General features: G+C 42.2%; 1 protein-coding gene and 1 long non-coding RNA gene across 2 annotated transcripts in view; one reads left to right on the top strand and one right to left on the bottom strand.

Moving 5' to 3' along the window:
- Positions 1–15,332: 15,332 nt before the first annotated feature.
- On the bottom strand, positions 15,333–22,445 carry CITED2 (Cbp/p300 interacting transactivator with Glu/Asp rich carboxy-terminal domain 2). The gene is made up of 3 exons (XM_050787431.1): positions 22,442–22,445; positions 17,496–17,736; positions 15,333–17,035 (listed from the first exon to the last, which is right to left on the bottom strand). The coding sequence occupies exon 3, from the start codon at positions 17,025–17,027 to the stop codon at positions 16,206–16,208; it is 822 nt and encodes a 273-aa protein (XP_050643388.1). The 5' UTR covers positions 17,028–17,035; positions 17,496–17,736; positions 22,442–22,445; the 3' UTR covers positions 15,333–16,205.
- Positions 22,446–71,947: 49,502 nt separating this feature from the next.
- LOC126952644 (uncharacterized) overlaps positions 71,948–72,089 on the top strand; it is a 2,677-nt gene continuing 2,535 nt past the window's right edge. The window contains exon 1 of the long non-coding RNA XR_007724978.1: positions 71,948–72,067. This is a non-coding gene — a long non-coding RNA (uncharacterized LOC126952644). The remainder of the gene's footprint in view (positions 72,068–72,089) is intronic.

Here is a 72,089-nt window from a genome sequence, read left to right as displayed (position 1 = left end):
CAGATATTGATACGGATATGGGGAAAAAGGAACTTTTATACAGTGCTGGTAGGAATGTAAATTAGTACAACCTCTATGGAAAACAGTATGGAGATTCCTTAAAGAACTAAAAGTAGATCTACCATTTGATCCAGCAACCCCACTACTGAGTATCTACCCAGAGGAAAAGAAGTCATTAAATGAAAAGAATCTTTGCACATGTATGTTTATAACAGCTCAATTCACAATTGCAAAGATGTGGAACTAACCTAAGTGCCCATTGACTAATGAGTGGATAAAGAAAATGTGGCACATGTACACCATGGAATACTACTCAGCCATTAAAAGGAATGAAATAATGTCTTTGCATCAACTTGGATGAAGCTGGAGGCCATTATTCTAAGTGAAGTAACCCAGGAGTAGAAAACCAAAAACCGTATGTTCTCACTTAGAAGTGGGAACTGCTCTATGAATATGCAAAGGCATGTAGAGTGATATATTGGACCATAGATACTCAGAACAGGAAGGGTGGAAGGGGGGTTAGGGATAAAAATCTACACATTAGGTACAACGTACACTACTTGGGTGATGGGAGCACTAAAATCTCAATTCACTGCTACATAATGCATCTGCACAACAAAAAACTATTTGTGCCCCAAAAATTATTGAAATGAAGAAAATAAAAAAGCTAACCCCTGTGGGAAGGTTTCTGTTGGGTCAGTGTTATCCACAGACCAATTAGCTGCAGCCAGAGGGTAAGATGAAGGTATGATGAACCAATCAACTGGGCCCAACTGGGCACCCCTAGCCATTCACTGTGCGCAGGGCACATAGGATTATGGGAATTATCACATGGACGTATGTAACTAAAGTATAAAAGTGGCATTTTGTGGAAGGATAGGACAAGCAATGAGTAGACAGAACAGAAGATGTTCACTGCCATATATTAGAGTTTTCTCATCTTTCGTGTTTGAATCTTGCCAGGCTAATTTTGTATTCTTTTTGGCTTTGTCATATGGACCAGTGCATTTATTATGGAAATAGATTATATAGCTATTGGTAATTTGTTCATAAATATTAGATTCTGTTCATTTTGCACAGAGATTAATCGCCTGCCAAAATGTACATGATTTTCTTGGTGCAGAGAAATCACTTATTAGTCATATTAACAAGTGAGTATCAAATATATTTTGAAGGGCTAGAAATGAAGACATAATGACCATATACTTCTTTTTAAAAGGATATTTATTTATATTAACAAATGTCACTTTATAGAAGACATTTCAACCTTATTCAAGTAAACCCTCTTTGAATGATTTATGGTGTAATTTTGTTAGCTATATATATCTTTATTATATGAAGAAGATTTGGGAAAAAAAAAACTTTAAAAAGAGTCCCTGTCAATTTCATCTTAAAATCTATGCTTTGAAACAGACATTTTAGAAAAGGTCTGCTTAGCGGTTAACTCTTCTGGTGATGGAATTGCCAATTTAATATCCATTTCACCCCAGGGTGATTAAGTCAATTGTGATAATTGCACCCCATGGTAAAACCAATCTCAGTGGTTGGTTGGTTCAGAAATTGATCCCTGACATGACCATGAAGAAAAGGATGGTTCTGCAGAAAGTTTTCTTTTTCCTACATGTCACATGAGCTCTGCTCATGCCACCTGTCACCGGTCCAAGGTGCAGCCAACACTGACAACAGCCCAGGAGAGAGAAGAGAGAAGCCTGAGTCTCTATGGACATTATTGATCAGTGAATTAATCAACCCTGAAGCCTGCCCTTGCCTTCTTGACTTTTGACAGATAATAAAAGTATTTCTCATGGTTTAAGCCAGAATCAGGATTTCTACTACTTGCAGCTAAAAATTTCTTAATAGATATAATTGCAAAGTATAACAGAGAAGCTTATTACCAAATAATTGTAATACTTGTACATAATCCATACAAACAGAGGTATTTATAAGGCATAGGGATGCTGCAAAGTAGGGAAGTATATGAGGAAGTTTCTGAGAGAAGAAGATGCTTAAGATGGATATTGAAGGACATTTCAGCAAAGGAATGAAGTTGAGGAAGTGCCTTTTGGGCAGAGGGGACAGCACGTGCAAGAGCACAGAATAATAAAATAGATATTCTCAAAATCCCTCAAGTTAGACAAATTACAAAAGGCATAGAGACATCTTACAGGAACTATGGGTATGGTGGCTACTAATCAGGAAACCAGGAAGTTGCCCGGGACAGATGTGTCTTCCCTCTCCGTCTATCTTGATTTAGCGCCAGATGGTCTCTTAGTATTGCTTTGTTCAGACAATGTGTTCCACTCTCCCGCTGACTTCTGCAAACCAGTGTCTCTGCTCTTCAGTATGAGTGCATGGCTCCCAAAGGACATCACAAGGATCAGTATTAGATAATTTCACTAAAAACACCTCCATGCTTTCTTTGACTAGTTTCTCTGTCTCTTTGTTGGAGTTTTCCAGGCCAGCCAATGTGCTAGCATTTCCTGACAGCTACTTGCCTACAGTCCAATCTGCTGTATCACTGGGAGACAGGGTCATTATGGTATAAACATGGCTGCCCAGATTCACCATTTCAGTTGGCCTGAGCAATAGTATCAGATGAATGCTTCAGAACAACTCTTTCTGAAGTTTGAAGCATGCATGGTAGGGGGTAAATTGGGAGAAAGTGAGGCCAGATAGGAAGTTATTACAGTCTAGATAAGAAATAAAGAATCTCTGAGCTAAGACGACAGGAGAGGGATGAAGAGAAGAATGATACAAGAAAGGTGAAATTCATTCATTCACTCATTCAACAATATTTATTGAGAATATATTGTGTATCGGTACTCTAGGTACAGTGAACAAAGTAGACAAAAATTCATGTCCTAGTGGAGTATATATATTTGAGAGGGAGTCTCGCTCTGTTGCCAGGCTGGAGTGCAGTGGTGCGATCTCAGCTCATTGCAAACTTCCACTCCCTGGTTCAAGCGATTTTCCTGCCTCAGCCTCCCAAGCAGCTGGGATTACAGGCACGTGTGACCACACCCGGCTAATTTTTGTATTATTGGTAGAGACGGGGTTTCACCATGTTAGCCAGGATGGTCTCGATCTCCTGACCTTGTGATCTGCCCGCCTTGGTCTCCCAAAGTGCTGGGATTACAGGCATGAGCCACCGCGCCCGGCCATGGAGCTTATATTTTAAAGAAGGGATGCGAATCAAGAAATAATTTGAGTAAGTAAAACATGTATTACAGGAAATGGTGATAAGTGCTGTTCAAGTGCTCTTGCTATTTATCCAAATATCCCCCAAATTTGCCATTTTATTATGCTCATGGATTCCGTGGATCAGGATTTCAGAGCTGGTGCAAGGGCTCTGCTCCATAGCGTCTGATACCTGGGGGTTCCACAGGGAAGATGCTACAGATGCTGGCACTCGACAGCCGGAACCTGGAAGCACCTGGAGGCAGTCGACAGTGGCTGTCACCTGGGAGCTTTGGCTGCTGCTGCTGGTGGACGCACCTACACAAGGCCTTTCCCTGTGGTCTGGCTTCCTTACAGCATGGTCGTGTCGGGGTAGCTGGACTTCTTACATTGTAGCCCAGGGCTCTAGAGGCATGTGTCCCAAGAGAACCAAGGGAAAGCTGTGCGGTGTTTTCTGACTCAGTCTTGAAAGTTACACAGCAAGAGTCCATGAGTGAACCTCAGATTCAGGGAAGAGGCCTAATGCTGTTTTGGTGAGATGAATGTCAAAAAAATTTACGGGCAGTTTTTGTTTGTTTGTTTGTTTGAGATGGAGTCTCACTCTGTCACCCAGGCTGGAGTGCAGTGGCACCATCTTGGCTCACTGCAAGCTCTGCCTCCTGGGTTCACGCCATTCTCCTGCCTCAGCCTCCCGAGTAGCTGGGAATACAGGTGCTTATCACCATGCCCGGCTAATTTTTTTTTTTTTTTTTTTTAGTAGAGACCCCGGGGTTTCACCATGTTAGCCAGGATGGTCTCGATCTCCTGACCCTGTGATCTGCCTGCCTAGGCCTCCCAAAGTGCTGGGATTACAAGGGTAAGCCACTGCACCAGGCCTTTACAGACAGTTTTAAACACCCTTATAGCAGTGCTCTGGCGAAAAGTTGATCAGGATTAAAGGGATAGGGTATGCCATGGGGAAAAGCTGGAGATGGCTTTCCATTTTAATTAGTGCGGCCATCTGAAAAGAAAATTCTCACAAAGACCTAAGGGAGGTTTAGGAAGGAAGGCACATTGTAGGCAGGTGGACAGCAAACACAGCAAGCTTGTTGAATGTAGTAACTAAGTAGCTTGGCTGGTGGTGAAGAAGAGGGAAGGAATGGAAGAAAGTTCTAGATTTCTGGTTTCAGTGTCTGGATGAATAGCAGTTCCACTGACCAGGAATCAGAACACAGGAAGTGAATGAGAGAGGACTGAATGCAGTCTTGGACATATTCTACTCCAATGTGTATCAGACGTCTGCGTGTGTGTGTGTGTGTGTGCGCGCGCGTGCGCGCACGTGCCTGTGTTCATTCAGTAGTAAGCAGAGATTGGGGAAGTCTGGGCTGGATATCTGGGTTTTAAAATGCTCAATATCTAGATGGTATCAGAGCCCTTTAGAAATAGATGAAATTGACTAGTGAGGTGAGGTAAGAAGTCTGGCAAACACCAATATTTAAGGTAGGAGCAAAAGGCCTAGTATAAGATTTTGAACTGGCTTGAGAAGTAGGAGAGACAGGAAAGATGAATGATTTTAGGGTCAGAAAAAGGTAGAGAAAGGCTTAGGGACCTTCAAATGTCTTTCTGACTGATGCACAAAATCCTACCATTCAAAATTTCTTCCTTTAAATGTTCTCTCTCTAAAATTTCTCTATTAAGATATAAACGTCCCAGCAGGGCAGAAAATTGAGCCACTGATACCTGAGCAAATGGAAGGCAGGAGAGCACTTCAAAAAGGGAAGGGGTTAAAAAGGGGAAGAAAGTGGAGCTGCTCCCTACAGAATGGGAGAAAATTTTTGCAATCTACTCATCTGACAAAGGGCTAATATCCAGAATCTACAAAGAACTTAAACAAATTTACAAGGAAAAAAAACCCCATCAATAAGTGGGCACAGGATATGAACAGACACTCCTCAAAAGAAGACATTTATGTAACAGCCAACAGACACATGAAAAAATGCTCATCATCACCGGTCATCAGAGAAATACAAATCAAAACCACAATGAGATACCATCTCACACCAGTTAGAATGGCAATCATTAAAAAGTCAGGAAACAACAGATGCTGGAGAGGATGTGGAGAAACAGAAATGCTTTTACTCTGTTGGTGGGAGTGTAAACTAGTTCAACCATTGTGGAAGACAGATTCGTCAAGGATCTAGAACTAGAAATACCATTTGACCCAGCGATCCCATTACTGGGTATATACCCAAAGGATTATAAATCATGCTACTATAAAGACACATGAACATGTATGTTTATTGCGGATCTATTCACAATAGCAAAGACTTGGAACCAACCCAAATGTCCATCAATGATAAACTGGATTAAGAAAATGTGGCACATAGACACCATGGAATGCTATGCAGCCATAAAAAATGATGAGTTCATGTCCTTTGCAAGGACATGGACGCAGCTGGAAACCATCATTCTGAGCAAACTATCACAAGGACAGAAAACCAAATACCGAATGTTCTCACTCATAGGTGGGAATTGAACAATGAGATCACTTGGACACAGGGCGGGGAACAGCACACACTGGGGGTTTGCCGTGGGGTGGGGGGCAGGGGGAGGGATAGCATTAGGAGAAATACCTAAAGTAAATGACGAGTTAATGGGTGCAGCAAACCAACGTGGCACATGTATACCTATGTAACAAACCTGCACGTTGTGCACATGTATCCTAGAACTTAAAGTATAATAGAAGAAAAAGAAAAGGAAAAGAAAAAGAGTGGAGTTGCTCAAAGACATCTTTTGTCAATTTCCTATTTTTATTAGACTGTAGCAAGCAATGGTGCCTGGGCAGAGTGTATTTGGGTGACCTTGACATATCTTTAATTTTGAGGGTTAAAATAGGTCACATAGGATATTTTATGTTTCAGTAATACAAATAGGAAATGGTAAGTGGGGCTGGGGGCAAGTTCTCTTTTTAAAATTTTTTTATTTTTATTTTTTGTTTTTTATTATTATACTTTAAGTTCTAGGGTACATGTGCATAACGTGCAGGTTTGTTACATATGTACACTTGTGCCATGTTGGTGTGCTGCACCCATCAACTCATCAGCACCCATCAACTCGCCATTTACATCAGGTATAACTCCCAATGCAATCCCTCCCCCCTCTCCCCCCCCCCCCCCTCCCCATGATAGGCCCAGGTGTGTGATGTTCCCCTCCCGAGTCCAAGTGATCTCATTGTTCAGTTCCCACCTATGAGTGAGAACATGCGGTGTTTGGTTTTCTGTTCTTGCCATAGTTTGCTGAGAATGATGGTTTCCAGCTGCATCCATGTCCCTACAAAGGACACAAACTCATCCTTTTTAATGGCTGCATAGTATTCCATGGTGTATATGTACCACATTTTCTTAATCCAGTCTGTCACTGATGGACATTTGGGTTGATTCCAAGTCTTTGCTATTGTGAATAGTGCCACAATGAACATACGTGTGCATGTGTCTTTATAGCAGCATGATTTATAATCCTTTGGGTATATACCCAGTAATGGGATGGCAGGGTCATATGGTACTTCTAGTTCTAGATCCTTGAGGAATCACCATACTGTTTTCCATAATGGTTGAACTAGTTTACAGTCCCACCAATAGTGTAAAAGTGTTCCTATTTTTCCACATCCTCTCCAGCACCTGTTGTTTCCTGACTTTTTAATGATTACCATTCTAACTGGTGTGAGATGGTATCTAATTGTGGTTTTGATTTGCATTTCTCTGATGGCCAGTGATGTCGAGCATTTTTTCATGTGTCTGTAGGCTGTATGCATGTCTTCTTTTGAGAAATGTCTGTTCATATCCATTGCCCACTTTTTGATGGGGTTGTTTGTTTTTTTTCTTGTAAATTTGTTTGAGTTCTTTGTAGGTTCTGGATATTAACCCTTTGTGAGATGAGTAGATTGCAAAAATTTTCTCCCATTCTGTAGGTTGCCTGTTCACTCTGATGGTAGTTTCTTTTGCTGTGCAGAAGCTCTTTAGTTTAATTAGATCCCATTTGTCAATTTTGGCTTTTGTTGCCATTGCTTTTGGTGTTGTAGACATGAAGTCCTTGCCCATGCCTATGTCCTGAATGGTATTACCTAGGTTTTCTTCTAGGGTTTTTATGGTATTAGGTCTAACATTTAAGTCTCTAATCCATCTTGAATTAATTTTTATATAAGGAGTAAGGAAAGGATCCAGTTTCAGCTTTCTACTTATGGCTAGCCCATTTTCCCAGCATCATTTATTAAATAGGGAATCCTTTCCCCATTTCTTGTTTTTGTCAGGTTTGTCAAAGATCAGATGGCTGTAGATGTGTGGTATTATTTCTGAGGACTCTGTTCTGTTCCACTGGTCTGTATCTGTTTTGGGGGCAAGTTCTTTAAGGAAATGACAGTCTTAACATCTCAGGAGAAAGTGCAAATATGAATTTACAGACCTTTAGCTCCATCTAGTGGCTAGATCATGAAAGGAACAAATATTTTATAACATCATGGTTCTTTAGCTACATTACTTTTACATGTCAGTCTATAATTACTTCCTGGATAGTTATGTATTATGATATACAGTCCCTTTTGTTTAACAATTTTCAACTAATCTATTGATTTGTCATCTAGCTAAATAATTTATTTGCCAAACTGTTGGAATGTGCTGTTGGAAAGTTGGGGAAGGAGAAATAGATAAATGGATATAGACAAATGCCTCTTAACTACTTGAAAACTCTTATGTCTCTGCTTATTATAGTGTTCAACACATGCTAGCTTCCTCTGATTTAGCATTGTATATAGAATTACCTCTCTCAGAAAGTTAATAATACTAACAGTCATGCTAATAATGATGATAATGATTGTGACCCAGAAAGAGATGTTTGAAGGGAAGAGAGTTCAAATAGTTAATAGTTTGTTATTTATGAGGTTGGAAAAGTGAAATTAATCTGTAGGAAAATAAAACAGAACCTGAAATAAAGAATTGATCGAATTATTTCCAGTAAATTACACCACACACACACACACACACACACACACACACACAATTTAAACAACTGCATCAGCAAATTTGCAATGTCATGTTCTAGAAATATTTCCTAGTTTGGCAAGTTTTTTCGGTATTTGCTTGCAGGCTGATAAATCTCAGTAGCCAAAATTTGTGCTCATTATGGCAATGAAAGTGAATATTTACAGAGACTATTCCAACCTTTGGAAAGTTGACACAACTGGGTCAGGTCTATGGCACATCCACAGACTCATGGTGAGCTTGGAAAAATAATGAGAATGACGGAACAGGTTTTGAGGTGGTCTTATAATATTGTACTCCATCTTTTCAGAGAAGGAGAAATGATAGGAACGGGCTTATGTTTTCTTCATGAGAATTTGAATACAAGATGTATTAATTAAACATCTTCATTTTACTGATGGAGAAACTTGAGTCAACAGTGATTAAATTACACAGCTATTTGGTTGCAGAGTTAAGACTAGACCTATGTTTTTTATTCCTGATCTACTATTCTTTTCAGTACAACTATTAATAGAAGAGTTCTCCATTTCCGTAGAAGACCAAAGTAAGAGAACATGAGCTTACATTTGCATCAAGGAAGTTTGGATAAATTGAGGAAGATTAGTTAAGTGTAAAGTAACTAAATCCCGAATTTCCTTTATTCTAACATGTACTTAAAAAAATATTAACATTATGAAATCAACCTGAATCTTATAATCAATATTAAAACATAATTGCTGGCAGGCAGTGGGGGAAGTTGTAAAGCGGTCATATTTATGTGCCAGAATTTGCTAACTAACATTCTCATTTAATAGACTATGGAATTGGCAGAGTAAGGCATTGGCTTAATTTCTGAAAGAAACTGTTTATTTCCAGCAAGATGGAATTCAATTATGGAAAAAAAACTAAAATTGCAATTTAAATCACTGATATTCATTCATTTGACTCGAAGTCCTAACGAGGTCAAAACGTTAAGAAGAGGTAAGCAGCTCACCAGGATGCTACTCATGCACTTTCAGGGGTCACACTGAATTTGGAGGAATTTTTATACCAAATTTGAAAAAGCGTAGACCTGAATCTTGTGAATCCCAAAAGGAAACGGTGTGTGATTGTACGGATAAATACATGTTATAGTTGTGTTCATATATTTTAGAACTTGTGTTCATGTAATGTAATGGGTTTTTTTCTTAATCGCTTATTAAATTGATCATTTTACAATCAGTGGCATTTAAGAATAGGTGTCATTTGGTTTATCACAGCAGCATTGCATCCTAGAAAGAGCACTGACTCAGAAGCTAGGTCTGGAAACTACTCTGCTCCTCTGTCTGCTACTGTGTTGTCCTTGAGCAGCTGACTTCGTCTCTAAATGTCAATTTCCTTATGTAAATTTGGGAGAATATCATGAATCTTGCAAGCATATTGTGAGCATTAAATGAGATTATGTATGTAAAGTGCCTACCACAATATCTGTCACATAGTTAGTGCTCAACCAAGGCAGCCACAGGAAACTTACGGTCAACAAAGAGAGATGTTAAGAGATGTTGACGGAAGGGTAAATTTCTTTGATTTGATCCCATGCAGTCTAAACAGTGTTTCTTACTATTTAAAAATCTATGCCCTATCAGTCAAGAAGATTTTGAGGCGGGCGCGGTGGCTCACGCTGTAATCCCATCACTTTGGGAGGCCGAAGTGGGTGGATCACGCGGTCAAGAGATTCCGATCATCCCAGCCAATATGGTGAAACCCCGTCTCTAAGAAAAATACAGAAAAAATAGCTGGGCGTGGTGGTGCGGGCCTGTAGTCCCAGTTACTCAGGAGGCTGAGGCAGGAGAATCACTTGAACCCAGCAGGTGAGGTTGCAGTGAGCTGAGATCGTGCCACTGCAGTCCAGCCTGGCAACAGAGCAAGACTGTCTCAAAACAAAACAAAACAAAACAAAACAAAAAACCAAAAAAAGAAGAGATTTTGAAATGTCTTTCTACATTTTGTTTTACTAAAAGAATGTGTATTAAAACATCTGTCCAAATATAGTATGGAATATGTTTTTATAAATTACTGTTTTCTCTCCCTTCTCCCTATCCTGAGAGGTACCTCTACCCAGCTGAGAACCATTGATTCAAAACGTGGTGTCAGAAGGGGATCTTAGAAACATTTAGATATTTAAGTTCATATTAGGAACATAACAGTCAGTTCAATCATTTTTCACCTACTGGCCTCATCATCCTTATGTTTGGTAAACACACTGGGTAAAGAGAGATATATGAAACTGGTCATCATCTTGCTTATCCTCAAGAGTTATCCAAAATACATGCAACGGAGCCATATTTAGAAGGTGATCTAAGAATGTGTATGCACAATTGAAGTATACTATGTGTTTGTCATGAAGGAGATACCAACTGTCATGAAGCAAAAAACCCAACGGAACCCAAAGCAAACCCCAAAACCAGTGGGTTACGAGAATAAACCACCACCATTAACAACAACAAAATTCTGTGGCCTAGTGACTAAGGAAATCACAAGGCCAAATTTCATTCCAGTCCATAGGGAAACCCAGAGAGAAAAGACTTCAATAGCCTCCAAGCCCATTTCCTTCACTGTAGCGAGTATTCATAAAAACAGTATTGACAATCTGGAGTTGGCTGACTTTTCCTGATTTTATGCTAGTTTGACTTGCACTCAAGCTTTAATTTTGCTCCCCACTCAGCTTTCAGGAATGGACAGGCAGAATTCTTTGGGCACTATTAACTTTTCAAAAGCCACTCTACTATTTGCGTATCTCCTGCAATGCGCACCACGCTAACCTTGCCTTGCTCCAGGCTCCTCAGGAGACAGATTCCCCTGTCGGCTTTGTTCAGCAACCCAAAATGTAATCAAGTAACCACTCTACTGTAGAGGGAAGAAAGGGAAGGATTTCAGGGCTGAGCACAATGGTGATACCATGGGAAAATTCCAAGAATTCCGTGAACCGCGGTCCTCACCCCTGGTTGTGCCCCTGCCTCACTAATCTTTCAGATTAGTTCAGCCTAATGAAAACTAATAACATATAAAGCAAGTAATAATATTCATCGTCCATCTTTCTTTCATGTGCTTTTTGCTCACTCTGCAAGTTCTGATTTAGCCAAGCTGAATTCTCAGAAAGCACCACTAACTGCCTCCTAGGGCTGCTTCGTTTAGTGCTCATCTAGGGAAGGAAGTAACTGATAAGAATCCAGCTGCTAAAAAGTCATTATTTGTTCGTAGACAGTGTGGAAGAGGTCGGTCTGATAGTTTCTGTTTCCCAAGGATTCAGTTTCTCAACACAACAGACTCTTATTAATCATAGCTTTTCTTTCATTGTGTATAAATGTCAAAATATGATAGAAATTCTCGCCAGCCGCTCTCAGAATATTTTCTCACTATTTAGCATTACTTATGAGTTTAATTTCTTCCTGGGAAGGGAAGAAGTTCTTTATTTCAGATGTTTTAATATTTTTCAAAAATATAGGTGGGGCTTACTACAAGGCGAACTAAAATTATCAGCAGTATGTTATTTGATAGAAAATATTCTTGTATTTCCTTTTCCAGTTTAAATTAGAAGTATGGCTACCAGGAAAAAAAAAAAGGAATCATTTTTCTTCTTGCTGCATAAAAATAGGTCAAGTAATTTAAGCCAGTCCATTGCAATTAAAATTCTGACATTGCCATTGTTCCTTCTATTCTAGGGGGAGAAGACAAACAGAGCCCCTGATAATAGGGGTTCACTGGCTAAGTCATTTGATGTGCTACCTATTGTTCTCTTCTGGAGGCTCAGCCTCAACCTGCCTGGGAGCGCTGATTTTGATGATAGTGGTACAGTCCCAAAATGATAAATACCACCTCTGAAGCATGCGTTTCTGAAGAGGTGTAATGCTGCTTTCATGCTAGCAAAACAATTCCATTGCAGAGGAAAAAAAATTGCCAATGGCATGGGTCCTAAATTCTTTGAATTCTAAATTTATTTATTTTTTGGAGACAATGTTATCTCCCCGGTTTATTTTAAAGTAAATTTTACTGACTCAATTAGACAAGAACACTCATCCTCATTAAAGATCCTGCAGTCCTTTCACAAGATTAGGGCTGGTGGCTTGGTCACATTCCAATGTGGATAATTGCATTCTGCATTCCTGGATATTTCCCTCCACCTTTCCAACCTCATACCATCAAATGCATTGTTATTTTCCCTTACTGCAAATCAACAGTGCTGTTGTGGAGGCGCCGAGGGTTTGCCATCCCCTCAGTTTACAGGCTAAAGCATCGGCCCAAACCACTGCTCCTTACGCTTTTAAGAGAAAACTCCTTAGGTAATGCATATTTTCAAATATGAGGCAAATCTCAATTATGCACACTTAATCATAGGTTAAGGTCTTTGGTAAGTAAAATATTCTTATTTTATAAAGGATGTTCATTTTGGAATCTTCTTTGATTTAAAAAATGTGTTGCTCGAATATGTGCTGTTTGCTCAAAGAAGAAAACAAAGTCTTCAGAAATGGTAACAAAACAAACAATAAAGAGAAAAACCTCTTGAGGAAACAGCTTTCCATTGACCTTCTAAATAAATTCCACAAGGGGGCGAAAACACCTAATGGTCCGGGGCTGCAAAGTTTTTATTGCAAAACTGGCCACCCATAATAGATTAGTGGATTAATATTTTTCTCTAAAGGATCTGGCCTTTAATGTTGACATCAATTTATAGCCATCCCAGGCGTTTACAGTAGTAAAAGTCATGGAGACCATAAACTTCACAATAGATGTCAGCCTTCTGCTACCAGTGCTCTAGCCCAGCACCCCATAAACAGTGGTGATTAGGTAACTGTTCTTCAAAGACCCATCCATAGCGCTAACGTCTTTATCAGTTCCGGCAAAGATACTGTCACAAGGATTTTATCAGGCACAAGACAGAAGTACACGTTTTTATTAATGTGGACTTATTTTTCTGACATGTAGCTATGAGGTTGCACTGCGGCTTATCATTGATCTCTTCTTGAAAATCAAGCATGGAAGGTCTATTTTTGGGCAAAGCTTAAAGAACAGAAGCTCTCTTGTATCATATTAGAACTTTTTGACAAACAGCCAAGGTACAGAGGTCAAATTTCCCCATATGCTATAAGCAACTTAGTAGGAAGCAAGACCACAAAAGGTTTTGCAAATGTCTGCCAGTAGCCGGGTGATCTAGGTCACTGTACAGGTTTCATTAATCAGGTTGTTGAAACAAGGAGTTATTTTTCTCTGCTTAAGAGACCTGCAGATATCACGCAGAATCTGCTCAATTGTCGATCAAGAAAGAGTTTTTAATGAAACAGATCATTCAAGTGAACCGGGGTGGGGGAGCATTGTATTTGTACTGAAGACAAATTGTGCTTTTTAGCCCAGCTCCTCTGTTTGAGTCCTCTGTTCTGGTAGGGATGGGCTCAAGAGCTAATAATAGTTCCTTGGGCTCTGCATCTCCACATACGTGTTCCGGCGTTTGAGCAGCAGGAGGAATTTAGTGACAGAGCAGGTGTTGTGGCTTATTCCCTGGCAGAATAAATGGTGAAGGGTGGTGGCAAGACAATTTTTTTGCTTCTTTATGCAAAAAAACAATGCCTTTAATCGCTTTCCTTTTTTCCTGGCACTAGTGAAAAAGGATAGGAGTTGCTGTATTAATATGTATGCAAACATATTTTTTCACTTGAGCCTCTGGAAAAAAAAAAAGAGAAAGAAAAACTTACTGTGAAAAAGCTTAGCCAGAAAGATTTATAGCTGATTGCAGATTTAGTATTGACATGTCTTAGCTGAAGAAAACTTCAGCTTTAACTATTACTGTGGAAATCTGGATCAGTTTTTCAAGTGGGGTAAAAAGAGTTTTGGATGATTCAGTATATTTTCAGAAATTATTTGAACATAATTTTAAATAAGAAAGTGTCAATTATAGAGGTATATAAAAAACCCAGTGGAGTGTGTGCATTTTAATTTTACATGGCCTGCCTTGGAAATAGAATTATAAAATGTAGATGATCTAAATTATACTTAAAGCAGCCTTTATGCTGCTTACTCTCTCGTAACACTTCTAAATATCCGCTCTTCCTGATTTCTTATAAACTATGGAATTTAAGATGAGAATCGAAGTCTAAATGAAATCGTTTTTTAAAGCATTATTTGTAAGATTTTCTTCAACCTACATTTTTTACTTCCCCTAGTAAGTTACGTATAAAAGTCTGTATTTGTTCTTGAAGGTAGGTGTGTTGCTCTTATAAACATAAGATAAGCCATGGAAACATGAAGGAGAAAAACAAAATTCCTTCTCCTTCCACCTGGGATAATTTGAGATTTTCACACTATTTTTCCTTTGCTTGATTATATAAGGCAAAACTTGACACCCACTTAGTTGTAGCTATGGTCTTCTTGGTAAGTCATCTATCTAGGTAAAATTAAAATATTATTTTTAGGTGCTTTGCATCCCATGCATGCAACAGGAAAAGCTCAGAATTCAGGAGAACAGGGCATGCTTAAGAGGGAACATCTTGTAAAGACTGTAATTTGACCTTTGAGTCAACCTGAGTACATTTTAAATATTATAGGACAAAATGGAAAGCCTCAAGGCGGAATTCTGCCCCCTCTTCCTCCCAGAACTATAAACCAGTCAGACACTGTTTCAGAGATTACCCTAGAAAATATGTACCTATCCTTGGCACTTTCGCTGAAAAATAAAACTATCATCACTGGAGATAAAGGTAGATTTGTATTTAATGCCACCCCCATCAATCAATCAGTATATTATTCCAATCTACCTCCATTTAAGTAGTTGAATCAGATAGAAACAAACACTTTTTTTTGCCTCCTGTCCATTGAAAATGTTGAATATTGCAAACCTTTCTAACTCTGGAGTACACTTGATATGATGGCAATTAAGAAAAAAAGAAAAGCACTGTGACAACTTTGCAGCTTTTGATTAAAGCACACCAAGAGGCATGTTACAATGATAACAATGAAGCATTATGCCAATTATGTTAAATCCTGCTCTCCGCTTAAGCTCATCATGACCTGTTTTAGTGTCCTGTAATTTATCCTTTGGAATGCTTACTCTCATCAATAAGGTGTTCAACTCAAAGACGGGGAAAAAAGCCACCAAAGGTAACAATCACTCCCAAATGACTTCTAGAAAACAAGTTATTTCTTAACTTTTTATTGACATTGGCAAATTAAAATAGAATAAATTAACAAGTATTTTTTCAAAAAAATGTTTTGTACAAAAATACTGTCAAAATTTCCTAAAAAGCTTTCAACACAGTAGTATCTTTTCATGTACTGAATATAACTATTAGCACAGTGTCAAAATGTTGAAGACAGAAACAAAATAAAAATCTGTGAAATGTTTGCCACTGACGACATTCCACACCCTATTATCATCTGTACATATGGGGGTGGGGGGTGGGCAGGGGGGACAGCCAACTTGAAAGTGAACAGTATGACTTTTCCTGATCCAGAACAGTTTGGCCCACATCTGTTTAATCTTCCAGTTTAGCATATTTTAAAAATTAGTCTGTACTCAAATGCATAGTTAAAAAAATGAAGCGAGATGGCAGAGTTTGTGCAGTAATATCTGCCCTTCAAAGTTCATGCAACCAACTAATGCAATTTTTCCTTTCACTCGTAAATCTGAATGCAGTTCAGTCATTTGAAACCATCTACAAAATCCACAAGATTAAGCAGTTTGCCAAGATTAATATCTAACAGTTGAGCACTGGAGAAAGTGAGGGAAAGGAGTAAAAACAAACAACGAAAAAGACCAAGTTAGCTAGATATTTCAACTACATAAGGGAGGTGAATGTCAAGGCTACAAAAACGAAACAAAAACAGGAAAAAAAAAGTGGCAGCAATTTTTTTTAAACCAATTTGTACAAGTTTATAGTTTACTTTGTTTCCAAGTTCTCAAACCTTTCAAGATCTGAAAAGTGAGATACTGTGTCTAAGGGAATGTTTCTTTTAATTCACACCGAAGAAGTTGGGGGTTTGATTTCTTTCGCCGGGGTTTCGATCGAGTCAACAGCTCACTCTGCTAGGCTGCTGTTTGCACACGAAGTCCGTCATAAAATCAAACTCGTTTTGCCCCAGCCAGAGTTCGGGCAGCTCTTTGATGCGGTCCAAACCCATTTCTATCACCAAGGACATAAGAACTTCCTCGTCGATGAAATCAGTGTCTATGACATTGGGCGGCAGCATTGCAGCAGGGACGTGGGCCACGGAGGCGGGCATGTTGCTGCTGCCGCTGCCGCCGCTGCCGCCGCCGCTGTTGCTGCTGCCCGCGCCGCCGCCCGAGCTGCCGCCAGAGCCGCCGGGGGTGCTGCTGCCGCCCGAGCCGCCGGGGGTGCTGCTGCCGCCGCTGTGCTTGGGGTTGCAATCTCGGAAGTGCTGGTTTGTCCCGTTCATCTGGTGGCCTGCAGCAGGGTGCAAATCCGGCATGTAGTGGTTGTGGGGGTAGGGGTGATGGTTGAAATACTGGTTGTTGAGCTTCTGCAGCTGCATGCTGGCCGGCAGGGAGCCTCCCTGACTGGCCACCGGGGGGCCCATGAACTGGGAGTTGTTAAACCTGGCCGCGGGGGCCAGTGCGCTAGGGGGGTGCCCTCCGTTCACAGTCCCCGGCCCCATCGCATGCCTGATGCCGCTCGTGGCATTCATGTTGCCCGCGCCGTAGTGTATGTGCTCGCCCATCAGGGCGTTGAAAGCGTGCTGGGGCTGCTGCTGCTGGTGGTGATGGGGGCTCGGGAACTGCCCCATGCCCATGCGGTGGGCAGGGTGGTGGTGCAGCCCATTGGTGCCGTCGGGGAAGCGCCCGTGGTTCATGGCCATCATATGGTCTGCCATTTCCAGTCCTGGAAGTGAAAAGGGCAGACGATGAGACCCGCGCCACACGTGTCGCCCACCACAGCGCACCCCACTTTTGCCCGCCTCTGTCCCCCAGGATTCCCGGGCGCACGTCGGCTGCAAACCACCACCCCCAAGATCCCACTAGCAGCCGGTGCACCCGGGCTCGTCACCACGGAGGAGCTGCCACTCATAACACAGCCGAGCGCTGCATAAACAGCCCCTTCCCCTGCGATCGGGCGGGGGGACCCGAGCCCACACCCCCTCTGCTCCCCGAAGTGGCCTAATAAAGGAAGTGCCCCGTAGCCCTGCCGCGAACTTCAGGCATTAAATCAGCCCTCCTCATCCTGTTGTTGCACATCCTGTTGTTATTCCCCAGCTTCACCTCACGCTCTTCCTCCGGGCAAACCCTGCCCTCGGAGGACTGGGCTGGCAGGAGCCCCAGCCAGCTTCGCCCGTCGCGCTTACCTTCCGTTTTTGCAATTTCTGCTCCGAAGACCGAGGGCGGGCTCGTCGGGTCCAGGACCGGCTCAGCAGCACATAGAGGGGGCCTTCTTGGCGTGCACAACGCTTCGCTGTCGCGATGTCGGCGCCGAGGTCTCGCAGCGGCCGCTGGGGCAGATTCGGAGCCGTTCCCTTTTATTTCCCCTCCGCTGCCCTCACAGCTCGGCAGGACCGCCCGGCAGCTGCCAACAATGAGCTGTGTTTCTTAGGGCTTTGGCCACAGTTAATATAGGCATTTCAGTAAGGGCGGAGCGAGAGCCTCCAGGGCGGGCGGCGCCAAGACGCGGATTCCGGAATGCCGCGGACACCCTGGACCGGGTCTGGGAGCCGCGTCCCCGCCACCCGCGGCACGTGCGCAGAGGCTGCGGGACCCAGGGGCCGCCCCGTCGCCCCGTCGCCTCCCGACTCTGGTTTCTTCCCGGCCCAGAAACGCGAGGTTAGCTCAGCCACCCCCGAGGCATGGGGGAAATCCTCCCCGGCCGCCCCGCCCGAAGGTAGCGCCTGCCCGGATAGGAACGAGGAGAGCTCACCGCCCCACTCTGGTTGGAGCTCCCCACCCCCAGCTCTCTCACTCGGCTCACAGCGATCCGGCCGGCCCTCTACGGGAAAAGGGGACTCGCTCAGCGCCCCCGCCCGCCAGAGTGCCCTTCTGCCTCCCCGGTTTTGCAAAAGCTTCCCCAGACTGCGAAGAATGGCTGTGCTTCCTCGAGTTGGGTTTTAAAGACCTGGACAAATAATGCGCCCTTTCCTGAGTCCCCTTTCCTAGGCTGTGCCTTTGTGTTTTCATACGGGCAGTGGGTAGACCTACTCTAGATCACCGCGTGTAGATGCATTTTTTTCCTCCACTCCTTTCAAGGACAGGAGCTGGGGGCGGGGAGCGGCAGCGGCTGCAGGTGGACGGAGCGCGCTTGCGGGCCCGGCCAACCCCGCTCCCGCGCCCTGGAATTCCAGTCCGCGCTTTCGGGCCCACCCGCCGCTCCCGGGGTACGTGTGCTTCTGCTAAGTTTGCGTTTGCAGCTCTTGGTAGCTTTGGCATCCGAGCTGAGGCGTCTCTGCTCTGTAAACAAACTCAGCGATCCTCGTCCCCAGATCCACCTTTTTGCACATACACAGTTACTTGCTTCTGCTGTTGCCCTGGATCCGGGAGGTGGGGGTGTGTGCAAACTTGCACAGCCTCCCTCCGGGCTCTGCCTGACGGTTTGGGGTTGATTTAGAAGCAAACGGGTTTGTAATTAAGAAATTCGAGGGCTGAGTAAGGCTGCTGCTGCTGGAAAAGGAAAACAAATAGATAACATGGTAATCGCTTTGTAAATAAAGTCGTTCTGGAGGTGGGCACGTAGCTGCACGTCCCGGATGGCACCACGCGCACACACACGACTGGGACTCTTCCTTTTCAGTGAAATTGTTCAGTGGGGCAATAGGCGATAATAATAACCTTGCTTTCAGAACGCGGTACAACGAGCCTGGTCGCCCGTTTGGTTCATTGACTTGCAAATAAAACCCTTAACACAGGTCTGGGCTACTACCCAGTCGGAGCTCTCTGGTTTTCTCACATGGGGAAGCCGAGTTGTTTCCCCAACACCATGATGGGGCTGCTCTGAGCTTTCATATTGCTCTTTATGTGGTAAAATCGAGTTTAGCGCTCTGAATAAGGACTTCTGGGCAGTTGTTCTTCATAACTCGATAGCCATTGAAGACTTCCTGCTGCGAAGAGCGAGTCCGCCTCCCCGCCCCCCTCGTCTTTTTCCCCCTTCTTGCACACGAGACTTTTAAAGGCCCTATTTCTTGAGGTCTGGAAATTCTGATACATCTCCCCGTTCAGGAATTTGCAAAAGAGACCCAATCCTGATTACTTTCGTCTATGACCCCTCTGTCTTTTCCTAGTCAGGCATATTTTTTTAAATGTTATTCCTTTTTGTCTTTTCTTCTTTCCTCTTCCAGGGTCTCCGGCAAACCATGCATGCAAATAATTTTTAAACCTCAAAAATATTTACTTTTTAGAGATACAGGCACAGGACACATTGCATTGTTAGTTGCAACAATTCCCTATTCTCCTAACCTCCCACCACCTTTGCCTGTAGGTCAGGACATGCAGTTTACCGAATCAGAGGCTTAGGTACCTGAAGGGACCACTTCCTATAAAAAAACAGATTCTAAAATATTGGTCAACCCCAGCCTCAAAAATCACGGGATTGTTTACTTTCCCTTCTTTATACCGCAAGTGTTTTTAGACACAAGGAACAGCTTTTGAATGTCTAATCTAAATTCCTCTTGCAATCACTAAGGAAAGGTGGAGCTCCATCCAGCTCCCGTGGTTCTACCTACTATTGGGAAATCCCTGGAAAGGTCACCTGCCCATCCCCCATCCCTTAAAGGAGAACAAAATAGTTCTGGGACCAGCTGGTTGGAACATGGCATGCTTTGTTCATTTATTCTCATCCATCCGTTGAACGTGCTCCAAGTGCCAAGCGCTTTCTTGGTGCCTGGAGATACAAACAAGATAGGAACTCATGGTCACGGGGAGAAAACTGACAAACAGGCCTTGAACACACTATGATAAATGCCACAACGGCATTGAAAGAAAGGGCTTTGGAGAGCACATAGGAGGGACACCTACCCTGTCCTGGGGGCTTTGGGAAGGCTTTCCGGTGGAGATGGTGACTAAGGGAAGGCCTCAGGATGAAAGGAAGTTTCGTCCCATTAGGAGTGGAGTGGAAAACTTATGGTTAAGGAGTTAATGCAAAGATGAGAGAAACAAGGTTGGACAAATATGCTGGGGCCGGATGCCAAGGGCATTGTGTCCTCAAGCTGAGAAATTTTGCTGTATCCCAAAGACAATGGGAGGCAGGTAAAAGCTTGCGAAGCCATGAGATAGGAAAGATTTGGGTTTTAGAAAGATCAGGGCAGTACTGTGGAGAATGGTTAGAGAAAGTAAGACAGGAAACAGGAAGTCCAGTTAGGGGGCATTTACAGTAACCCAGGGCTCCCAGAAGTTCTGTGTAACTAGTGTTTATCCTGTGAACCTGGGTGAGCGAGTGAGTGGTCTGTCTGTGGCCCTCACAGATGGCTGTATTTGTTTCCCAGAGCTGCCATAACAGAGTACTATTTAGGTTGGTGCAAAAGTAATTGTGATTTTTTTTTTTTGCCATTGAAAGTAATGGCGAAAACCGTAATTACTTATGCACCAATCTAATACAAACTTAAGGCTGATCAAGCTTTAAACAACAAAACATTGTTGTCTCACAGTTCTGGAGGCTAGAGGTGCAAGGCCAAGTTGTTGGCGGGGTTGGTTCTGAAGGCCTTGAGGGAGAATCTATTCCATGTCTCTTTCCTGGCTTTTGGGGGTTTTCCACCATCTTTGGTGTCCCTTGACTTGTACATGTATCACACTGATCCCCACCTTCATCTTCATGTGACTTTTTCCACCCCCTGCCCCCTTGTATGTGTATCTCTGTGTCCAAAGTTCCCCTTTTTACAAGGACTCTGGTCCTTTTGGATTAGGGCTTCTCCTACTGGCCTCATTTTAACTTGATCACCTCTACAAGCTCCTGACTCCAAAGAAGGTCATATTCTGGAGGTTAGAACTCCAACATATCTCCAAGATATTTTTGTGGAGATGCAATTCGACCCATAACAGTGGTAAATAAACTGAGTAACAGAAGACCCCTGCTGCTAACAGAGAAAGTTGCCACCTAGAACTCTCTTCCCAGATGTCCTACTGGCCCATATTCTCATTTTTTCATGTCTCTGCTCAAATATCACCTCAACAAGCTCTTCCTGACTATCCTACCCAAATAGCAATATCTCTCTTGTTTCCTTGCCCAGCTTTATGTTTCATCTTAGTGTGTCTTCCTGCCTAACATGCTGCATGGTAAATTGACAGTTTACTGCCTTCCCCACTAGAATGGCACCTCCATGAGAGCAGAGACCTAGCCTGGTTGTTCACTCAGTGTCTGAAACAAGCCCTGGCAGGTATTACTCTTTTACTAACTGATGGGTGAATGCATGAATAAAATATGGCATTGGCACTATGGGAACCCCAATGAGGGGCCAAGGAAGACTTTCTGGAGAAGGTTACTCTCAAGGCTGGAGGTGGACCAGGTGCAGTGGCTCACACCTGTAATCCCAGAATTTTGGGAGGTTGAAGTGGGAGGATCACTTGAGCCCAGGAGTTTGAGACCAACCTGGGCAACATCTTGAGATCTTGTCTCAACAAAATAAAATTAGAAAATGAGCCAGGTGTGGTGGTGCATGCCTGTTGTCCTAGATGCTGAGGAGGCTGAGGTGGGAGGATCGCTTGAGCCCAGGAGTTCGAGGTTGCAGTGAGCTATAATCACACCACTCCACTCCAGCCTTGGCAATAGAGTGAGACCTCCATCCCTTCTACCTCCCAAAAAAAGGCTGGAGGTAGAAAAATCAAGTGGAAAAGGAGAACAGCAGCTTACCTTTGTCTGCATAGTGGCAGCCACTTGGGCAAAACTGTTATCTGTTTGGGAAGATGACTTACCTGGGCATCACTGGCTGCTGAGTAGTGGACAAAGGTCCCCATTGGTGGGAACTTTTGTCTGAAACAAGTTTTTAGAGGTGAATCTCTGGCTTTAGCTAAAACCTGAATTGAGAAAAGGCTGACTGAAGGGCCCAGCTTCAAAAAATATATTGAAAGAGCTCATACTTGTGTGGTGGAGCTGGGGAAGGGGGTGGGGTGAGATTTAACACTGTATTTTGTACTTTATTTAAATTATCTCAACTGGGTGCAGTGGCTCATGCCTGCAATCACTAGCACTTTGGGAGGCTGACGTGGGAGAACTGCTTAAGCCCAGAAGTTTGAGACCAGCCTAGGCAATATGGCAAAACCCCAGACTCTACAAAAAATATAAAAATTAGCTGAGCATGGTGGCTCGTGACTGTAGCCCCAGCAACTCAGGAAGCCAGGAAGCTGAGGTGGGAGCATTACTTGAGCCCAGGAGGTCAAGGCTGCAGGTCGAGGTCGAGGTCGTGCCACTGCACTCCAGTCTGGGTGACAGAGCAAGACCCTGTCTCAAAAAGAAATAAAACCCAAAAAACAAAACAACAAAATGAAACAAAACCCTAAAGCTCACTTAATCCTCAATGTAAGGAGTAGGGATTAATTTCATCACTTTAGTAAGGAGGACTTTGAGTCTCAGAGAATCTTTTAAAAATAAAAATAAAAACAATGAAAAACATGGCCACCTTCTCAGAGGGAGAGGAATAGAGAAAAGAGGAGAGAAGTAGCCAGAGAGTCTGTTAATACATGCATATAGGACAGAGGCCCTATATGCAACCTGGTGTTATCTGCAAATTGAATAATGTCTTACATGTGGTATATATGTCAAACTGAGATGTGAATATCACTTTTAAACATGTAAACTTGGTTCTAATTCATAAAATACAAATTCACTTGAACTTATTACCAAACTCATAATAGTTTTTCTGTCTTTAGGTATTTTTTCATTCAAGAAAAATATAGCCATTATCATGTAGAAGTCAATGAAATGTTTGTATTAAAGGGTCTTTGAATTGATGAAGTTGGTACTATCCCGCTTGAGAATTTGATTAAAATAAATATTTTAGGATGTCATTCCTGGAGTTCTTGATTCAGCAGGCTGGCAGTGGGGCCTGAGAAGCTATATATATTTTTTAAAAGCTCCCAGTTGGTTTTGATATTTAGTTAGGTTTGCAAACAGCCAACCTTGTTTATAGGTTGATGACAACTGGATTCATTCTCACAGGGTTCATGGGTGTATTATGAACCTGGTTCACCCTCATAATGTCCAGTTTCCCTGAAGTGCCACCCGTTTCCTCCCCGCCTCCCGCCCACGACTGGAATTTTGCCCATCTTTGAAGGCCCAGTTCAGATGACATTTCCTCTTTTTTAGTCTCCCCTGATCCCCTAGATGGAAAGAATTCTGGCTCCTTGGTGCTTCCAGGGCAGTTTACTCAGATCTTCCTTTATGACCTATTTTGACTTGATTTCTGGGTATTTGTGTTCTCCTGTAACCTTCCCTGTGATGGCAGAGGTTCCCAGGTGAGCTCCAAGGGGCTGCAAAATGTCGTGCACAGAATAAGGTCAATCTTCAACAGATGTCTCTCGACTTACCATGGAGTCACGCTCTGACAAACCCCAGTTCTATAAATTGAAAACATCATCAGTCAAACCATCATAAGCCAGGAGCATGTGTATAAGTTTGCTAGGGCTGCTAGGGCTGCCATAACAAAATATCGGCCTGGGAGGCCTAAATAACAGAAATGTATTTCCTCACAGTTCTGGAGGCTGGAAGTCCACGATCACAGTGTGAGGACCCCTCTCCTTAGCTTGCAGATGGCTGCTGCTTGTGTGTTTTCACATGGCCTTTCCTTTGTGCACAGGAAGCCCTGGTGCCTCTTTCATGTGTCCAAATTTCCTCTTCTTATGAGGACATCAGTCAGATTGGATTAGGACCCTCCCTAATGTCCTCATTTTCACTGAGTCACCTCTTTAAAGACCTTATCTCTAGTTATGGTTACATTCTTAGGTACTGGGAGTTAGCTGTCAACAGAGGAATTTGGGTGGGGGTACAATTCAGCCTATAAAACACACGTCACATATAGATTCTTTTTTAGATAATTGGCATTTTCCTAGTCTGCACCTTTAACAATAAACTAGAGAACATTCACATTGGTTTTGAAGTTGGATGAGGTATGTTGGAAAGCAGAAGAAAAATTCAGTGACCTTAAATAATTAGAAAAACACTCTATCAAAAACAAGATTATGTTCAATAAGAAAAACTGCAGAGGCTTCACGAGGACAATAACAAATTACATGGGTATTGGATGGGAAATTATTGACTAGATATAACAAGTTCAGCCAAAAACCAAACCAAAACAAAACTGCGGGTCCTCCTAAGCTATTGGTTGAATCAGAGGCAGCCACGGAATGCTGTTATTGAAAGGACACACCTCGGAGTGTATCAGGAGTGAGAATCACATGACAGAGCTGGAAGTAATCCTTTTGCTACACTGGGCTCTTCTGAGAGATCATGGTTGCTTTGCAACTTTACTTTTTCATAAAGAGTTACCGAAAGCAAAGAAAGTTCATTTAAAAAAAAAAAAAAAGGAAATCTATTTTTAAAGGGATGGGAAATGGGACTTATAATGGCTATTTAATCTGGAGAAGAAAAAGCTGACAGGTGACTTAATACATATGTTCTGGTCTACATAGGGGAAAACTAATATGGTGGATCCTTTCCAGATGTTTTCCTTTTCCACTGAGACAAAGAAAAAAGGAAGGCGTTCTTAAAAAGAGAGCTTCAGATCAGTGGTTTCCAAATTTGTGTTCTGTAGACATTGTGTATTCTCAGCTTCACTTTTAAGTGTTTTATGTATTAAGGGCTTCTGTTTGATTTTGTTTTAAAAACATATTGTTCTGATGTTAAACAGTTATGAAAACTAATGCTTTGGATAATACATAAAAATCATAGAATTCTAGTGTGGGTAGGACTTTTAAAAATAATCTTATCCAAAATCCTTCCTTTTCTAGATGAGAAATCTGAGGTCCTGAGAGGTTAAGTGACTTGCTCATAAAGGACTTCCTAACCACCAGGATTTAAAAACACCAGTACGGATTATCAGAGCAGACCAAGTCTTTATGAAGACTTCACTGAAGTGAAATAGAGATGTGTTGAGTGGTGTTTTAGATCAGCGTTTCCCAGCTGATGTTCTATATTATAGGTGGACAGGATTGCAGAAGACAGTAATAGAATCTATATCAATTTCTACTTTTAAAACAGTGGGAATTAAAATCATTTAAAAGTAGTTTTCCAGTTCAAAATGGAAGTTTGGGGCTGGGTGTAGTGGCTCACGTCTGTAATCCCAGCACTTTGGGAGGCCGAGGCAAGAGGATGGCTCGAGCCCAGGAGTTTGAGACCATCCTGGGCAACATGGAGAGACTTTGTTTCCACAAAAAAAAAATTTGAGGCTGGGCACGGTTTCTCACACCTGTAATCCCAGCACTTTGGGAGGCCGAGGTGGGTGGATCACAAGGTCAAGAGATCGAGACCATCCTGGCTAACACGGTGAAATCTGGTCTCTACTAAAAATACAAAAATTAGCTGGGCGTGGTGGCACACACCTGTGGTCCCAGCTACTCGGGAGGCTGAGGCAGGAGAATCACTTGAACCCAGGAGGCGGAGGTTGCAGTGAGCCGAGATTGCACCACTGCACTCCAGCCTGGTGACAGAGCGAGACTCCATCTCAAAAAAAAAAAAAAAAAAAAAAAAAAAGAAATTTTAAAATTAGCCAGACATGGTGGCACACACTTGTAGTCCCAGCTACTTGAGAGGCTGAGGTGTGAGGATCACTTGAGCCCAGGAGCTCGAGGCTGCAATGAGCTGTGATTGCGCCACTGCACTCCAGCCTGGAAGACAGAACAAGACCCTGTCTCAAAACAATAACAAAACAAAATAAAAAAAAACAACAAGATGGAAGTTTGAGAGTCTCTGAATTGTGCTGAGTGAGCCCACAGAGCTGGTTGTAGACATCTGATGACAAGCATTAAGTAACATAGTTACTCTCTCAGCTAAATACTCATGTCAGAGTGGTGGTTGCACTATTTAACAACTTTAAGTTGCTTTTAATTCTTTTATATATATGGATTTTTTTTAAAGATAGAAGACTAATGGTCCGGAATAAAATAAACCTGTAAGAGATATAATCGTGATCATTTTTTTTGAGACAGAGACAGTGTCTCACCGTGACGTCCAGGCTGGAGTGCAGTGGTGTGGCCATAGCTCATGTAACCTTAAACTCCTGGACTCAAGTGGTCCTCTCACCTTGGCTTCCCAAAGCACTGAGATTACAGGCATGACCATGGTGTCCAGCCTAATTGTGATGATTATTTCACAGCTAACTTATGATGGTGCTCATCTCTCCCAGAAGTTGCATTCATATCATGAAAATTTTTATATAGTACTAATACATAACTCTAGGACTAAAAAATGAATCCAAAAAAGAGAAAACATAGTGATGACTACACTCAAATTGTCAATTTATTAGAAATAAAGATTCAGCTGCTGTATATAATTATTATGGAAGTATGTTTGCAAATTATAGGCTGGAACTATTCCTCTGATCTCATTACTTATAAACAAAGCACAAACATTAGTTTTTAAAATCCCAGTTGATTTTTATGTACAAAAGTCAAAAACTAAAAACATCAGGAAAAGAAAGTATTTTGTGTCAATTTGTAATGTCATAATATGTAGTTGTATTTCAATATGTTTAAATATGTATTTAGTCTCAGATCCACAGAGAATATATTGTCAATTTTGAATTTGTTAACAAGCTATGCTTTACTTCTTATAGTTGAAAAAAAATCTTACAAGTGTATTTTATAACAAAAAATAATTTGTTTTTATAGTCTTTGTAATAAATATTTTAAAAAATAAACTCCACAAAACAAACTTCTATTATACATTTATCTAAAACATAATGTTTTCTGTGAACTCTCTTCTTACATGTCATACAAAAATTTTTTAAATGACATGAAATCCCTAAGTGGTTCATGAGATAATCATGAAGGAGACTCACAGGACAAAAATGTTGAAAAATGCTGGTTTAAGTCAGTGTTTCTCAAGAATAATAAAGCTCTCTTTCAGAATAAAGAATAATAAAGCTCTCTTGGTTTTTTATTTGTTTGTTTGTTTGTTTGTTGAGGCAGAGTCTCGCTCTGTCGCCCAGGCTGGAATGCAGTGGTTCTGCAAACCTCCGCCTCCCGGGTTCACACCATTCTCCTGCCTCACTCTCCCGAGTAGCTGGGACTACAGGCACGCCCCACTACGCCCCGCTAATTGTTTATCTTTAGTAGAAACGGGGTATCTCCATGTTGGCCAAGCTGGTCTCGAATTCCTGACCTCGTGATCTGCCCACCTCGGCCCCAAAGTGCTGGGATTACAGGCGCAAGCCACCGCGCCTGGACAAGAATAATAAAGCTCTCTTTCAAAAGAAAGAAGTATCTTGGCCAGGCGCGGTAGCTCACGCCTGTAATCCCAGCACTTTGGGAGGCCAAGGTAGGCAGATCACGAGGTCAGGAGATTGAGACTACCCTGGCTAACACGGTGAAACCCCGTCTCTACTAAAAATACAAAAAATTAGCCGGGCGTGGTGGCGGGTGCCTGTAGTCCCAGCTACTTGGGAGGATGAGGCAGGAGGATGGGGTGAACCAGGGAGGCAGAGCTTGCAGTGAGCCAAGATAGTGCCACTGCACTCCAGCCTGGGCAACAGAGCGAGACTCCGTCTTGGGGGAAAAAAAAAAATTAGGTTTTAAATGTTTACTTACATTATTTATATTATATTTCTTAACTATGTAAAAATAGGGAACAATGAATGATATCCTTATGTTTATAGCTCCTATACAACTGTAATACTAGAACACATGTACATGTTAAATAAAAATTCAGAACCAATAAAAATAGAAATTAACAACATTTATCTGGCAGATTTTGTCGAAATTAAGCCACCCCTTGCAATGTGAATCCAGCAACAAGAACTACAGTATCTGTTTTTTGCTACTGAGTTTGGCCTGCTGATGCTATAGCATACCATGCCGTGAAACTTGTATCGGAACCACTGTGCAAACTTGTATACTGTGCACCACGATTTCATTTGGTCTTCACATGGTGCAACCATACTAAAGCCATCTCTGTTCTTTCCTGATTCGTGTTCAACATTTGAAAGTCGTGCTACTTGGCACCATCACAGTTATAATCACAAATCTAAATAATGAAAGATGATAATTTGGATGATTCATAATATGCTTCTAATAATTTGTTAGAAAAGACCAACAAAATGAAAACATAAAATTAAAGAATTCTTGAGGAGAAAAAGAGAACACCAAAGACTACTTTAAGATTTGTGAGGGATCTGTGAACTCCAGTTAAAGAAACCCTGGTTTTGGTGGTATCCAGTCTTTATTATTATCAATACTTTGGGTCATATAACTATGTATTATAATAAATAATTTGGATCCATGGTTGAGGCAGAGAAGAGAATAGAAAGGTTAAACTATCGAAAAGTCTGTGTGTTAGCTACTTCCTTAAAAAAAATACAGGTTTCTCTCCTGTATCAAATAAATATATGACCCCAACGTTGTCTGTGAGTTCAATTGTGTTTAGTCATTTGTTCATCAGTTCCCGCTTCTATTCATCCAAATGCCAGCTTTACAGAAATGCTTAGGTGAGCTGGGTAATAACTAGAAAATAATGATTTATATTCATGCCCATTTTTTTATTATTTTTATTTTTATTTTTTATTTTTTTATTATTATTATACTTTAAGTTCTAGGGTACATATACATAATGTGCAGGTTTGTTACATATGTATACTTGTGCCATGTTGGTGTGCTGCACCCATCAACTCGTCAGCACCTATCAACTCGTCATTTACATCAGGTATAACTCCCAATGCCATCCCTCCCCCACCCTCCCCATGATAGGCCCCGGTGTGTGATGTTCCCCTTCCCGAGTCCAAGTGATCTCATTGTTCAATTCCCACCTATGAGTGAGAACATGCGGTGTTTGGTTTTCTGTTCTTGCCATAGTTTGCTGAGAATGATGGTTTCCAGCTGCATCCATGTCCCTACAAAGGACACAAACTCATCCTTTTTTATGGCTGCATAGTATTCCATGGTGTGTATGTGCCACATTTTCTTAATCCAGTCTGTCACTGATGGACATTTGGGTTGATTCCAAGTCTTTGCTATTGTGAATAGTGCCGCAATAAACATACGTATGCATGTGTCTTTATAGCAGCATGATTTATAATCCTTTGGGTATATACCCAGTAATGGGATGGCTGGGTCATATGGTACTTCTAGTTCTAGATCCTTGAGGAATCGCCATACTGTTTTCCATATGGTTGAACTAGTTTACAATCCCACCAACAGTGTAAAAGTGTTCCTATTTCTCCACATCCTCTCCAGCACCTGTTGTTTCCTGACTTTTTAATGATCGCCATTCTCACTGGTGAGAGATGGTATCTCATTGTGGTTTTGATTTGCATTTCTCTGATAACCAGTGATGTCGAGCATTTTTTCATGTGTCTGTAGGCTGTATGCATGTCTTCTTTTGAGAAATGTCTGTTCATATCCTTTGCCCACTTTTCGATGGGGTTGTTTTTTTTCTTGTAAATTTGTTTGAGTTCTTCGTAAGTTCTGGATATTAGCCCTTTGTCAGATGAGTAGATTGCAAAACTTTTCTCCCATTCTGTAGCTTGCCTGTTCACTCTGATGGTAGTTTATTTTGCTGTGCAGAAGCTCTTTAGTTTAATTAGATCCCATTTGTCAATTTTGGCTTTTGTTGCTGTTGTTTTGGTGTTGTAGACATGAAGTCCTTGCCCATGCCTATGTCCTGAATGGTATTACCTAGGTTTTCTTCTAGGGTTTTTATGGTATTTGGTCTAATATTTAAGTCTCTAATCCATCTTGAATTAATTTTTATATAAGGAGTAAGGAAAGGATCCAGTTTCAGCTTTCTACTTATGGCTAGCCAATTTTCCCAGCACCATTTATTAAATAGGGAATCCTTTCCCCATTTCTTGTTTTTGTCAGGTTTGTCAAAGATCAGATGGCTGTAGATGTGTGGTATTATTTCTGAGGGCTCTGTTCTGTTCCATTGGTCTATATCTCTGTTTTGGTACCAGTACCATGCTGTTTTGGTTACTGTAGCCTTGTAGTATAGTTTGAAGTCAGGTAGCATAATGCCTCCAGTTTTGTTCTTTTGACTTAGGATTGTCTTGGCAATGAGGGCTCTTTTTTGGTTCCATATGAACTTTAAAGCAGTTTTTTCCAATTCTGTGAAGAAAGTCATTGGTAGCTTGATGGGGATGGCATTGAATCTATAAATTACCTTGGGCAGTATGGCCATTTTCACAATATTGATTCTTCCTATCCATGAGCATGGTATGTTCTTCCATTTGTTTGTGTCCTCTTTGATTTCACTGAGCAGTGGTTTGTAGTTCTCCTTGAAGAGGTCCTTGACATCCCTTGTAAGTTGGATTCCTAGGTATTTTATTCTCTTTGAAGCAATTGTGAATGGAAGTTCATTCATGATTTGGCTCTCTGTTTGTCTGTTACTGGTGTATAAGAATGCTCGTGATTTTTGCACATTGATTTTGTATCCTGAGACTTTGCTGAAGTTGCTTATCAGCTTAAGGAGATTTTGGGCTGAGACAATGGGGTTTTCTAAATATACAATCATGTCATCTGCAAATAGGGACAGTTTGACTTCTTCTTTTCCTAACTGAATACCCTTGATTTCTTTCTCTTGCCTGATTGCCCTAGCCAGAACTTCCAACACTATGTTGAATAGGAGTGGTGAGAGAGGGCATCCCTGTCTTGTGCCAGTTTTCAAAGGGAATGTTTCCAGTTTTTGCCCATTCAGTATGATATTGGCTGTGGGTTTGTCATAAATAGCTCTTATTATTTTGAGATACATTCCATCAATACCGAATTTATTGAGCGTTTTTAGCATGAAGGGCTGTTGAATTTTGTCAAAGGCCTTTTCTGCATCTATTGAGATAATCATGTGGTTTTTGTCTTTGGTTCCGTTTACATGCTGGATTACATTTATTGATCTGCATATGTTGAACCAGCCTTGCATCCCAGGGATGAAGCCCACTTGATCATGGTGGATAAGCTTTTTGATGTGCTGCTGGATCCGGTTTGCCAGTATTTTATAGAGGATTTTTGCATCAATGTTCATCAGGGATATTGGTCTAAAATTCTCTTTTTTTGTTGTGTCTCTGCCAGGCTTTGGTATCAGGATGATGTTGGCCTCATAAAATGAGTTAGGGAGGATTCCCTCTTTTTCTATTGATTGGAATAGTTTCAGAAGGAATGGTACCAGCTCCTCCTTGTACCTCTGGTAGAATTCAGCTGTGAATCCATCTGGTCCTGGACTTTTTTTGGTTGGTAGGCTATTAATTATTGCCTCAATTTCAGAGCCTACTATTGGTCTATTCAGGGATTCAGCTTCTTCCTGATTTAGTCTTGGGAGAGTGTAAGTGTCCAGGAAATTATCCATTTCTTCTAGATTTTCTAGTTTATTTGTGTAGAGGTGTTTATAGTATTCTATGATGGTAGTTTGTATTTCTGTGGGGTCGGTGGTATTATCCCCTTTATCATGTTTTATTGCATCTATTTGATTCTTCTCTCTTTTCTTCTTTATTAGTCTTGCTAGTGGTCTATCAATTTTGTTGATCTTTTCAAAAAACCAACTCCTGGATTCATTGATTTTTTGGAGGGTTTTTGTGTCTCTATCTCCTTCAGTTCTGCTCTGATCTTAGTTATTTCTTGCCTTCTGCTAGCTTTCAAATGTGTTTGCTCTTGCTTCTCTAGTTCTTTTAATTGTGATGTTACAGTGTCAATTTTAGATCTTTCCTGCTTTCTCTTGTGGGCATTTAGTGCTATAAATTTCCCTCTACACACTGCTTTAAATGTGTCCCAGAGATTCTGGTATGTTGTATCTTTGTTCTCATTGGTTTTAAAGAACATCTTTATTTCTGCCTTCATTTCGTTATGTACCCAGTAGTCATTCAGGAGCAGGTTATTCAGTTTACATGTAGTTGAGCGGTTTTGATTGAGTTTCTTAGTCCTGAGTTCTAGTTTGATTGCACTGTGGTCTGAGAGACAGTTTGTTATAATTTCTGTTCTTGTACATTTGCTGAGGAGTGCTTTACTTCCAATTATGTGGTCAATTTTGGAATAAGTGTGATGTGGTGCTGAGAAGAATGTATATTCTGTTGATTTGGGGTGGAGAGTTCGCTAGATGTCTATTAGGTTTGCTTGCTGCAGAGATGAGTTCAATTCCTGGATATCCTTTTTAACTTTCTGTCTCGTTGATCTGTCTAATGTTGACAGTGGGGTGTTGAAGTCTCCCATTATTATTGTATGGGAGTCTAAGTCTCTTTGTAAGTCTCGAAGGACTTGCTTTATGAATCTGGGTGCTCCTGTATTGGGTGCATATATATTTAAGATAGTTAGCTTTTCCTGTTGAATTGATCCTTTTCCATTATGTAATGGCCTTCTTTGTCTCTTTTGATCTTTGATGGTTTAAAGTCTGTTTTATCAGAGACTAGTATTGCAACCCCTGCTTTTTTTTTGTTTTCTATTTGCTTGGTAGATCTTCCTCCATCCCTTTATTTTGAGCCTATGTGTGTCTCTGCATGTGAGATGGGTCTCCTGAATACAGCAAACTGATGGGCTTGACTCTTTATCCAGTTTGCCAGTCTGTGTCTTTTAATTGGAGCATTTAGTCTATTTACATTTAAGGTTAATATTGTTATGTGTGTATTTGATCCTGCCATTATGATATTAACTGGTTATTTTGCTCGTTAGTTGATGCAGTTTCTTCCTAGCCTCGATGGTCTTTACATTTTGGCGTGTTTTTGCAATGGCTGGTACTTTTGCAATTTGCAGTTGTTCCTTTCCGTTTAGTGCTTCCTTCAGGGTCTCTTGTAAGGCAGGCCTGGTGGTGACAAAATCTCTAAGCATTTGCTTATCTGTAAAGGATTTTATTTCTCCTTCACTTATGAAACTTAGTTTGGCTGGATATGAAATTCTGGGTTGAAAATTCTTTTCTTTAAGAATGTTGAATATTGGTCCCCACTCTCTTCTGGCTTGTAGAGTTTCTGCCGAGAGATCTGCTGTTAGTCTGATGGGCTTCCCTTTGTGGGTAACCTGACCTTTCTCTCTGGCTGCCCTTAAGATTTTTTCCTTCATTTCAACTTTGGTGAATCTGGCAATTATGTGTCTTGGAGTTGCTCTTCTCGAGGAGTATCTTTGTGGTATTCTCTGTATTTCCTGAATTTGAATGTTGGCCTGCCCTACTAGGTTGGGGAAGTTCTCCTGGATGATATCCTGAAGAGTGTTTTCCAACTTGGTTTCATTTTCCCCCTCACTTTCAGGCACCCCAATCAGATGTAGATTTGGTCTTTTTACATAATCCCATACTTCTTGCAGGATTGATACTCTTTCTTCCAGTTGATCGAGTCGGTTACTGAAGCTTGTGTATTTGTCACGTATTTCTGGTGTCATGGTTTTCATCTCTGTCAGTTCGTTTATGGCCTTCTCCACATTAATTATTCTAGTTATCAATTCTTCCACTCTTTTTTCAAGATTTTTAGTTTCTTTGCACTGGGTACGTAATTCCTCCTTTAGCTCTGAGAAATTTGATGGACTGAAGCCTTCTTCTCTCATCTCGTCAAAGTCATTCTCCATCCAGCTTTGATCCGTTGCTGGTGATGAGCTGCGTTCCTTTGCAGGGGGAGATGTGCTCTTATTTTTTGAATTTCCAGCTTTTCTGCCCGTCTTTTTCCCCATCTTTGTGGTTTTATCTGCCTCTGATCTTTGATGATGGTGACGTACTGATGGGGTTTTGGTGTGGGTGTCCTTCCTGTTTGTTAGTTTTCTTTCTAACAGTCAGGACCCTCAGCTGTAGGTCTGTTGGAGATTGCTTGAGGTCCACTCCAGACCCTGTTTGCCTGGGTATCAGCAGCAGAGGCTGCAGAAGATAGAATATTGCTGAACAGTGAGTGTACCTGTCTGATTCTTGCTTTGGAAGCTTCCTCTGAGGAAGCTTCCTCACTGTGTGAGGTGTGGGGTGTCCGTCTGCCCCTAGTGGGGGATGTCTCCCAGTTAGGCTACTCAGGGGTCAGGGACCCACTTGAGCAGACAGTCTGTCTGTTCTCAGATCTCAACCTCCATGTTGGGAGATCCACTGCTCTCTTCAAAGCTGTCAGACAGAGTCGTTTGCGTCTGCAGAGGTTTCTGCTGCCTTTGTTGTTGTTGTTGTTGTTTAGCTGTGCCCTGTCCCCAGAGGTGGAGTCTACAGAGACAGGCAGGCCTACTTGAGCTGCTATGAGCTCCACCCAGTTCAAGCTTCCCAGTGGCTTTGTTTACCTACTTAAGCCTCAGCAATGGCGGGCGCCCCTCCCCCAGCCTCACTGCTGCCTTGCGGTTAGATCGCAGACTGCTGTGTTAGCAATGAGGGAGACTCAGTGGGCGTGGGACCCTCCCAGCCAGGTGTGGGATATAATCTCCTGGTGTGCTCGTTTGCTAAGACCCTTGGTAAAGTGCAGTATTGGGGTGGGAGTTACCCGATTTTCCAGGTGTTGTGTGTCTCAGTTCCCCTGGCTAGGCAAAGGGATTCCCTTCCCCCTTGCACTTCCCAGGTGAGGCGATGCCTCGCCCTGCTTCAGCTCTGGCCCTGCTTCAGCTCTCGCCCTGCTTCAGCTCTGGCCCTGCTTCAGCTCTCGCTGGTTGGGCTGCACCAGCTGACCAGCACCGATTGTCTGGCACTCCCTAGTGAGATGAACCCAGTACCTCAGTTGAAAATGCAGAAATCACCTGTCTTCTGTGTTGCTGGCGCTGGGAGCTGGAGACTGGAGCTGTTGCTATTTGGCCATCTTGCTCTGCCCTCCTTTTATTTTTATTTTTATTGAGACAGAGTCTCACTCTGTTGCCCAGGCTGGAGTGCAATGGTGCAATCTCAGTTCACTTCTCAGGTTCAAGTGATTCTCCTGCCTCAGTTTCCCAAGTAGCTAGGATCACAAGCACGTACCACCACACTCAGCTAATTTTTTTGTATTTTCAGTAGAGATGGAGTTTCATCATGTTAGCCAGGATGGTCTCGATCTCCTGACCTCAAGATCCGCCCGCCTCGGCCTCCCAAAGTGCTGGGATTACAGGCTTGAGCCATTGCACCCGGCAATTATTTATATTTTAAATGGTATTTGCTGGAGTGCTTGTAGGTACTTCAGGTCTTTTAAGTGTTTTAGACAATCTTGTTCACACCATTAATTTGTATGAGCAAAGGATTTCTAGACTAATTTCAAGTGCAGCCCAGCTTCTGGAATCAGTGTTGGGGGCACCAGAGAAATACCCTCAGAAGTTTGAGATAAGATTATCTTCCATGAGTGCATTAAAGGAGCATAAACATGTACAAGATAAGATCAGCATCTTTAGCAGGAACATCTCAGCTTCCTGGGCTCTTGGGTACCCTGGGAGTTGGTAGGCACCTGCAATTGTAAATGAATCACCTACTCTTCATCAATCTCTTGTGAATCTGATGAGCATGGGAGTCAGTTGAATTCAAGATGAATGGAACGGCTGAGCTGAAGAGCAGCCCTTCACCTGTGGTGGTGTTGCCAAGGGAAGGGCACGGTGACAGCATGAGGATCCTTTGGCCTCGGTCCATTCTTGTTACCTCTGTCCTGTAACTGCAGTGGGTTCTGTTGAAATAATTTGAAATTCTGAAGTGGGTGGGAGACTCCTACTTACTGATATCTCATAATGCTTTTACATTCTTCCATGAGGGAAACTGTGATTTTGCTCCAGACTGGTCAGGTCTCCCATTATATACAGCTCTCCTTTATATACAGTTGCCTTGACAGTTTCTTTCACAGTCCCTCTCAAAATGTACAGTTAGATAAATTGTTGTGGCTCCTTGAATACTGTCCCCATGAAGGGAAGGTCTAGGCTTCTATCTTGTGCCCAGTGTCACATCATTGCATCTCCAGTGCAGAAATAGTACCTGACTCAGAGTAGGTGATCCTGAGGCTAAGAGATGCAAATTCCTTTAACACTTACAGTTAAGCAATTGAGATCTAATTTTAAATCTCCTTTTTTTTTTTTTTGCAGGGGGATGCGGATGGAGTTTCACTCTGTCGCCCAGGCTGGAGTGTAGTGGTGCAATCTCGGCTCACTGCAACCTCTGCCTCCCAGGTTCAAGCAATTCTCCTGCCTCAACCTCCTGAGTAGCTGGGATTACAGGCACCCGTCACTATGTCCAGCTAATTTTTTTTTTTTTTTTTAGTAGAGACAGGTTTCACCATGCTCAGGTGATCCACCCACCTTGGCCTCCCAAAGTGCTGGGATTACAGGTGTGAGCCACCATGCCTGGCCCTTAAATATCCTTTTTTAAAAAAAAAAAAAATTGAAAACATTTTCTAATCTTCTTGTTTGCTACTCTGTCAACCCTCAAAGTGTTCTCCATACATGCTAAACTATACGAAATAATTTAGAAAGATCATTTATAAAATTAGTTAGTGTTTAGAATTAAATTTTTTTCAGTCTTTCTTTCCTTCACCACCTTTTCTTCTTTTTTTTTTTTTTTTGGAGACAGAGTTTCGCTCTGTCGCCCAGGCTGGAGTGCAGTGGCGCGATCTTGGCTCACTGCAAGCTCTGCCTCCTGGGTTCACGTTATTCTCCTGCCTCAGCCTCCAGAGTAGCTGGGACTACAGGCGCCCACCACCACACCCAGCTAATTGTTTGTATTTTTAGTAGAGACGGGGTTTCACCGTGTTAGCCAGGATGATCTCGATTTCCTGACCTCCGGTGATCCACCCACCTCGGCCTCCCAAAGTGCTGGGATTACAGACGTGAGCCACCGCGCCCGGCCCACCTTTTCAATGTTTTAATTTCTCTCCAGTAATTTAAGCTCTTCTGGAGGGCAACATTTCCTGTATTTTCAATTGGCATTGTGGATCCTTCATAACGCATCATCAGGAGAAAGAGAATTCAGAGAAAGAATCAGTCCTCCACCTGGAGGTAGGGACTACTCACACACTAAAGAGGATATTATAGAAGCAGATGCAGCAAAAGATGAATCCATACGTAGTTCCCTCTGATCCCACCAGGGTCATGTATTTTCAAATTACCTGGTGCCATAGTGGAGCTTAAGGATGCTTCTTTTGAAATATTAATTTAGCCAGGTGAGGTGGCTCTCGCCTGTAATCCCAGCACTTTGGGAGGCCGAGGCGGGCGGATCATGAGGTTAGGAGATCCAGATCATCGTGGCTAACACGGTGAAACCCCGTCTCTACTAAAAATACAAAAAATTATCTGAGTGTGCTGACACATGCCTGTAGTCCCAGCTACTCGGGAGGCTGAGGCAGGAGAATCACCTGAACCTGGGAGGCAGAGGTTACAGTGAGCCAAGATTGTGCCACTGCACTCCAGCCTGGGCAACAGAGTGAGACTCCATCTCAAAAGAAAAAAAGAAATATTAATTCAGATATAAGTTCCAGAGCATCATGACACCAACAAGCCATCCTTTTCATGGTCTTTGCTGCTTACCAGAGAGAATTCCATGAAAAGAAGGCAGGATAAACTAATGCAGACAGAGAGAAAGGTTCAGAGTTCATGAGGCTAGATGAACTCTGCTACCAGAGATCTCAGGAGATTAGATAAAAGGTGCAAGATCAGAACCCAGGGAGGATAATAACTCTTCCAACTTGCTCTGACAAGGAACAGTTTTCCTACATGTCACCCTTCCCCGACTCCACCCCAGCTGCCACCCCACACAAGCTCCTCCAGGCTGGAGTGTAACTTATTTTTCCTTGTGCCCTAACACCTAACATCTGTGTGACCCCCAGACCCATTCTCTTGTCACTACACTTGGATGATAGAGGGACATTAATTCAGGAATAACACATTTTCATAAGTAAAATTATTCTCAGTAAATAAATATAGGTCCAGGGCCGGGCGCGGTGGCTCAAGCCTGTAATCCCAGCACTTTGGGAGGCCGAGATGGGCGGATCACGAGGTCAGGAGATCGAGACCATCCTGGTTAAAACGGTGAAACCCCGTCTCTACTAAAAAATACAAAAAAAAAACTAGCCGGCCGAGCCGAGGTGGCGGACGCCTGTAGTCCCAGCTACTCGGGAGGCGGAGGCAGGAGAATGGCGTGAACCCGGGAGGCGGAGCTTGCAGTGAGCTGAGATCAGGCCACTGCACTCCAGCCTGGGTGACAGCGCGAGACTCCGTCTCAAAAAAAAAAAAAATAAATAAATAAATATAGGTCCAATAATGGATTGGAAACCATTTTTTTCTCTTTAAATATAGGCTTAAATTAAATGGAAGGCAGAAATTACGTTATGGTATATATTTGTTCGGTAAACAACAAACTGGATTCAACAGCTTTACAAAACTTTTAAAAAGTATGTGTTTCTGGCTGGGCGTGGTGGCTCACGCCTGTAATCCCAGCACTTTGGGAGGCTGAGGCGGGCAGATCACAAGGTCAGGAGATGGAGACCATCCTGGCTAACACGGTGAAACCCCATCTCTACTAAAAATTACAAAATATTAACCCGGTGTGGTGGCAGGCGCCTGTAGTCCCAGCTACTCGGGAGGCTGAGGCAGGAGAATGGCGTGAACCTGGGAGGCGGAGCTTGCAGTGAGCCAAGATCATGCCACTGCTCTCCAGCCTGGGCAACAGTGCAAGACTCCGTCTCAAAAAACAAAACAAAAAAAAAGTATGTGTTTTTTGGTTTTGGTTCTGTGGACAGGGACTCTTGCAGTCACTACGTATGTGACTTAGATAGTATAGAAGTTCACTGAGGTTCAAGTCTGTGCCATGATCTGTAATTCTCTGATTATCACCATTGGTCATTTTCTTTTGAATCTCTTCTTTTTTTTTTTTTTTTTTGAGATAGAGTCTCACTCTGTCACTCAGGCTGAAATGCAGTGGCATGATCATTTCTCACTGCACCCTCGACCTCTCAGGCTCAATCAATCCTTCCACCTCAGCCCCCTGAGTAGCTGAGACTATAGGCGCATGCCACCATGCTCAGTTAATTTTTTAAATTTTTTCACAGAAACAGGGCCTCACTGTGTTGCTCAGGCTGGTATCAAACTCCTGGGCTCAAGTGATCCTCCCGCCTCAGCCTTCCAAAGTGTTGGGATTACAGGTGTGAGCCACTGAGCTCACCCTGGATTCCTTCTTTTTTTTCTTTTTTCCTTTTTTTTTTTTTTTTTTTGAGACGGAGTCTCACTCTGTTGCCCAGGCTGGAGTACAGTGGTGCAATCTCGGCTTACTACAGCCTCCGCCTCCCGAGTTCCAGCAATTCTCCTATATCAGCCTCCCAGGTAGCTGGGATTACAAGTGCATGCCATCACACCCAGCTAATTTTTTGTTTTTTTGTATTTTTCAGTGGAGATGGGATGGGGTTTCACCATGTTGGCCAGGCTGGTCTCGAACTCCTGACCTCAGGTGATCCGCCCACCTCAGCCTCCCAAAGTGCTGGGATTACAGACGTGAACCATCGTGCCCGGCCTGGATTCCTTCTTTACCATCAAGAATGTACAACTGAATCTGAATGGTAGTGATTCAACCTATCTGATGTCGGTATCCTCCTTCGAGTGAAAAGGCCTACACAGCCACAGCTAGAAAGTTTTCTGTAAACATCAAGTTACAAACACCATCAAAACTCTTAGAAGAGTTTATCTGGTAACTGGGGCACAAAGTTGACTATAAAGTTGTAGAAAAGATTTCACAAGCACATGCAAAAATGTGCCTGATTCTAGCCATACCTTGAATGCGGATGATGGAGTTTTTGTAGTAGATTTATAAGAATCATGGAATTGTAGTCAGTTGCAGATGGCAAGGCCCATACAAACCATTGTATCCAATCCACTTTATTTAGAGGTGATAGAAATTCAGGCTAAAGGAGGTAAAGTGACTTGCCCAAGGACACAGCGACAATGAAGAGAAAACTTGAAAGAGTTGCAGAAGATTTTATCAACTGTCATATGAAGTTCAGGCCCTGTTGTTTATGTCCTGCTGACAATCCCGAAGGGATCAACTGTGCACCAGTTGCCACCACAGAAAACCTGTGTGTAGCCAAAGACTTCGCTCAAAGTACAGACCAAAGACAGCAGGCATGAGAGATGGACTGGTGGTTAGAAAAATGATTGTTCTTAGCTGTCTGGAATCTCTGGAAAGCCAACTTCATATCAGAACTCGAACTGGGCCATATGTGCAGGTCAAGCTGGTGGCTAGCAGGGTGCTCTGAGGACACATGAAAGGTCAGCGCCCCTTGCTCAGTCAAATGCACAGACTCTGTTCATTGCTAAAATCTTGATGTTTTGCTTTCAGATTATTTCATGAGAACTGTTTATCATAGGCAGAAGCATTGGTTTGAAGAATACTGGGAGCAAAAGTGGTGCTATCGAAGGTGCGAATCCGGGTCCACAACTAGGAGTTTGGAACATCTGGAAGCACCATTACAATTCTGATTTAGGCAAATCAGTGAGCAAATAGAGGCTGAGAAAGGAAAGTGCCTAATATGGATTATACTGACCAATTAACCAGGCATTTTTCTTAACCGAACTGTGTCCCTTTATCAGTGCCAGAGAGACTGATCACCCTTCTTTCCAGTATCCTCTGTTTCTTACAAGGCTCTTTTAATTTCTGGAAGGTACATGTGAGGTCAACATCACTGGGATTTTGAAGTGTGCATAGACCTATGGTCCACCCTCTGAAAGTGAATAAAACTAGAATGGACCATGCCCCTGAGATTAGCTATCTAGAAAAATAGCTCAAGAGTCTGTCAATACAGGTATGGCTAGGATAACAGGAGGCACCTATTTCTAATCAATGGCTGGGCTATGAGCTTGGGGAGGCACTCTGGTGACAACAGAGGAATGAAACTGCTTTCGAAAAGGTGCAAAGCAGCAATCAGTGATCAGAATCTTAGCTACCAAAGCTGAAGCCCAGTGAGGTGTCTGAAGAAAGAGGTGTTAACCAAAGGCAGATGGTCGGCATGGAATCCATGTTAAACGGAATCGAAAGAGCAAGACTTGGCTTGAGCCCAGGAGTTCAAGGCTGCAGTGAGGTATGATGGTGACACTGCACTCCAGTCTGGGCAACAGAGTGAGACCCTGTCTCTAAAAACAAGTAAACAAACAAACCATGCACACACACACACACACAACCCATAAAAGAACAAGATTTTGGGGCCGGGCGCGGTGGCTCAAGCCTGTAATCCCAGCACTTTGGGAGGCCGAGACGGGCGGATCACGAGGTCAGGAGATCGAGACCATCCTGGTTAATACGGTGAAACCTCGTCTCTACTAAAAAGTACAAAAAACTAGCCGAGCGAGGTGGCGGGCGCCTGTAGTCCCAGCTACTTGGGAGGCTGAGGCAGGAGAATGGCGTGAACCCGGGAGGCGGAGCTTGCAGTGAGCTGAGATCCGGCCACTGCACTCCAGCCTGGGCGGCAGAGCGAGACTCCGTCTCAAAAAAAAAAAAAATAAATTTAAAAAAAAAAAAAAAAAAAAAAGATTTTGGGCTGGGTGTGCTGCCTCATGCCTGTAATCCTAGCACTCTGGGGGCAGAGGCAGGCAAATCACTTGAGGTCAGGAGTTTGAAACCAGCCTGGTCAACATGGTAAAATCCCATCTTTACTGAAAACACAAAAAAATTAGCCAGGCATGGTGGTGGGCTCCTGTAATCCCAGCTACTCAGGAGACTGAGGCAGGAGAATCACTTGAACCCGGGAGGTGGAGGTTGCAGTGAGTTGAGATGGAGCCACTGCACTCCAGCCTGGACAACACAGTGAGACTCTGTCTCAAGAAAAAAAAAAAAAAATAAAAAAGAACAAGACTTTGGCTGTGTTTATCTGCCCAGCCAAAAAAGACAAGAGTTTGATCCTGTGAGACGCGTCCTTTGCCCTGTGTGAGAGCGAGTTCCCAGTGGCTTCAGCATGGCCTCTGTCAGTTACCTCCCATGATCATTCTTTTCCCTGCTCTGGTTCTGTGTCCACCAAGAAAATTTCTGATAAGTAATTCAACTTCTAGGAATCAGGATAGGGTGATAAACGCAAGGAGACATTCTACTTGGTAGCTGTGAGTATTTCAGTCACGGAAAAAGCATGTTCTTTTCTTGTTAAAAATTAATACATCTAGAGATGAATATATATTTTATCTTAATTTTAGTTAGGACATGTCAGACTACAAAGTTTGCTGAGCACTTTAAAATATCGAATTTCTATACCTGAAAGCTAAGAATTGTATTCTGCAACATGGTGACCCCACAGAAGTGTTGCCACCTGATGACCAGTGGGATGCTCTCCAAGGCAGACAAACAGCTCATTCTCTGAGAAGGCTACACCTTTTGCTTCTGATGCCATTAATATTAGTTTACCTCAAGCCAGGTAGATTTCATCAGAAGTAGCTACCACATTAGCCGCCGTGCTAGATGTTCCCCACCGAAAGCTCCAACTCCTACAAGTGAGCCAAGGTGGTAAGATAAGCTTTCTAGTTTCTTTCAGTACTTGGGAAGCCTAAGGCTGTTCATGCTGTTTAAAAGTTGTTTTGCTTTTGACTAAAATTATTTCAACTGATGTTAATAAGAATGGGAACCTCAAGTTGATCAGGACCTCAAATTGCCAATTATATATTATTTAATAAGAATATGACCCCATCTCTGCAAAAAATACAGAAAAAGGCCCGTCACGGTGACTCACGCCTGTAATCCCAGCACTTTGGGAGGCCGAGGCGGGCGGATCACAAGGTCAGGAGATTGAGACCATCCTGGCTAACACGGTGACACCCTGTCTCTACTAAAAATACAAAAAATTAGCCGGGCGTGGTGGCGGGCGCCTGTAGTCCCAGCTACTCGGGGGTCTGAGGCAGGAGAATGGCGTAAACCCGGGAGGCGGAGCTTGCAGTGAGCCGAGATAGCGCCACCGCACTCCAGCCTGGGCGACAGAGCGAGACTCCGTCTCATAAAACACAACAAGACAAAACAGAAAAATTAGCCAGGTGAGGTAGTGTGTGCATGTAGTCCCAGCTACTAGGGAGGCTGAGGCAGGAAAATCTCCTGAGCCCAGGAGGTAGAGGCTGCAGTGAGCCGTCATTGCACCACTGCACTCCATGCCCTCCAGCGTAGTCAACAGAGTGAGACCCTGTCTCAAAAAAAAAAAAAAAAAAAAAAGGAAAGTTAATTATTAATTAATTCAATTGGCTAAGAATACCTCCCTTCCCTTCCCTTCCCTCCCTAAAACATAAAATGTAAGTGGTAAAAAAAAAAAAAAGAGGTCTTTAGTGATGGCTTTTGGCTGGCATCAACTACACTGCATTCTTTACTTACACAGCACTGTGTCTAATGACTCAGAAACAGAAAAACAGTATACTATTAGGGGAAGTAAAAGAAGGAAGAAAGGAGAGGCTACACTTGCTGAATGACTGTGGGAGCCTTAGAGTGTGCCATTGGCTTTCATATACATTGTCTTATTGAATCTCAACGTCGACTCTGCTCAAATGCTGTTACTATCTGAGGCCCAGAGAGGGTAAGTGATTTGACTGAAGTCACTCATTTCCCAAGTGTCACAGCTGGGGTTTCAGGTGAAATCGACCTGACTCCAACACTGAAAGGCTTTCTATTCTTGTTTATTGCTTTTAAAAGACGATAGAGTAGAGTAGGACTTTGGACAGAAGTTTTTCAAAACAAGGGTTGTGTTTTATTTCTCCAAATCCAGAGAAACTGCTCCCAAATTCTTTAGCCTTTCATCCCTCTTTTCTCCACTTTAAGGACAAGACATAATAATCAGCATTATCCTAGATGGAAAGGTGAAAAATACTCTTCTTCTCCCTCTCCCTTTCCAACTTTGAATGAAATCACAGCTTTTCAAAACATATAATTAAGGAATCTTAACACAAAAATAAAACAACAAAAGACAAACTACAAAAGAAGAGGAACAATGGATAATGGCTTCAGTGAATCCTGGGGGATGCAAATTTTCTTAGCACTTCCTGGTAGCCAAGGCAAAGGGAGAAATATGTTGTATTATATAGCTGTCAGTGTCTAAGAAGGAAAAGACTACTAGTTTATTAGGAAAGATAAACTATATTTTTTACTCTTGGCTGAGAGAAATTCATCTTATGAGTTATCCTAAAAGAGCATTGAGTGACATAATTGAAAAAGTACTAGAGAACAGTTTTAATGTTTTAAAAAAAAAGCTAAGACGCTAAGTTTTTTTTTTTTTTTTTTTTTTTTTTGGCTTGCTACAATGTCCCTTTGATGGACAACTCTAGTGGAGGGATAAATTTTTATGTTCTAGTTGCTTATTCAATTTGAAACAATAACTTTCCATATGTTGATCAAAGAAAATCTTCCCTTGAAGGTCTTCAATTGCTTCCTCCCATATTTCACTCAGGCTATTTCTCCCGTAAGTTTTTTTTTTTTAAGTGTAGGTCTCTTTATTCTTGTCCTGCCACATTTTAGATAGAAAATTACTGTGAAGATGCTCTGTGCTGGCTTCTTATGCTTTGCATAAAACACACACACATACCCCACACCATACACACACACACCCCCAACACCCCCCCGCCACACACACAGACACACACACACACACATACCCCACACCATACACACACACACACCCCCAACACCCCCCCCCCCGCCACACACACAGACACACACACATACCCCACACCATACACACACACACACCCCCCAACACCCCCCCGCCACACACACAGACACACACACCCACACATACCCCACACCATACACACACACACACACCCCAACACCCCCCCGCCACACACACACAGACACACACACACACACCCCCCACACCATACACACACACACACCCCCCAACACCCCCCCCCCCCCACACACACAGACACACACACACACACACACATACCCCACACTATACACACATACACACCCCCAACACCCCCCCGCCACACACACACACACACACCCCCACACCATACACACACACACACCCCCAACACCCCCCCCCGCCACACACACACACACACACCCACACCATACACATACACACACCCCCAACATCCCCCCGCCACACACATACACATACCCCACACCATACACACACACACACCCCCAACACCCCCCCCCCCGCCACACACACACACACACACACCCCCCACACCATACACATACACACACCCCCAACGGCCCCCCGCCACACACACACACACACACACACACACACCCCCACACCATACACATACACACACCCCCAACGCCCCCCCGCCACACACACACACACACACACACACCCCCCCCACACCATACACATATACACACCCCCAATGCCCCCCCGCCACACACACACACACACACACACACACACATACCCCACACCATACACATACACACACCCCCAACGCCCCCTGCCACACACACACACACACATACACACACCCCCAACACCCCCCCCCCACACACACACACCCCCCACACCCATACACATACACACACCCCCAACACCCCCCCGCCACACACACACACACACACACACATACCCCACACCATACACACACACACACCCCCAACACCCCCCCGCCACACACACACACACACACACACACACCCCCACACCATACACATACACACACCCCCAACGCCCCCCCCGCCACACACACACACACACACACACACCCCACACCATACACATACACACACCCCCAATGCCCCCCCGCCACACACACACACACACACACACACCCCACACCATACACATACACACACCCCCAACGCCCCCCCACCACACACACACACACACACACACACACCCACCCACCCAACACCCCCCGCCACACACACAGACACACACACACACACCCCCAACACCCCCCCGCCACACACACAGACACACACATACCCCACACCATACACATACACACCCCCCCAACACCCCCCGCCACACACACAGACACACACATACCCCACACCATACACATACACACACCCCCAACGCCCCCCACTACACACACACACACACACACACACATACCCCACACCATACACATACACACACCCCCAACGCCCCCCCACCACACACACACACACACACACACACACACACACACACACACAGACACACACACACAGACACACACACACACACACACACACACAGAGCACGTATAGTTTCTTTCCATGGAGATGAGGTTTTCATAATGTTGCACACTTTAAAAAAATCTCCTCTCAATACCTATTTACAAAACAGCCACAGTGCAAGTCATCTCAGTGTTAGCCATTAAACCTTGCCTCTTATATCTGACCTATGATCCATGTATGTCTTTTTTCTCTCCTATTTATACTTCCAGATTGAACCATTCACAAGTGTTCCTCTGTCTCTGTGTTTCTTTTCTTTCTTTTTTCTTTTCTTTTTTTTTTTTTTTTTGAGACAGTCTTGCTGTGCCGCCCAGACTGGAGTGCAGTGGCGTAATCTCAGCTCACTGGAATCTCTGCCTCCCGGGTTCAAGTGATTCTCCTGCCTCAGCCTCCCGAGTAGATAGGATTAGAGGTGTGCACCACCACGCCCAGCCAACTTTCTGTATTTTCAATAGAGATGGGGTTTCGCCATATTGGCCAAGCTGGTCTTGAACTCGTAGCCTCAAGTGATCAGCCTGCCTCGGCCTCCCAGAGTGCTGGGATTACAGGCCTGAGCCACTCCGCCCGGCCCTCTCTCTGTTTTGTCTCTGGTTACAGTGTCAGAAATCAGAACTTTCTGTAGTGTACTTACTTTTGAACTTAAATAATCTATTTCTTCCTTACTGCATTTATAGAATGGCAAAGTATTTATAGTTATTTTTTCAAATTTCTTCTATTAATAACTCTTCAGCTGCATTTCTACACATACTACCTTTGAGGACAGCTTCTGCGCCCATAGGTTTGTGTATCTCTAGCATTATACAGGTGTATAACTTTTTTTTCTGGCTTGTAGAGTAAACTTTACTAAAGTTTCCCAAACCAAGAGGAGATTACACTGTAATCGTATAAATAAGTTTACAGCTGATTTGCGACAAAGTTTTTATGATTGTGGTGAAAGTGGTTGATACAAATACAAACTATAAAGGAGAGAAATTTTGTTCCTTTGTAGGAAAATAACTTTCATAGAAAATACAAGAAAATATTTTTTTAAAGGGGACAAAAATTGCCCAGATTCCCTGAGTTGGACAGTTTAGCATTTTTTTTCTTTCAGTATTTTTCAGAAGGACTTTCCAAGGACTCCAGAGGGAGTTGGGGGTTGGAGGAGAAATACATATATCTCTCTCCCGCCGCATTGCTTGCAAGGTCATGGACCTTGAACTTGCGTTTGACTGAAATTGCTCTGTGGGTTGCTTCTAACTCCCTGGGCTATAGGCAGCTGCCATTATAAATGCCAATAAGATGAGTCCACCACCAAGTTGTCACATCTGGGTGGTCTTTAGTGCATGGGAAAGAGCCTCAGCTGTTAACAAGCTGTGAAGAAACCATTTTTGCAAAACATACCACCTTAAAATATGGCACTTTGCTCTCGGCTTTAAGGGACCTCTCCTTCCCTCTCTCAATATTTTCTCGTTTCCCCATCCCCTGGCTAAGAACTTTTATTTAAAGCTGTTGAGCTTTCCCTTTCTAATTATCTATGCAGTACAATTATTTTTTTCATAGTACTCTTTTTTAGAGGAAACGAAGGACCGTCCGATGGTGGAGTTATATTCCTGGAAGAGCAGAATTCCATTTGCATCGCCTCTGAAGAGTCCCTAGCTTTGGCGGGGTCCCTTTTTCTGGTCCACAGCTCTCAAGTGCCCCACCTCCCTTGGCAACCTTGTGTTAGCCTGAAGTCGGAGAATTCTGGCAAAAGGCGGTTTGCAATATGTACTGTAATGAAAGTCCAGCTGTTGGGGGCTGGAGGCTGAGCTGTGAAGACACCGCTCTCTGTTGGTGTTCTTGCTTGGCTTGAAGAATTGTCTTTCACGGATCCCCAAGGCGGCACTGGGAGAAGGAAACTATTTTTCAAGATGCATGTGCATATCAAATACGACTTCCTGGAGGCTCCTTCTAAGCCACTTCTGCATTTCAAAGAGGGTTTATTTATCCCATTAGTTAAGTCATCACGTTTAAGGCAAAAGAGGCTTTTTACAGGTGTCTTTAGAAAGGACTTTCTATACATTCCCCTGTGTTGAGCTGACAATGAAGTTCCCACATTGGTTGCTATGCTAATTTAAAATATGCTTTGTTGCTCTTCGGAGATAAACAAACACTTCAGGAAGAGAAATTTTCACAGAGTATTGTAGACCTGCTGTGAGTGCATAAAACAGTTTTTCTCCCCTTAGCAGATTCATCTTTGGCAATCACAGTTATAACTATCACTTAATGACACTACGCTTTAATTTTTTAAAATTATTTATTTATTTATTTATTTATTTTGAGGTGGAGTCTCGCTCTGTCGCCCAAGCTGGAGTGCAGTGGCGTGATCTCGGCTCACTGCAACCTCCGCCTTCCGGGTCCAAGTGATTCTCTCACCTCAGCCTCCCAAGTAGCTGGGATTACAGGCACACACCACCATGTGAAGCTAATTTTTGTATTTTTAGTAGAGACAGGGTTTTGCCACGTTGGCCAGGCCGGTCTCAAACTCCTGACCTCAGGTGATCCACCTGCCTCGGCCTCCCAAAGTTCTGGGATTACAGGCGTGAGCCACTACGCTTGGCGGACACCAAGCTTTAAAAAAATTAAAAAAATTTTTTTTATTTTAGAGACAGGATGTTGCTCTGTTGCTCAGTCTGAAGTGCAGTGGCATGACAATAGCTCACTGAAGCCTCGAAATCCTAGGATCAACTAATCCTTCTGGTTTAGCCTCTTGAGTGTCTAGGACTACAGGTATGCATGCCACCATCTAGGACTACAGGTATGCATGCCACCATACCTGGCTAAGTTCTTTATTTTTGAGACAGAATCTCGCTCTTGTCACCCAGGCTGGAGTGCAGTGGCGTGATCTCGGCTCACTGCAAACCTCTGTCTCCTGGGTTCAAGTGATTCTCTTCCTCAGCCTCCTGAGTAGCTGGGATTACAGGTGCCTGCCACAATGCCCAGCTAATTTTTGTACTTTTGTGTGTGTGTGTATGTGTGTGTGTGTGTGTGTGTGTGTGTGTGTGTGTGTGTGTGTGTGTATGTGTGTGTGTATATATATATATACACACACATATATATATACACCCTTATATACACCCTTTTTTTTTTTTTTTTTTTTTGAGACGGAGTCTCGTTCTGTTGCCCATGCTGGAGTGCAGTGGTGCGATCTCAGCTCACTGTGAGCTCCGCCTCCCAGGTTCACGCCATTCTCCTGCCTCAGTCTCCTGAGTAGCTGGGGCTACAGGCGCCAGCCGCCACGCCCAGCTAATTTTTTGTATTTTTAGTAGAGATGGGGGTTTCACCTTGTTAGCCAGGATGGTCTTGATCTCTTGACCTCATGATCCACCCGCCTTGGCCTCCCAAAGTGCTGGGATTACAGGCCTGAACCACTACACCCAGCCTAATTTTTGTATTTTTAGTAGAGACGCGGTTTCACCATGTTGGCGAGGGTGGTCTCAAAAGTTTATTTATTTTTTTTCCTTCCTTCTAATTTTTTGTAGTGACTGGATCTTACTGTGTTTCCCAGGTTGGTCTGCAACTCCTGGCTTCAAGGGATCCTCCTGTCTCAGCCTCCCAGAGTGCTGGGATTACAGGTGTGACTCATCACGCCTGGCCCAATATTAAGCTCATTTTGTGCCATTGAGATAGTTTCCTAGTTAGCCCTATATCTCCAGTTCCCATTTATCCAATCCTTCCTATACACTATAGCCAAAGTGTTGTTTCTAACTTAAAAATGCTATCATGTTGCTCCCTATTCCCGAGCTTAAAGTTCTTCAAGGATCCACAGAAGGTGATGCCACCTTTTTAGCATGACAGAAAAATCCTTCCGCCCTGGCCCCTGACAAACTGTCCAACTTTACTCTCCCGCAAGGAGCCTGCTTCCTAAAGAGCAATAGAGAGCCAACACGTATAAGCACTAATTACTAAGTACCAAGCACAGGGCTAAATGCTTTAAAAAGTGCAATTTGGCCGGGCGCGGTGGCTCATGCCTGTAATCTGAACACTGGGAAGCCGAGGTGGGTGGATCACCTGAGGTCAGGAGCTCGGGACCAGCCTGGCCAACATGGTGAAATCCCGTCTCTACTAAAAACACAAAAATTAGCTGGGTGTGGTGGTGGACACCTGTAATCACAGCTACTCCGGAGACTGAGACAGGAGAACTGCTTGAACCCAGGAGGCGGAGGTTGCAGTGAGCCGATATCACGCTAGTGCCCTCCAGCCTGGGTAACAGAGCGAGACTCCATCTCAAAAATAAATAAATAATAAATAAATAAAAATAAAAAATAAATAAAAAGTGCAATTTGATTCTCTTGACGACTTCAAGAAGTAGATGGTGTTATTATCTCAATTTTACAGATACGGAAACAGAGGCTTAGAGAGCTTAGATAACTTGTGGGAAGTCTCCAGTTTCTAAGTGTTGAAGCCTAGAGACCCTTCCTGATGATCTGACGTCGAAATATGTGTGTTTAACCACTACACTATGCTGTTTCTCCTGCTGAATTGTTAGCTGTTTCTGAACGCTCCATTCATTCTCTCTCATGACTTATGCCTTTGTACATACTATTCCCATTTCCTGGAAAGATCAATCACATTTGTTCAACTACTGGCTCTTTCTCTACCCTAACATCTCCGCTCAGTTGTTAATTTCTCTAGAAGCCTTTCCAGGCTCTCCAGGGCAGTGTTAGGACACAATGCTTTGCAACCATACAGCCAAATGCTGTGTGCAATCAAGCTGTTATTAGCTTGCCTTGGGTTTGCTTACATCTTACATCTCTAGTTCTGTGACTGGACTGTGGGCCTTTTGAGGGCAAGGAATTTTATTTTTGTATCCCTAATGCTGATGTCAGTGTCTAATACATGATTAGTTGAGGCTCAATAAATTCTCGTTGAATGGTATGAATGTAAGAATGAATTGATAGGAGCTGGGGAAATATAATGTGCACATGATTTGCTTATTTTTAGTAATATCTTGTCTATTCTCTGGTGCAAAAGTTTCCCATCTGTGGTTTCTACATCCCTCAGGGTCTTTGAAGATTGAATAGCTCCTTGAGTTATTTTCAGTATTTCAAAAGGCTAACAGAAACCATCACATTTACTTGTGATAAGTCCCTAGAGGCTAAATAAAATGTCGTTTCTTTGCTCTTGGCTAAAATCATATCAACTTGTTGTGGTAACAGAGATTCTCTCCTAATGATCAGAAACTGACTGGCCAGAAGGGCTAGGTGTGATTAATAACACAATAAGAAAATAAGTGATCTGTTACTTAAATACTGCTTGTTTAGTGGGAGAAATTCCTCAAAGATTAGAATTACAGGGAGAAAACTCCAAAGAAAAGTAAAACCTGGCTGGGTGTGCTGGCTCACGTCTGTAATCTCAACACTTTGGGAGGTCGAAGCACGCGGATCGCTTGAGCACGGGAGTTCAAGAGCAGCCTGGGCAACAGAGTGGAACCCCATCTCTACAAAAACTACAAAAAATTAGATGGGCACGGTGGTTGGCTTACGGATATAGTCTCAGCTACTTAGGAGGCTGAGATCGATTGAGGTGGGTAGGTTGAGACTGGAGTGAACCTAGATGGCAACAGAGTGAGACTTTATCTAAAAATAAATAAATAAATAAATAAAAGTGGATGTTTCATGATACAAATATGGGTAAGTTTCCACTGTAATTAATGGACTAATGTAGCCCGCAACCTCCTAATCTGCACAGAGTCCCCTTTTCAAAAAGCTAAGGAAATTATTTTATGATTGGGCAAATATGGCTTTTCTATTGAAGGTTTTTTAAAAAACCTTCTCTATTGACAATTGTATGTAAGGGCGATCTGGGTTCTTTATCTGCTATCCATTGATCATTAGGTTTAATATGGCTTATTGAGTTGGATTTATGTTCTTTCAGAAATTTCATTGTTACTTTCTTTCCAAAAAAAGAAAAGAGAAGAGAGCAAAGGAGACAAACAGGTTTTTCTCATTCCTCCCTATGGCTTCTGGCCTATATATTTTAATTATTAAAACTGTCAGCAGGCTACTTTATTGAAATAAATTCCAAATCTCCAATTTGTCACATTTTTCACTGACTTGGTCTGGAATACACCATCACTATTATAAATGATTTCATCCCTGTCAGTGAAGGCAAAAGGTCCTTCATTAGTAGTTCTGGCTCTGTCACAAACCTTTCTGTGGGTTCATTTGGTCTCATGATTTATTGTAAAATTTATAGTGTGTAAACATTGCCATAACCTTTGGAGTAGTAAACTTATCAAACTTTTTGTAACATCTCCTCTCATTCCCTTGTATTGTTTGGCCGATACGTCTTCCTAGGATTGTAAATATTCTTCCATTTCTTGCTTACCATCATTCATAGATCAGACTACTCTTGTCTTCATTTCTGGACCCTGAAACATCATAGTCATCAAGCTTCACAGAAGACAGCAATCAGGCTCTGATATCTGTAGTGCCAAATTCCACTCCATCTGAAGTGCAGTCATTATCTCCTCCCTCTAGTTCATCCTCCAGAGAAACTGGAGTTCTCTGTTCAAAAGGGAGATTGGATCCCGTTGGTCTCCTGATTAGAAATCTTTAAGGGATCCTCATTGCTGACATTATCAACATTATCAACTCCAAATATTAAGTTGATTGCCCAAAGTTGAAGAATCCTGGCTATTCGAGGCCCTTGACAGTTTGTCTTCAAGGCTAACTTTTCAGCTTCAGCTGCCACCAGAGTCCTGAGGTTCTCTCTCCTTCAACCTCCTTTGATGCCAGCCTTTCTACAACATGACATGGCCATTCATCCCCAAATGGTCTGGCATTCCTGTTCAATTCCCACTTGTCTTCCAAAGTCCTGCTTAAACGCCATCATGTCTGGAAATGTTTACTCATTCTTATATTATACAGCATATTATCTTTTGGTATGTATTACAATTAGCTCTTTTTGTGTCTGCCTATTCCTTTTTTCTTTTTCTTTCTTTCTTTTTTTTTTTTTTTTTTTGTGAGACAAGGTCTTGCTCTGTTGCCCAGACCGGAGTGCTGTGGTGCGATCACAGCTCACTGCAGCCTTGACCTCCCGGGGTCAAGCAATCTTCCTGCCTCGACCTCCCAAAGTGCTGGGATTACAGGTGTGAGCCACCACACCCAGCCCTTGTCTTTTCCAATTCTAGGAGCTCTTTGAGGACACTGGTCAGATTTTATTTATATTTGTATTCATAATGGCTTCTGATCACTAGGAAGACCATGTAGGTTATCAATAAATCTGGGACACTTATAAGTGTGCATAGGAGCACTGTTTGTTGTTGTTGTTTGTTTGTTTTTTGAGATGGAGTCTCACCCTGTTGCCCAGGCTGGAGTGCAATGGCACAATCTCGGCTCACTGAAACCTCCGCCTCTCGGGTTCAAGCGATTCTCCCGCCCCAGCCTCCTTAGTAGCTGGGATTACAGCCACGCACTACCACACCCAGCTAATTTTTTGTATCTTTAGTAGAGACAGGGTTTCATCATGTTGGCCAGGCTGGTCTCGAACTCCTGACTTCGTGATCTGCTTGCCTCAGCCTCCCAAAGTGCTGTGATTACAGGTGTGAGCCACCGCACCCAGCAGGAGCACTGTTAATAAGTACAAATGCTTCACGCTAGTCTCATTAAATTGTCTTGGGTTCCATGAGGGTGCCTGCCATCATCATCCCTCTGCCATGTCCACTTGGAAAATCCCTCTTCACCTTTCAGGATTCTCTTACGCATAGTTCTTCAAGGAAGCTTCCCTTAATTCTCTCCAGATGAGATTAGGAGCTCTTTCTGGGGTGCTGGCTGCTCTAAGCATACCTTGTTTTATATTACACCAATTTGCTTACTTTCCTGCCTTGCACAGCTAGGATTGGAGCTCCATGAGGCAATGACTACGTCTTATTCATCTCTGATTTTCAATTACTGTGTACTCTCTTAGTAAATGTCAATTGGATTAAGTGTAACTTTGGAATTCCCATAGCTTTTAGGTGGAAAAGTCATTAAATTTTTTTTGTAACATTTTCTTTTACTGTTTGTTTAACGTACGTTTCTGGGATTAAAATTGTTTTTACATTTGAATAAATGTTTAATTACTGTTTATTAAAATGAATATATCTGATACTACACTTCAAATTATGATTTTATTTGAAATGTAACTGTGTATTTAGGGCTTTTGCACCATTTTTTCAAAGCCCCTGGATGGATAATCCTCTCACTAGCATTCTGGCTATGAAACAATTTTGAGGGGATGTCCAGGATCCACATTTTTTGAGGAGTGTTAATGCCACACAAAATATTTTGAGAATTTTGGAAAATTCTGTGTTCACATGTGAGCCAATTGAAAAACCAGGTGAAATTTCTTGTTCTCCATCATTATTCTGAATCTCTCTTTGGCTGAATTTCAGCCAGTCTTCCTAAATCTTGAGCCCTTGAGAAAGAATGCTTGAAGTGGGATGAATGAGGAGTGTGACCTGTTTCCCATCAGAAGGGCACGAAATGCTCCACAGGCTTTTTACATTTCTGGATGTTAAGGAAGAACTTTTGAATCACATCCTTACATCTTTTTCCTGGAAAAAGACACCTACGTCATCTACTTCCTCCTCTCCTCTCACTTCAATCCAGGGTCAGAAAACGACATCCTTGGTATAGAGACACCTTAACAACAGGTCCAATGTATAACCAGGCCCAGGAACAGCGTCTTTAGAGAGCATTTGATGGACTTCTCCCATTGCCTCTTCCTGGCCTGTAGTTTCTCTCATCCTCTAAGAACACTCCTGTTGGATGAGTGGGAAGAATGACTAACATTGGTCACAATCTTTGAGCACTTAACGCTGTGCATGTCGCACTCTGACCTGCTGACAAATGTGGAATGAAAATAGAATGAAAGAGGACTTCGCAATTTTAGTAATGAATTACATCTGGTTGAAGTATTTAGAGTTCACAAACCTTGGCCCAAAGCTGAGAGTGAGGGGGTGGTGGGGGTGTGGTGGGGGAAGAGAATATGTCAGGATAATGCGCTCAGAGAATGAATACTAGCTTTAAAAGAAAGTTTCGTGACTTTCGTTTGTAATTGCTATAACGACAGCACCTTAGATTTTCAGGATGTTGCTTCTGCTCCTGTTCCTTGCTCTGTCTTTGTTCTTTCGTTCAGTTTATTCAGTAAACAGCTGGGGAACACTCACTGTGTCTACGCCAATAGCAGAGGTACTGGGCAAACAGATGGGAGATAGGCCCCTGGCATGGGAGCCCCTGTTCTGCTTATCCAGACACCTGCTTTGTGACCCTTCCATTCGGGGCCCTACCTCCGTGCAGGGAATCCATCCTGCCTGCCCTGGATATGTGATGAGCTACTTTATCCCAAAGAGTATAAGGAACAACTAGTTGGGCAATTAATAGTATGTCCTAGGTGCTGTACTAGACACTGCACAAATATTATTTCAGGCATGCAGGTAGAATAGGATAATGACTGAGAAACTGGCTTCAGAGACCCACAGGCCCCAGCTCTGCCATCCACAGTCTTAACCAGCACTCTTCGTACTCGTCAGGACTCAACTAGAAAACTTACTAGTTGGGTCCTGTCTGTTTAGTGTCCTCATTTAAAAATAATGTTTACCTTAGGTTGACAGGAGGATTAATGAAAGGAAATTATTCTTTTTTTGATTGATTCTCAAATCCATAGTTCATGCCAAAATTCATTTCTCTACCCCAACCAACCCCACTTGCATTTACAAGATCTTTGGACATCCTGAATTATTTTGGAAATTTGGGGGACATTGTGTTGCTACCATGGGCAAAAGGTTCCTAGGAAATTACTCCAAGTGTAGTTCAAGCAAGCAACAGGTCTTACTGAGCTGTCAAACAACCTTCTTAACCAATGCACATCATAATGCTGCCTTAGTATTTTTCAAAGATTTCAACATCTAACTGCAGTATTTAGATAACAAACAACTGAACACTGCTTACAATAGCTGTGCTTCATGTTGAGGTTGTTGAGAAGGTGCTGTGGATATGGTGCTTGTAGGCTCCAGGTCATAGGTTCAAATGCAACCCAATTTGCAACTATCATGGGATATTTGTCTCTGCAAAACCTGTGTCCTAAACTCAAAATCTAAGATATGGCTGGATACATTTTTAAAAATAGCCACCACCTTTGACACTTTGTTAGAGTATTAGTAGAAAGACCAGTCATAGTGAGCTGGGACAGAATGAACATAAAATATTAATCTTAAAGTAATAAAAGAGAAGTGTTCAAATTTTATTAGAGTAAATCATCTTACACACACAGTGGGTTTTTTTGCTTTCATATTGCATATGCTAATAATAAGTGTTCTACTTAGATGCATATATCAAAAATTGTGTATTTTTTATAATCTATCATTTTAGGAAATTGGTAATGTATTTATTTATTTAAATTTTTTGTACTATTATTGCCAATTATTATAAATTACAGCTTTCTATGCTGTAAGCCCAATCAATAACAGCTTTATAATTTTTCCTTAATGCAGTTTTTTAAGAAAACAAATGAGAGTTACAAGCAAAAATTCATTCACACTGTCTTTTATATTTTTCTATGTAGTTACTTTTACGATTATCTTTATTTCTTCATATGGATTTATGTCACTGGCTAGTGTAATTTTGGCCTGAAAAACTCCCTTTGGTGGTGAGGGCAGATCTGCTAGAGATACATTTTCTGCATTTGTTAATTTGAAAGTTTCTTAATTTCTGCTTTCTTTAGATTCACTTTTTAAAATTGGCAAATAAAAATTGTATATATGGCTGGGTGTAGTGGCTCATGCCTGTAACCCCTCCATTTTGGGAGGCTGAGGTGGGATCACCTGAGGTCGGAAGTTCGAGACCAACCTGGCCAACATGGAGAAACCCCATCTCCACTAAAAAATACAAAAATTAGCTAGGTGTGGTGGCACACACCTGTAATCCCAGCTACTCCAGAGCCTAGGGCACAAGAATCACTTGAACCCAGGAGGTGGAGGTTGCAGTGAACCGAGATGGAGCCATTGCACTCCAGCCTGGGTGACAGGGCGAGACTTCGTTTCCAAAAAAATAAAAAAGAAAAAAAGAATTGCATATATTGGTGATGTATAACAATTTTTTTGAAAATGCCATTGCTTTATTGGTAAAGCTATGGCTATTACAGCTTGTAGGAGAGTTATCTGTACCTAGAATTCTTGATTGACAAGAATTTTGGCTTCCACTGTTGTTGATGAGAAGCCAAGTATTAACCATTGTTTTTTTAATTGTAACTTTTATTTTAGATTCAAAGCGTTCGTGTGCAGGTTTGTTACATGAGTATATTGTGTGATGCTGAGGTTTGGGGTACGATGGATCCTCTCAGCCAGGTACTGAGCATAGTACCCAATAGTTTTTCTGCCTTCTCCTCCCGTTCTCCCTCCTGCCTCTAGTAGTCCCCAGTGTCCCTGAGTACCCAGGGTTTAGTTCCCACTTATAAGTGAGAACATGCGGTATTTGGTTTTCTTTTCCTGTGAGGAACTGTGTAATTTAATATTTCCTATAAATAAACAGACATTGTGATTGTTTTATTGGGTTTTATAATGTTGACATCTACTTTTCCCACCAAAAATTTATGAAATGTAAAGTGTTTCCCTGAATTGGGTTTTATTTTCTCATGAAAATCTCTCCTTAGAAACAGTTTTCCAAGGTAGAGAGCAACGTTTCTAGATCAGATTTACTCTAAACATTCTCCTTAGTCATTCATTCACTCATTAAGCAAGGAATAAGCTAGTCCCTACCATGGGCAGAGTACATCACTTGCTGAGTTAGGTGCTGTAGATACAACACAGTTTAACACATAATCCTCACCCTAAAGAGTTTATGGCCTAGGTAGTAGTACAGTGTAGACACACAGTAAATGTTAAATGGTGATTCAACAGTACCTGAGATGTCACAAGGCTGAGTGTGACTATGTATCAAGTGAATGACATTGACAGTAAACAAATGCTCAGAGTTCCTAAGAAGGAGAAATTGCTATGACTGGAAGAGGTCAGACAGGCTCTGTGAGAGGTGGAACTGCATCCGGTCTTGAAAAGCAGGGAGTTCTTAGGAGGGTGATGAAAGGATGTGTTATGCATTTCAGACCAGAGCCCAAGGTTTGAGCAAAAGCCCAGTGATAGGAATGAGCAAAAGTGAGATTTGAGGGGAATTAGGCTGCATCCCACCTTAGAGGTGGTGAAGGGCTGGGGCTTTGTGTGTGTGTGTGTGTGTGTGTGTGTGTGTGTGTGTGTGTGTGTGTGTGTGTTTTCTGTGCTCAATATTACCTGCAAAGTGACCATCCCTGAAACAAAATAGCCAAGAATCCAAGCAATGCAGCATTTAGACCTGGGAAGCAAGAGTGAGCGATGGGGCTTGAGCTGTCAGAGTCCTGTCAAGGAAGTGAGGGTCCTGAAGCCCTGGACAGTTCTTCCTCTTCCTTCCCAACCCTGCTTGCTTTGTCAGATAAAAGGGAGACAAACCAGATAAACTGGACACACAGAGATTTTGGGTTTGATTTTACTTTCCCAGGTGTAGTTTAGTCTTCTGTCTGCACATAAAGCTATTCGCAACTTAAACCCATTTTTCGAAGTTTTCAGTGAGGGATATCTGATTTTCTATAGCCTTTTTAAAAGAAAAATTAGAAAGCTTTTCTAATTGAATTTGAAACTGTTTTCTTCCACCTTCTTCTTCCTGAGGTTGAAAATGGGTAAGTCCCTTTCACAGTCTTCTCTAGGCCAAATAGCTTTATGATTTTAGTTGTTTCTCTAAGGGATATTTCGTCAACATATAACCAATTTAAAAAACTGATTTTGTATTAAACGCCCTCACATTCTCCATATTCCACTTTAAAATGCGAACTTAAAGATGGTATGGAGTATTCTAGGATAGCCTGTAGCTGGTACTGAGCATCAAGGAAAGAACACCTGTTTTTCTTTTACTGAATCAAACATGCTTTTAAAGCTCAAGCATGAACCCTAATAGCTTGTGTTGACGAAGATCTCCAGAGCGTCTTCTGTATGACATCACAGAATGAATCCTGCATTTGTGTGGTTTGTTTTTCTTCCCATGTGAATGACACTACGGAACCTCAACCTGTTTATGTCCACCCACTTCTCCAACTTATCAAGATCATTTGCACTTCTATCCAGTTTTCCAAAGTGGAATGTACCACACCTCGTTTGATGTCATTGAATTTAATAACCACATTCTCTCCCATCATCTAAGTCACTACTAAAAATAGCACTAAGTTAAGACCAACCTCTCTGGAATTCCATGAGGTATGCATCTCTGGGCTGCCACTGGACCATTAATAATTACTTAGTGAGAAAGGCCTTCTAATCGCTTATGCATCTACCGGATGAGGGGATGATTTCAGGGTGCAGTTCTGAATTGCCCAATAGCAAGACAACGCTTAAAACTGCACAATACTCAAAAGTATTTCATGTCTTCGCCTTCTACTTGATTTTTACCGGACTTGTCGTACTTCTGAGGAGTAGCAGTTGACTAATGTGATCTTAGTCAAATGCTAATTAAAAAGAAACTGATTAAGACAGTTTCTTTTTAAACAAAACTGTCTTGATTTTTTTTACAGTAAGCTAGTGTGTGTGTGTTCGTGTGTGTATGTGTGTCTATAGGATTGCAATATATTTCTGGATTTGAATGTTAAGACATTGAGTCGAATTTTTTGAGTTTTCTTATTTTTCTTTTAGAAACACATGTGCATTTCTCTCTTTCGGTCCATACATACCTCACCTTAAGTTTGCAAAGATAATTGCTGGTTATTCTGTGATGACTTCCTCGAAATGCCATACCCTGGTGTTTGCCAGTAATTGTTTATTCATTCTGCCACTTGATCTTCCAGGTCATGCATTAGCATATGTATTTATATATAATAATGATTTTCAATTTACTGAGTGGAGTATTCATTTGAAGTACTATAAAAACACAGGGATGAAAGCGATTCCTACCTCATGTTCATCACCTAACTGGGACAGATATGACAAGTAAACAATAATAAAAACATGCAGGAAGAAAGGTCAATCATACTGCTGAGGCTTTGCTGGAGCTAGCTGAATTTTTCTTTGGTACAACCTTTGGACTGTAGCCATTTTGATTTAGAGAAGACCCATCGTTGGAAAAGCCCTCCTGGGAACGTGGAATGTGGGAGTTTTGAGAAGAGGTCTGAAAGAGAAAAGGGAATTAGCTAGGATAGTTGGAGGGAGAGCCTAGGTTCACACGAAAACAAACGAATTGTTGTCATCTCTGTTTTGGGAAAGGGATTTTCGGTGGCTTCGAAAGGAATTCTGTGCATGAAGGGTATGTAGGGGAAGGGAGACTGCTTAAAGGAGTCAGCCCTTGTTTTACCTGGCTGCCAAACAAAAGAACCTCCTAGCCACATGAAATTGGTTGCACAACTCACAATATCTTGGTTGTGACAAGGGCTGTTGCTAGAGACTGGTGTTACTGGTGCTGGAATTCTAAAAGGTTGTTTTCTACAAGCCATCCATATATCTTGGGTATTGTGACTCAGATGTTGATTGTGGTTAACCTGCACAGAGATGGGAGTAGAAGTGATTCCTCCAGGAAGGCTAGCTGGATTGCAGCTAGTCCATCTGCATACTGTTAGGGAGCATGCCGACTGATGAGGCCAGGTCTAAGCACTGTGATCTCCCTGAGGGGATATCCCTGAATCATTCCTCATTCAGCCATCTCCAGCCCAGTGGCCAAAGATGAAGCCCGACACGGTATTATCTCTTCTTATAGCCTGGGCTAGGATCCTCACCCCTGGGATCAGCCTTGGAGTGAGTCAATGAAGGAGTGGCCATCGGCCGGGCACGGTGGTTCACGCCTGTAATCCCAGCACTTTGGGAGGCTGAGGCGAGCGGGTCACAAGATCAGGAGATCGAGACCATCCTGGTGACGAAACCCGGTCTCTACTAAAAATACAAAAAATTAGCCAGGCGTGGTGGTGGGCACCTGTGGTCCCAGCTACTCAGGAGGCTGAGGCAAGAGAATGGAGTGAACCTGGGAGGCGGAGTGAAAAAAGAAAAAAAAAAGAGTGGCCATCACCTCTGGGAAGCCCTGGTAGCGGTCTGAATGTACCTATACAAGGTGGTGAAGTGAGTGGTGTCTTCTACTTTACTCTATCCTATTAGTTGAAAGGACTAGTTTATTGTGCTTCCTAACAACCAAACCTGGCCCCGAGGACATGAGATTCCAGATGTCTAACCTGCAAAGTGGAGTGTGAGGGGCCCGGAGACAGGACGAAGAGAGCACGGCATGAAAACGGTTGGGCTAGAATGTTGTGATGCCCTGGAAAGGCATTGACAGGCCATCTGTAGTGGGTGGATGTGGGTGCCAAAGATGTGGGCTGTGGAAAAGGGGTCTGGGGAGTCCCAAATTTTGCCCATAGCTGCCTTCTTCTTATCTCTTTTCCTCTTATTCCCTTACGTGTCTACTACCAAGCCTAATAAAACTTAATAAGACTAATAGTAAGTGTCTAAAGCATTCTGCCCTGTACCAAAGATGTCTGAATGAGGCTACTGTTTATTGTATTCTTTGTTAGGTGAAAGGTTAAAAAAAAAAAAGTGCGTGTTTTTTTAATCCGGTTCATTCAGGTTTGAATATAGAGCACAGCAAAATACAATGAAGAGTATTGTACATCAGTGGTCCAGTTTCTTGAGACATTGAGAGAATATAGCTCTGTGTTCTCACCATAAATTAAAGGGAGACTTCCAAAGCCTTGACTGATATCCTTCTTAGATTTTTGTAGTATTGAAACCTGTGGACATTGGTATGTGGAGAGATTTGAGTCTTGGCTAGTACAAGCTTGGTTGCTGAACTGCAAGTCCTTCTTACCAAACAAGCACACAATAGCAGCTTCCATAACGGAGTAATATATTCCATGGTGGGTGCCAGATAGGGCAAAGGGAACGTGTTACCCCGTGGTAGATCAACCCACCTCTTTGATACCGGCTGGAAACAGAAGTTGAAACTTGCCACTGGTTGCATAAGTGATTCCTTCTACACAATGTGTCTAATTACTTTTTTTTTTTTTTGAGATGGAGTCTCACTGTGTCGCCCAGGCTGGAGTGCAATGGTGCAATCTCAGCTCACTGCAACCTCTGCATCTTGGGTTCAAGGGATTCTTGTGCCTCAGCCTCCCAAGTAGCTGGGATTACAGGCACATGCCACCACGCCCAGCTCATTTTTGTATTTTTAGTAGAGACGGGGTGTCACCATGTTGGCCAGACTGGTCTCGAACTCCTGGCCCCAGGTGATCCTCCCACCTCAGCCTCCCAAAGTGCTGGGATTACAGGTGTGAGCCACCGTTCCTGGCCTAATTACAAATTTTTAAGTATAAAAATTGTATTAGGGTTCTCTAGAGGGTCAGAACTAATGGAATAAATATATATATATAAAGGGGAGTTTATTAAAAGTATTAACTCACACGATCACAAGGTCCCACAATAGGCCATTTGCAGGCTGAGGAGCAAGAAGAGCCAGTCCAAGTTCCAAAACTGAAGACCTTGGAGTCTGATGTTCAAGGGCAGGAAGCATCCAGCACGGGAGAAAAATGCAGCCTGGGAGGCTAGGCCAGTCTCTCTTTTAACTTTTTCTGCCTACTTTTTATTCTAGCCATGCTGACAGCTGATTAGACTGTGCCCACCCAGATTAAGGGCGGGTCTGCCTTTCCCAGCCCACTGACTCAAATGTTAATCTCCTTGGCAACAACCTCATAGACACACCCAGCATCAATATTTTGTATCCTTCAATCTAATCTAGTTGACAGTCAATATTAACCATCACAGTAGTCATTAGCTTCTGGGTGGAGAATTTGCTGTTTTATTTGAATAGAATCTGGGTAATGCTCAGTCCCGAGATATACTTTCTCTGCTTTCGAAAAGTAGGGTTAGGCGTTACTTTTTTTTAAATGCATAATGCAAATAGAGGGGAATATTATCGCATACTATAGGCTGAAATGGAATTTCTCACATTTTTGCCATAAGGTTGTCAAGGTGTGTTAATGCACTAACTTTGCATGCATGAATGAACACACTTAGGGCATTTGGAACTGGTGGAAGAGTCCCTTGCTGGGCCCTTGCAGGGGCTGGCCTTGGCAGGAGTCACAGATGAATGTGAAGCTGGAAAGACTATCCCATGATGACTTGGAGCCACTTTCTACACTGCTTGCTTGTGCTGGGAAGCTTTGTTTGTAAATTCCTACTTGACTTTAGGCTTTATCACTGATCAGTCCTCTGCTCATTTTTTTCTGATGAAGCTGCTGTTAGTTGTTTCAGTAAGAAATATCTACGTATATTGCACATGTATGTTTATTGCGACACTGTTCACAATAGCAAAACCTTGGATCCAACCCAAATGTCCATCAATGATAGACTGGATTAAGAAAATGTGGCACATATACACCATGGTATACTATGCAGCCATAAAAAAGGATGAGTTCATGTCCTTTGCAGGGACATGGATGCAGCTGGAAACCATCATTCTGAGCAAACTATCACAAGGACAGAAAACCAAACACCGCGTGTTCTCACTCATAGTTGGGAATTGAACAATGAGGACTCTTGGACACAGGGCAGGAAACAGTACACATAGGGGTCTGTCATGGGGTGGGGGTCTGGAAGAGGGATAGCATTAGGAGAAATATTTAATGTAAATGTCGAGTTAATGGGTGCAGCAAACCAACATGTCACACGTATACCTATGTAACAAAATTGCATGTTGTGCACATGTACCCTAGAACTTAAAGTATAATTAAAAAAACAAAAAGAAATAGCTATGTATCAACACCTCACTTGCCCATTGATGCCGAGGCCTGTGGTGTTTGAAATGAGTATAATTTCAGAATAATGGATGACATTCCTTCAGAAGTGCCTTTTAACCCAGTTTAAGAATTGTTCTGGCTGGGTGCGGTGGCTCACACTTGTAATCCCAGCACTTTGGGAGGCCGAGGCAGGTGGATCATTTGAAGTCAGGAGTTCGAGACCAGCCTGGCCACCATGGCAAAATCCTGTCTCTGCCAAAAATACAAAAATTAGCTGGGCGTTGTGGTGCATGCTTGAAATCCCAGCTACTCCGGAGGCTGAGGCAGGAGAATCGTTTGAGCCTGGGAGGCAGAGGTTGCAGTGAGCCAAGATTGTGCCACTGCACTCCAGTCTGGGCAACAGAGTAAGATCCTGTCTCAAAAAAAAAAAAAAAAAAAAAAAAAGAATTCTTCTTAGTGCACTTTTAAAAATGAGGAATTGATTTACTGTACTAGGAAGAACACACTCTTTGGAGAGAACATCATGGCAATACCTGGTTGTGTCTCCCTGGACAAGCTTCTAAACTTTTTCTGAGCCTTAGTCTACTTCTGTGTAAAAGGGGAATGAATACGCTTACTTCTTCTTTGAGGTTGCTGAGCACAGTAAATGAGGTCATGTGTCTTTCACAGAATACCTGAGACTAGGTAATTTATGAAGACAAACATTTTCTAGGTCAGGCAAGGTAGCTCACACCTATAATCCCAGCATTTTGGGAGGCAGTGGGCAGATCACTTGAGGTCAGGAGTTTGAGACCAGCCTGGCCAACATAGTGAAACCCTGTCTCTACTAAAAATACAAAAATTAGCTGCATGTGGTGGCACATGCCTGTAGTCTTAGCTACTTGGAGACTGAGGCAGGAGAATCTCTTGAACCTAGGAGGTGGAGGTTGCAGTGAGCTGAGATTGCACCACTGCACTCCAGCCTGGGTGAGAGTAAGATTCCGTCTCAAAATAAAATAAAATAAAATAAAATAAGAAAAAGAAAAAGAAAAGAACAAACATTTTCTAAAGTTCTAGAGACTGGAAAGTCCAAGTCAAGGCAATGGCAGGTTCAGCATCTGGTGAGGGCTGCTCTGTACTTCCAAGATGGCACCTTGAATGCTGTGTCCTCACATAGTAGAAAGGAAGGAAGTGAAAAAAAAAATGACCTAGCTCATTCCCTCCAGACCTTTTATTAGAGCACGAATTCACTCATGAGAACAGAGCCCTTTGGCCTAATCACCTCCCAATTCCATACCTTTTAATACTATTGCATTAGGGATGAAGTTTCAACATGAATTTTGGAAGGGATGTAAACATTCAAACTATAGCAGTATGTAAGGAGATGAACGTAGTGACCAGTTATAAAAGTCATACATTAAGCTGTAGTAAGACTAAACTGGCTTCTAATGTTCGGGAGCTGGTAGCTGAATTTTCTGGAAGTTCTTGAGCGGGTTGACCTGATTTGGTAGCTTGAAATCAGTTATAGTGAAAGTATGAATCAGACTTTTTCTTCCCCTTGGAGAGATGGTTGTTAAACATTTAGGAGTACACCATTGATAATAACTGTCAATTCCCCTTCAGCATAGCTCCAAATTGTATTATAATCCTCTTAGCCTTTCAAAAAAAATAGAATTTAAAATGATCCTATAAAGAGGATTTAAGATAATCACAGTAAACTTCAGTCACTTGCCATATTATAGCACAGAGATGCTGTCAGGGCCAATTGAAATTGCCTCCATAGGACTAGAGAACGCTCTGTTTTTTGAGGTTTTTATCTTTGTTCTCTATAATTTTTTCTTTCTCTTGTTATACCAGGTTAGTTGGTGTGGCTGTCTCTAATAGCTCCTTCCCACTTCTTATTTGCTATTTCTCATCATTTCATTAGCTGAAAAATCAGCTTTAACATTATATGTAAAGTAAAAGTAACTGGCTCCCAATTAAAAAATGGGCAAAGGATCTGAATAGATGTTTCTCCAAGGAAAATATACAAAGGGTCAATAAGCACATGAAAAGGTGTACCAGATCATTAGTCATCAGGGAAATGCAAATCAAAACTACAGTGAGATACCGCTTCACACCCACTGGCTACAATAAAAAAGTCCAAAAATAAGGGGTTGATGAGGATGTGGAGAAATTGGGGCCCTTATCATTGTTGGCAGGAATGTAAAATGGTACAACAATGTTGGAAAATAATCTGGCAGTTTTTCCAATGATTGCACAGTTACTATATGACCTATCTCTTCCGCTCCTCAGCATATATCCAAGAGCAATGAAAACATATGTCCACGCAGAAATGTGAGTATAAGAATGTTTACAGAAGCATTATTCACAATAGCCAGAGTGGAAAGAACCTAAATGTACATCAACTGAAAAACAAATAGTAAAATTTGGTATATCCAGTCCATGGAATATTGTTTGGCCATAAAAAGGCATGAAGCACTGATACATGCTACAGCATGAATAAACTATTTTATTTATTTATTTATTTAGAGACACGATCTCACTCTGTCACCCAGGCTGGAATGCAGTGGTACAATCCTGGCTCACTGAAACCTCCCCTGCCTGGGCTCAATCTATCTTCCCACCTCAGCCTCGTAAGTAGCTGGGAGGCTAGGACCACCTAGCCTTGCACCACCACACCCTGCTAATTTTTGTATTTTTTGTAGAGACAGGGTTTCACCATGTTGCCCAGGCTGGTCTCTAACTCCTGGGCTCAAGTGATCCCCCAACCTTGGCCTCCCAAAATGCTGGGATTACAGGCATGAGCCACAGCGCCCAGCCTGGATAAACTTTAAACACATTATGCTAAGTGAAAGAAGTCAGTCACAAAAGATCATGTATTCTGTGACTCCATTCATGTGAAAGTCCAGAACAGAAAAATCTATAGAGATAGAAAGTAGGTTAGTGTTTGCTTAGGGCTGGGGTGGGAACGAAGATAGAGAGGCAGGAGAGTAACAGCTAAAGGTTATGAGATTTCTCTCTGAGGTGATGAAAATGTTCAAAATTGTCTGTGGTGATAGGTGTACATATCAGTAAATGTCTTAAAAACCATTGAATAGAACACTTTAATGGATGCATTTTATGCCATGTGAATTACATCTCAATAAAGCTGTTAAGATTTTTAAAATGTATGTTATCATGAACTATCATTTAATTCATAAACAGCTAACATGATTTAAACGGAAGAAAAATATTCTTATGCAATTAATGTATTAATGAAGTTTTTAAAAAGTAAACTTACTTTGAGGGACAATCTGAAGGGTTTATGAGAAAGGGAAATGCATGGATTTTTGACATCTATTTTCACTGTTCAGGAATCTTTTTCTTTTTGGATATATTCTGGAGAGTTATTGTCTTAGGTAAGTAATGTCCGTCTGAACGAGTTGTTTACAAGAATTTTAATTCCTTTTTAGGTGACCAACACTGAAGGGACTGAAGACATTTCTCTCTGTCTCTCTGCATTTGTGTATATGTGTAAGTTTAACAGTTTTGGATGATGGTGGTGGTGATATTGCCATTCACAAAAGATGCTTTAATATCTGGGCTCTGTAGAGACTGGGGGATGGTGAGGTATGAGTGGAAGCTGAGAGGGCAATATCAATATGTTGACATCCACGTCATTGGTAGAACTAGGGATAAATGATGAGTAAATGTTTCCTAAAATAGCAAGTGATTCAACAGCTGCGTATATATATCTATAATTTTTCTTTTGAAAAGAAGCTTGTAAGACATTTGATACAAAGAGTGGAGAGAGAAAGATACTTATGTAAACACTGACCCATGCCAGTAACTTTCCACTTGATATAACCCTCTTGTGTGATGCCAACACTTAGCAAAATGTCTGCCTTTTATGATTTGCAGAGTTTTTGTGGAAAATGTTACCTTATGCCCTCTTTTAGAAAGAATCTACCTATTTGAAGAGGAAAATATCTATATGTCACTTGAAATGTTTCATTAAGCATTTAAATGCCTGTCTAAAATATATATATCATTTCTTAAAGGTAAGCTCATCCTTTACAGAATACTTATACACCACTTGCAAGACTTAAAAAAAATTTCTCTGCTGAGACTCTTTTTGCAGTGAAATTCAAATTTTAGCTTCTATTAATGCTATTGTTACATCAGTATTTGGTTTGTTCTTGCCCATGCTTTATTGATATTCATTCTTCGTTTATTTTTGTTTACCACAGTGCTCAAGTTTTAGATTTCAGGAAGGAAAACACACAGGGAAAGGTACTTCTGAAGTCCCATACCACATCAATTGCTTGAACATAGTAAATAGTAAATACAGTCTAAGAGGCACCCAAGACTCCAACAGCTCAGTTCCAATCTTCTGGTGAGGTATAAATGCTGCGGGAAGGGAATTACTCAGTAGTTGTCCTCGCTTTCCACCTCACCCATTTTTTCCCTCACCCTCCATGCACCTGCCCACTTGTGCAATCCTTAGTTGAGTGTGAGGATGTCATTTTCTCAACAAGCACTGGGTCAATTATAAAGCACTTTCGCACTGGGGGAGAGTATTTCTTTCTGGCCTCCATCAATGGATGCTTAATCTCTGGAAGCCTGGGGTTTGGTTCCTCTGGACTTCAGTAACCATAGTTGCCAATCTCAGCTAAACGTCTGGGGAGAAAGAAAGGACAGAGAGGCAAAAAACATCTTACTGCTCCTGGTGGTCAGGTCCATGGATAAATTGCCTCCTGGAGAAGAGGGAAGAGGGAAAGTGTGCGATGATTTGTGCATCTGGGAACTTAAAGGATAAGGTGAATGCAATGACTTAACTGTTGGATTAACCTGGCATCTGTCTTTATTTCATTGGAATTGATATATAACATCAATATGAAATCAATATGCAACTTCCTGGGCTTGGAAGAAGAGACAAAATACCATAAATGATTTTAGAAATAACATCTATGAGACTTTACTTTTTGTTTGTTTTATTTTTGAGACAAAGTCACAAATAACATCTATGAAACTTTATTTTTTGTTTCTTTTATTTGTAAGACAAAGTCACACAGGCTGAAGTGCAGTGGGACCATCACGGCTCACTGCAACCTTGACCTCCTGGGCTCAAGAGATCCTCCCACTTTAGCTTCCTGAGTAGGTGGGACCACAGGCACACTTCACCACACCCGACTAATTCTGTTACTTTTTGTAGAGATGGGTTCTTGTTATGTTGCCCAGGCTGGTCTCGAATTCTTGGCCTCAAGTGATTCTCCCACCTGGGCCTCCCAAAGTGCTGAGATTGCAGGCGCGAAGCACTGCACCCATCCTGAAACTTTATAATGGGCATATTCCCTTAATTCCCATCTTAGAACAAATGAAATATGGCCACTGTAGGTTGGAAGATGGACTGACTTTCATGAGGAAAAACAGAACTCCATCAGTTCACAGCATCTCACATCAGAAGAAAACCCAGGTTATCTTTGACGCCATTTATAGACAGTTTCTAGTCTACCTACAATCTAAGTTGCAAAATTATTACTATACATTTTTACCTTTACAGAAGGCATGTATACCCTCCTTATATTCAACTTTCCTTTGTTCAAATTATTAACTAATTACTCACTTAAAAAAACACTTCCCATATAAAATTTTGCCTGTCCCTTCCCACTGCTCCTAATTATTTTCCTGGATGTTATCAGATGCTGCTTTCTATTTTTACCATCTTCCTTTGGAAATAAGGTGACTTTAACTAAGTGTAGGACAAAGGGGTTCAATGATCTTGTAGCAACATTGGAATATATTCTCTGTTATTCTTACTACAATTTAACAGTATATTTGCTTTTCTGTTTTAAAATTCTGTTGAGCATCATGTATACATCTTCATTAAGACGTCTTCTGGGAGCCTACATCTTTTTCCTGTAAGGTTAGAACTAATTCGGAACTTACCCGAGTGGATGAGTAATTTAAGTTGCTACTTCCAATGTGCATGACTTTGCACTTGTCTGTTCTGAGCTTCATCTGCCACTGTTTTGCCCAATTACTGAGTTTGGATTCTATGTTTTTCACATCCATCTGTGTAAACTTAGGGAACCAAAATAGTTTTGTGTAGTCATCAAATCTCAGCACCTCATTATTTAGTCCATTTTCTAGGATGTTACCACGTATCCTGGAGGACAGTGCTCTTGCATCAATCGCTGACACCCCACAATTAACTCCTTTCCATGCTGAGAGCTGGTTATTTATTCTTTTGCTCCCCCTCTATCTCTTAACCCACTTTTAACCCATGATTGACAGCTCTTTACCTCTTGCCCAGTAGTTACCAAGTTTCCTTAATAGTCTCCTGTGTAGGACTTTATCAAAAGCCCTTTGAGAGTCTAAACAAATTACATCCACTAGTTTTCCTTTACCCACCATTTTGTGGCCTCCATAAAATTCTGCATGAAAAATACTAAAGACACATAAAGAAATAACAACTTCCAAATGTTCTTCTCTTCTTTTTGGATATGCTGGTTTGTCATCTAGTGCTGTTTTTTTTTCTCCTTTCCTTTAACATTAATTTTCCGTTTGTGTCAACGCCAGCCTGTCACCGAACCTCTGCAAACCAAAGATGCATTCCCTGTCTCATATTAATGCTGCAACATAACTGATAAGATTTTGAGCGACTTTACGAGGTAAATAAATTCCACTGGTTGGCTCCTTCTGCATTGTAAGAAACATGCCCTGCTAACTCTCTCACTTATTTACCAGCTTGTCAGAAATTTCAAGAAAGCAAATTTTCCCTTTGAGAGCGAACATTCCAATATTTTGGTTTCAGGGGCATGATACCTTGTCATGACTTTTTTTTTCTGTAAAAATATTTATTTGGGCTATATACATCCTACACCAATAATGCCTCACCTTAAACTGACAAAAAAAAGAATTTAAAAAAAGGAACTTTGAAAATGTGTAATAAGTAACACAACAGTCTCCTTTGTCATAATTCCTGGTTTGATCCTGACTTCGTTTGCCAGGAGTAATCGCTCTTTGTATTCATGAAAGCATTGATCACGCTGGTGTGGGAACTGTAAAGGAATATGAGGGGAGTCTGAGCACTGGTATTTTCACTCACATACCTTTGGAACCTTGAAATAACCTTATGAAGTCGGTAAGATATGTGTTATTATTACTATTATGTGTAATATTTAGAAAGACAGCTTTCACTCTGTTGCCCAGGCTAGGGTGCAGTGGCACAATCTTAGCTCACTGCAACTGCGAACTCCTTGGTTTAAGTGATTTTTCTGCCTCACCCTCTGAGTAGCTGGGACTACAGGCACTCATCACCATATCTGGCTAATTTTTAATTTTTTTGTAGAGACGAAGTGAGTCTCCCCATGTTGCCCAACCTGGTCTGGAACTCCTGGCCTCAAGCCATATTCCCCTCTTGACCTCCCAAAGCTCTGGGATTATGGGGATGAGCCACTGAGTCCAGCCAAGTCACATATTATTATTATTATTATTATTTAGAGTAAGCGGAAACCTAAGCGATAGATCATTTGCCCAAGGTCATGGAACATTTTAACGATCTTGGATAAAATCCAAGTTTTCAGATCCTTCATCCACAATCTCTTCTCTTCTTCCACGCTGTTATTGTGAGTTTCTCTCTTTCTTTGAGGTGAACGTGTAAAAGATTTAAGCCATTTTAAAAATAACTTGTGGCTCCTTATATACTATTTCTTTCAAAGTCTTTTCAAGAAACATGCAGTTGTCAATGTGGAGGAGACTCTCGTTGCCCTCTTATATCTCATACCTGCCAAATCTTACCCTTTCAAAGTGAAGGACATTTTCATTTTCGATTAATATTAAGACTACATAAAAAAGCATTTTGCTCTCTGAGACAAGCTTTTCTTCAGTGTTTCAACAAACCATTTATATTTTTTTTATCATTTTTTTTTTCCCTACAAAAAAGTCTCCCTCATTTAAATTGTCACAGCTTGGGAACCCTGCCTGGAATACATAATAACTGCTTGTAACACTTAAAACGAAAACAAATTTACCAAGGATGGTGGAATGACAACAAAGAACAAGAAAAATGTAAGTACATGGAAAATAGTCT

Source organism: Macaca thibetana, chromosome 4 (assembly GCF_024542745.1).
Source record: "Macaca thibetana thibetana isolate TM-01 chromosome 4, ASM2454274v1, whole genome shotgun sequence".
NCBI lineage: Eukaryota > Metazoa > Chordata > Mammalia > Primates > Cercopithecidae > Macaca > Macaca thibetana.
Note: the sequence above shows the minus strand (reverse complement) of the source record. Positions and strands in the feature narration are given on the sequence as shown.

Bases quoted from the DNA above. Each gene is read 5' to 3' on its own strand.
- CITED2 (XM_050787431.1), bottom strand. From the start codon at position 17,027: ATGGCAGACCATATGATGGCCATGAACCACGGGCGCTTCCCCGACGGC.